Source organism: Danio rerio, chromosome 16 (genome assembly GCF_052040795.2).
Source record: "Danio rerio strain M-AB ecotype USA chromosome 16, GRCz13ab, whole genome shotgun sequence".
NCBI lineage: Eukaryota > Metazoa > Chordata > Actinopteri > Cypriniformes > Danionidae > Danio > Danio rerio.
Window position 1 is genome coordinate 6,580,038 of NC_141036.1, and position 71,727 is coordinate 6,651,764.

General features: G+C 42.2%; 3 protein-coding genes and 1 long non-coding RNA gene across 11 annotated transcripts; 2 read left to right on the plus strand and 2 right to left on the minus strand.

The window, feature by feature from the left end:
• The first annotated feature begins 10,133 nt into the window (after positions 1-10,133).
• cmtm8b (CKLF-like MARVEL transmembrane domain containing 8b) lies at positions 10,134-21,291 on the plus strand. 3 transcript variants are annotated; one of them, XM_087286295.1, is made up of 5 exons: positions 10,134-10,999; positions 11,220-11,376; positions 16,182-16,355; positions 19,133-19,252; positions 19,453-21,291. In XM_087286295.1, exons 1-5 carry the CDS (start codon positions 10,974-10,976, stop codon positions 19,537-19,539), a joined length of 564 nt encoding a protein of 187 aa, XP_087142421.1. In that variant the 5' UTR covers positions 10,134-10,973; the 3' UTR covers positions 19,540-21,291.
• A 1,892-nt stretch (positions 21,292-23,183) lies between these two features.
• LOC147833257 (uncharacterized) lies at positions 23,184-26,666 on the plus strand. The gene is made up of 2 exons (XR_015510886.1): positions 23,184-25,393; positions 25,533-26,666. It is a non-coding gene; the product is annotated as an uncharacterized LOC147833257 (long non-coding RNA).
• scgn (secretagogin, EF-hand calcium binding protein) lies at positions 26,417-47,352 on the minus strand. 2 transcript variants are annotated; one of them, NM_001005776.1, is given in 11 exon segments: positions 26,429-27,283; positions 28,876-28,944; positions 29,107-29,166; positions 32,241-32,286; positions 33,147-33,202; positions 36,149-36,226; positions 38,726-38,782; positions 38,860-38,949; positions 46,098-46,190; positions 46,994-47,064; positions 47,191-47,334. In NM_001005776.1, coding segments are annotated over 11 exon segments (819 nt in total). In that variant the 5' UTR covers positions 47,261-47,334; the 3' UTR covers positions 26,429-27,154.
• A 5,566-nt stretch (positions 47,353-52,918) lies between these two features.
• Positions 52,919-55,566, minus strand: si:dkey-19f23.1. 5 transcript variants are annotated; one of them, XM_087286530.1, is made up of 6 exons: positions 54,915-55,476; positions 54,358-54,828; positions 53,793-53,962; positions 53,448-53,702; positions 53,125-53,367; positions 52,919-53,045 (listed from the first exon to the last, which is right to left on the minus strand). In XM_087286530.1, exons 1-6 carry the CDS (start codon positions 55,339-55,341, stop codon positions 52,947-52,949), a joined length of 1,665 nt encoding a protein of 554 aa, XP_087142656.1. In that variant the 5' UTR covers positions 55,342-55,476; the 3' UTR covers positions 52,919-52,946. The 5 variants fall into 5 exon arrangements, with proteins under 5 accessions (XP_087142656.1, XP_087142654.1, XP_087142655.1 ...); XM_087286528.1 differs by having other exon boundaries at positions 54,358-55,566; XM_087286529.1 differs by having other exon boundaries at positions 53,125-53,702.
• Between the last annotated feature and the right edge of the window lie 16,161 nt (positions 55,567-71,727).

Below are 71,727 nucleotides of genomic sequence, written 5' to 3' on the forward strand. Positions count from 1 at the left end.
ATAGGTTTGTGTTCAGAATGGATTTCTTTCCTTTTTTTTCCTTGCTGCTCAACCGGAAGCATTGATTATATCCGGCAGCTCCAAAGCTGACCATGGACATATCGCAGTGTCCTTTCCCATGGTCCTGTTTGGCCGCGGATTGAAATGTTTGTATGTATGTTGTTCTTACACAGAGGTGAGGGGATTTGCGTGTGTCTCTGAGTGGTTTGGTAAATCCGGCCCGGTCCTAGACACCGAAATAATTAATCCCTTCGGTGTTGGCTCCTCGTTCACCCTTTCAATGATTCTCCGAGCGGCTTACCAGCCCGGTTGAAGAGGAAAGGAAATAAAAGGCGGCCGGGAGAATCATCAGGGATGAGAATGTCTTAATGCAGACCCACCATCCCCCTTCTTCCTTCAAACACGCTCCCTTTCTTGCTCCAGAGACCATGAAAGACCCTTCATTCATGATTCAAAAAGAAGATAATTCAGCCGGTTTAATTTCCTTTTTCAATTTCGCTTCAATGATTTTACAGTGGCGCGATAACCATTTTCATGGCTGAAAAGTGCAAAAGGAGAGCTGCGATTTTCATCTACCTCTAGGACTCCATCGTGAATGTGACCGTCCTCAGGAGTCATCATTAGGTTTGAGGTAACGGAGAGACTGAGCGTTAAAGGACATACGACTACTTTTACCCTATCAATTCTTGATGAAAGACTTTTTTTTTTCCTGGGAAGTTTTTTGGGGGGAGGAAAAGTTAAACTACTTAAAACTGTTTTAGAAACATATCTGCTTGTGATGCAACTGTTGTCTAAAGTTTCAGCGGAGACACACATCTCGTCTTCGACAACCATTGCGACCTCCTTTTAACCTCTGACCCCTCCTGACCCCGACTCAATGGCCACAGCACAGCCCTTTGACTTGGAATTAAGGGATAAAGCTCAAAGCGAATGGACGCTGGAATGGACTTTGTAGTGAACTCCCGTGACACAACACCATCACACAGAATATCTGATTGTTTTTGAGTTGGTTTGGATGCCAGTCTGGTGTGTCATCATATTCAGGACTAGTGCTTATTTATTTATTTATACACCTATTTTAGAGCTGATTCTGTTCATGTCATTAAGAAATATACTATACAAACTACAGGATGAAAAAATAAGAGTAATAATAAAAGTAGAAAGCAGGAATCTCTTGACTAAGAAATTATTTCTACACTGTAAAACGCAAGGTAACAAACCGTTTGAGGAAACCGATTGCAACAAACCAAAAGAACAAAGTTCAAAAACAATCCTACACTCTTAGAAACAAAGGTACGCGAGTTGTCACTGGGGTAGTACCTTTTCAAAAGGTACACATTTGTACCTGAAGGGTACATATTGGTACAAAAGTATATAACAGTACCTGAAAAAGAGGAACACTTTTGTACTTTTTAGGCAAGGCAAAGGCAAGGCAAACTTTATTTATGGAGCACAATTTTACACAACTGTAGTTGATCCAAATTGCTTTACAATAAAATAAACTATAAAATAATAATAAAAACTGGTATTAAAAATATAAGGAAATATATACAGCTAAAGTCGGAATTATTAGCCCCATTTGAATTTCTTTTCTCTTTTTTAAATATTTCCCACATGATGTTTAACAGAGCAAGAAAATTTTTCACAATATGTCTGATAATATTTTTTCTTCTGGAGAAAGTCTTATTTGTTTTATTTTGGCTAAAATAAAAGCAGTTATTAATTTTTTAAACACCATTTTAGGGACAAAACTATTAGCCCCTTTAAGTATTTTTTTTTTTGATAGTCTACAGAACAAACCATCATTATATAATAAACTTGCTTAATTACCCTAACCTGCCTAGTTATCCTAATTAACCTAGTTAAGCCTTTAAAAGTCACGTTAAACTGTATAGAAGTGTTTTGAAAAATATCAAGTAAAATATTATCTACTGTCATCATGGCAAAGATAAAATAAATCAGTTATTAGAAATGAGTTATTAAAACTATTATGTTTAGAAATGTGTTGAAAAAATCTGCTCTCCATTAAACAGAAATTGGAGGAAAAAAATAAACAGTGGAGCTAATAATTCTGACTTCAACTGTATGTATAAAAGTAATACTAAAATACAAAGAAAAAATAACATCCATACGTCACTCAAAGGCAAGAGAGCAAAAATAAAGTTAAATTTAAAAGCATCCAATGAAAGAGAAATCCTGATGTTCAGAGGGAGACTGTTCCAGAGCCTTGGGGCGGCAACACAGAAAGCTCGATCACCTTTTGATTTACAGCGAGACCAAGGGACAGACAAAAAAAAAAACATGGGATCTTAACGGTCTACAAGCTGTATAAGGCCTAATAAGTTCACTGACATAGGCCGGAGCAGAATTGTTCAATGCTTTATAAGTGAAAAGAAGGATTTTAAAATCAACTCTGAATTTCATAGGAAGCCAGTGCAATGAGGTGAGGACAGGGGAGATATGATCTCTTTTATTAGTTCCTGTTATTAATCTGGCGGCTGCATTTTGGCCCAACTGTATACCGAGAGAGTGTTGACTGAGGTAGACCAACGTACTAAGAGTTGCAGTAGTCTAACCGAGAGGAGATTAAAGCATGTACTAATATGTACCATTGAGGTATTAATATGGACCTTTTAGGTACAAAATTGTACCTTTCGAAAAGGTACCACCCCAGTGACAGATCATGTACCTTTATTTGAGTGTCATGAGTACTGTGAACTTACTCCATTTAATAATAATAATTAGGTATTTAATTAATTTATTACCTTCACCACTGAGTTCAAAACTCTTTTCAAATGGAGTAGAATTAACTTTCAGTAAATTTTGAGTAAACACTCATTACATTTGATAAAGTTGATGGTTGGATTTTACAGTGTATCACACTTAAGGTTGTAAATTCGCTCCTGACACTAGCGGGGTCAATCCTAGAGTGCATGCATTGCGCAAGTTTTTGCACTTTTAAAACATGAATAAAGTATAATTTTAAACAAACATTTACATGTAATAATACAAATAACAATTAATAAATCACATTCCATCTTGCTAAATCAATTTACATGATTTTACTGCAACCTGGTTTTGAGGAGGAATGAATGTAGAGAAATTTAGAGAGGTGTGTTACGCAATTTATCCTGATTATTGTTTTTCATAATCACTTAAATTGAATTTCAATTAATTGCACAGCCTTGGTTAACAGTTTTATAGTGAACTCATAGCAAACTTGACTTTAACCATTTGTGCACATGTAGGTTACTAAGGGTTGACGGAGCATTATTTTATTTTGAAGTCAATTAAATTATTGGTAAGGACATTAAGTAATGCCCCCTCAGTCCATGCCAATTCAATCCAATGCCAATGATCACACTGATGTGGTAGAAGTAGAGTAGAATGTGAGAATTTATATAATATATTTGACCCTGGACCACAAAATCGGTCTTGTTGTACAGGTATATTGTTGGCAATAATCAAAAACACATGCAGTATACACTCAAAACAATTATTTTTGCTACTTGTTCAAGCTACTTATTAAAAATAAGCTGAAGCAACACAATTCTTCAGATTTTTGGGGGACAAATTAATTGTTTTATTTTAAAACCACTTCATTTGGTAAACCTAATTAAGTTCATATAAATTGTGTTGGGACACGAGTCAAAATTACCGATTTTCCTTTTAGTCCAAAAACGATTGGAATATTTAGTAAAGATCAAGTTCCAAGTTCATGATCCATCAACTTCCTACTGTAAACATATCAAAATTCAATTTTTAATTAGTAATTGTTGAGAAGCACTTTATTTAGATGGCTTTAAATGCAATTTTCCTGGTATTTAGATTTTTTCAGCACGATCTCATGAAGAATCGTAACTATTTTATGCATTGTCCGAAAAGTGGGTAATTCGTACAAATTCATATGATTTAATTAATATGAATGTGTACATTTTTTTAAAGGTAATCGTTTTTTTTTTTTTTTTTTTTTTTTTAATGCCGTATGGCATCAAATGATCTCATACTTTGAAAAAGGCGTAACACTTCCCTCAAACTAAAATTAATAGGGAGGTTAAAAGGTCTATGCTTAAAAGGATAATGCAAGCAAACTCAATGGGCAAACATTCTTTTTAAATAATTTCTTACTGTACTATCAAAACTCTGTGACCATGTAAATATTTAATTTATATATATTTTTAATAAATTTAATTAATTCATTTTATTTTATTATTTTTTTTTTTTACATTTTTGTTTTGAAGGAGAGATAGGTTGTTGCAAATTGTTGCAAACTATTTATATAAGCTGAATTTAAACAAACAAATTAAGTTGAACATTACACAAATTATTTTTTTTATCCAGCCTACATAAATTGTTTACAACTACTTACCTTAAAAGATTTTAGTAAATCCAACAAATGATTTTTTCAGTGTAGACACCAAATCAAATAGCGTCAAATGGCATAGAGATTTGAATTTATTGATTCCAGTTTCTTCAAACTATCCTATAGCCTTCACTCACATTATTTTTGCTGCTTGTTCAAAATTACATAGTTAAAATGAGCTGTAACAACTCAATTCTTGAGATTTTTTTTGGGACCACTTAATTGTTTTATGTTCAGTCCACTTAAATGTGGTAACTTAATCGATCTGTGTTAGGACATGCTGTAAAAAAGCCAATATGACAAAAAGTTATGATAGCAAATGTTTTTTATGGTACTTTAACAAGTTAATCAGGTTTCAACTAAATTTTCTGAGTTATGCAAAGCTTAACTTAATATTTTTAGTCAGTTTGATTGATGCAAGTTGAGCTAAATACAATTTAAAATCAAGGCAGCACACGGTAAAACAAAACAGTTAATTTTATCAAATGAAATTAGTGTAGTTAACTCAAAATTTATTGAAACTTGATACTGCTCATTTGAAAAGTGTTGAAAGTAATGACTAAATGAAGTACCTCATTACTTCAACTTAAATAGAGTAAGTTCACTGTACTCATAGATCAGTTTTTGAACTCAAATGCTTTGTAGCAATCGGTTTCCTCAAACGGTTTGAGTTGTCTTAAAATATTGGGTTTTACAGTACTCAGTTGGTTTGAGTTCTCTTCATTTATTGGGTATACTGTGCTTAATTTTTTTATTTAATCAATTGAATTAAGTTCAAAGTACTCATTGAGATTAGTTTTTGAACTTAAATGGTTTGTTGCAATCGGTTTCCTCAAATGGTTTGAGTTAACTTAACTATATTGGCTTTAATAGAGCAATATTTTTTACAGTGTATACATCGATGTAAGGATTATTTAAAACAAACACTTATGACTGCTTTTACATGGCCCATGGTCACATATACTGTAGATAAACCCAATCTAATTGTGTTTGATTGTAGATGAGATTATCCATCCCTCTTTCCCTCTCTGATGTGCATTTATACTGAGAAACTCCCCGCACACACTTATCTTTTTAAAGGCTTAGGAGATCATAATCTGATCTTTTTAATACTCTGAAGCTCCACAGATCTGGTAATTAGAAGGTGATGCATGGATTTAGCATCAGGCCTTAGTATTGACTACTGTACTTCTGTAATATAAACAAATCCCACAGGTTAAGGCAGTTCTGTTGATTTAAAGACTCGTAACAGCCATATTGACTGTCTTTGCTATTATCTCAGCAGCAATCCCACCATTATGAGGGTTATTTATCAGTATAGGGTCCCCTGAGCGTGAAGTATTCATAGACAAAGCTGAAGACTTTCTTCTTAAAAATACGAGCTTTGAGCCTCCGAGTCTCCAACTACCGATAGCGTAATCACTCTGAAGACTTTATTTTTGCATTTTGTTTTGATGATGTTATCAACATTCTTATCTCCGCTGAATATTAACTTTAAAAAAGCACAAATGTGGCTGAATATTTGTATGTGTAAATACAAATATGGCATATAAAGTAGTTTACATTTTTAAATTAGTAATGTGCATTGCTAAGCACTTCATTTAGACAACTTTAAAGGTGATTTTGTCAATATCTGGATTTCAGATTCCAGGTTTTAAAATAGTTGTATCTCGGCCAAATATTATCCTATCCATAATAAATTAAAAATTAAATGAAAATATTTCTTACTATGTCATATTCAGAAGAAATGTGACAATATTATGTGATATTTGGAGTAAATGTAACAATATTATGTAATATTAGGAGGAAATGTGACAATATTATGTCAAATTTCGAAGAAACGTGACAATATTATGTCATATTTGGAGGAAATGTGACAATATCATGTCATATTTGGAGGAAACGTGACAATATTGTGTCATATTTGGAAGAAATGTGACAATATTATGTAACATTTGAAGGAAAAGTGACAATATTATGTCACATTTGGAGGAAACGTGACAATATTATGTCAAATTTGGAAGAAACGTGACAATATTAGGTCATATTTGGAGGAAATGTGACAATATCATGTCATATTTGGAGGAAACGTGACAATATTATGTAACATTTGAAGGAAACGTGACAATATTATGTAACATTTGAAGGAAACGTGACAATATTATGTCATATTTGGAAGAAATGTGAAAATATCATGTCATATTTGGGAGAAATGTGACAATATTATGTTATATTTGGAGGAAATGTGACAATATTATGTCATTTTTGGAAGAAAAGTGAAAATATCATGTCATATTTGGGAGAAATGTGACAATATTATGTTATATTTGGAGGGAATGTGACAATATTATGTCATTTTTGGAAGAAAAGTGAAAATATCATGTCATATTTGGGAGAAATATGACAATATTATGTTATATTTGGAGGAAATGAGACAATATTATATCATATTTGGAAAAATGTGACAATATTACGTCATGTTCGTAGGAAACGTGACAATATTATGTCATATTTGGAGGAAACGTGACAGTATTATGTCATATTTGAAAGAAACGTGACAATATTATGTCATATTTGAAAGAAACGTGACAATATTATGTCATATATTTGGAGGAAATTTTATCAGACCTTAATAGAATAAAACTAATTGTAACATTTTACTCAAATGCATAACTAATAAACCCAGGGAACGTTCAAGTCTGGTCCTTTCTCCTTGCATTCATCATATTTTTTAAAACTAATATTCAATTTGAGGGGAAACTAGTTAATATATTGTGATAAAGATAAGCTGAATAACATTAGGATGATCAATTAATGATCTTTACAGCGCTGCTAAAGCACATTCTGACTTTGCCATTAGCTACAATTAAAGTACAAAGCGCAAGTAAGTGACATTGAACTTTTGACCTTGTTACACCCATGAAGTCGGTTCCAGAATACAGAGAACATGCGAAAAACACAAACTACGTCTATAGACTCCTCTCAAACTAAGACTTTGATGTTTTTAACCATGAATTAATAATTATTTGGGAAATATAATACCATAAAAATAAATACAAAATTAATAATGTAATGTAGTAGATAATTTAGAATATATATTTATATATTTGTTGTTTTTACTTTGTTAACCCATTACATATTTACTTTTCTATTAAACCACAGTGTTAAAGGATGCATCTTAAACATGGCTGCCTCCGAAGAATTATCCCTGCCTGAGTCTCACAGCACGTCTCCTCCTAAGATGACTTAATTAAATGCTGGAACTGTGCATTTATCGAAAGCATAACCTTTACGACTGACTACATGGCAACTGCTGTGAACAACAATTAATAAACAGAGGTTGCTGAGAAGAACAGGCCACATGCAGGGCACCGAGCAGTGGACATCTTATTTCTTTGGCATGATTGCCAACAGGGAATCATCATTATATATATATATATATATATATATATATATATATATATATATATATATATATATATATATATATATATATATATATATATATATATTGAAGTATTATAGATGATAAATAATATTAGATGTAATGCCTACTGATATACAAAGAAAAATCAAGGTTTAAATTAAGAAGATTGAGCACTTTTTGTGCATTTAATGTTTCTACTAAATATAATTGTGCCTATTTTTTTACTGTAGTTCTGATTTTAAACATTATATATATTAAATAACATTAGATGCAATGCCTACTGATAAACAAACAAATATCAAGGGTTAAATAAAAAAGATTAAGCCTTTTATATTTATTTTTTTGTAAATGTTTCCACTAAAATAGCTATATATATTTGTTTAATTGTAGTTCTGATTCTCATCTCTCTTTCCATGATTATAAAATGTGATATCTGAAAATCTGAACGGTGTATTAAAAATGGACGTAAAAATAAATCTTACATTTTTTTGGATTCGGAGGCTAGAGCCCTATATCTAGAGCCTTATTCGCTGATATTGCCTGTCACACAGGCTGTATTAAGTCGGGTACAGCAACACAGCTGGCCAAGATGCTTTCATGGCATTTTCAGGTTTGTTTAGTCATAAATAAAAAATCAGATCAACAAAGTGAAAGCAAACCTTTGATGTAGAGAGCTGGCAGAGAGGATAGGGTCTACCAGCCATCAAATAATAGCTTTCTGGTGACAGTGTTATATACATTATAACAAAAAAAAGTGCATTTAGGAGATTATATCCATCGTGAATGTAAACGTACCATAGCGATGCCAGGGAGTTATGTAAAGACTGTCTGACTGCTGCTCTATTTGAATAATATTTCGGTAATCCAAAAGTGAGACGAAACAGTGTGTGAAAATGAGATATTGCAAATAAAAGAAGAAATCGTGCTGTGACATTTCAGTATTCATTTATTTTTGTTGTATGTTTTGGGAATTGCAGGGCTTTGAGAAACTATTTCAGCTTATTTGGTTACAGAGCTTTCAGTACTGTGGATTTGCTGCCCTCTTGTGGCATTCTGGAATTATTAGGGACGCCTTACATGTCACTAATGTTGGTTTTACTGATGAAAAATACTCTTTTGTCTTAAATGGCTGACATAAAAGCTATAATACGTGCACAGAAAGACTATAAGACGATCGTGATGCAGGTAACGGATGCTGCTTGATCTCGTCAGGAAGCATTGGGTTCTTACATCAAGCAAAAACAGGACAAAATAATAATTAATATAGGCCCATTAATAGGTTGAATAATATGATTTTTTCTCAGAGATTAAAAAACCGTTCAAATACTTAATACATGTACTGAAAACTAGCGGTTGTAGTTTTCAATAAATGTATTATTTGAACGATTATTTTACCTCATGATGTAGCCTAATTAGCCCAAGTAAGCTACAGGCCCTACAACAATTTAACGTTATGTTGTGTATTAATTTCCGCTTTTGTAGTTAAGCATGTATATAAGGATGATTGTAATCAACTCACTAAAATAAATAATTTCCAATAAGCGGCTATAATCGTTTTAAATCATTTGATAAAGTCAAACTAGCAAATGGCTGGAATTGCATTCATAGCATTAGCCTATAAACAAATATGGATACATGCAACTGACACAATAAATGTGCATGTTTGCATATGACATTAGTAATTTATAAAACGTATATTTCCAAATACAAATAGATTTACACACATTTTACAATTACAAATAGGCCTAAACATATAGGCCTAATCTAACTCGCATATGTTTTTATATTCTATGGTACATGCATTACGATTTACGATAGCTATATTGACAAACTATAGTGTGACGCTTAAAATGGTAGGCCTATCGTAGCCCTCATAAAACTAACTAATTAAAGTAATTCATTAATATGTTTGTGTACGTTTTCCTTGATGCTATATTTATCAGATGCACAGTCGCTTTAGAGGTTTCCATGTAACCAAAAACACATTTCATTGCGTATTATATATAACTGCTGTACAATATGTTTATAATATTAAAATGTTAATAATAAAAAAAACTGTGATCTATATGGCTACATTTCATCGGGTTTATTTAGAAAAACTTTACACAAATTGTATGTTAAGGGCTTAACTGTTATAAAGCCCCCCAAAAATTGTAAATGCTTGAACTGACAATACAATATCAAAACAAAACCCAACAGCACAGGCAGATCTTAAAAATGTCAACAATATACACGGTCATAAAAACTATAATCACATACGCACACAAATAACACAGCATTATTCAGAAAAGGGATAAAATACTAATAGTTTTTTTTTAATTTGCGAAGATCAGCTGAGCAGTCTCGCGTGAGCCTGACCAATCAGGAAAGAGCAGTGTCGTCATCAGACAGAGCTCGTGCACCTTGATGGAACTATGCTGTCTGACTGGGTAACGTCTGAATGGGATACAGCAGCGGATATGCACTTCAATATAGCATAATTTTTGTGTGATGGTGGGGTTTAGGGTTGGGGTAGGGGTAGATGATGTTAATAAAATACAATTCATGGGAAATTCAATAAATAATCAATCATTCTCGTTAACGTCATGCCGCAACCGCATGCAAAAACCTCTAAATGCCGTCTAAAATCTTCGTCTAAAATGATCATTTTTATCAGGCTCTCGTATGTTCAGTAATATCACTTTTATGGCAAAGGATAAGTCATTTTCTTGGTCTTTAAAGTGAAATTTCTCAACATAAACAAAGGAGACTGAGAAAAAAAATGTCCATGGAAACTTCAGACGGTACTTAGAGGTTTTTGCATCTGAACTCTTCTTTATTCGTATGAGAGTATTTCCCTTGCACAAACGACCATTTAAACGGCAAAAATATTATTAAAATCATGTTATTTGAATAATGACGTATGTAACTCAAAAAAGTTGACATCAATGTGAAAAGCCAGTTAAAACTTTTATTATCAATTAGGCCCAATTATTCTGTATTTTCGTTTTTTTGATATTATTGTTTTCGAGTCTTAACATGAGAAAATAATTCCATAGGCTACTACAGACAATGGAGCTTTTTAACAACAACTCGCAACTTGTGAATGACTCTGACCGGCGCGGATCTGGCAACTTCGTCTGTTTTCGGTTCATTTAACAAATTTTGTCTTTTTTATGTTATTCAATTAGTGATTGCGAGGCGATGCGTTACGTGAATCACTCGACCCGGTAAGCTTCTTTCAGATAAACCAACTGTAAACAATGAGATAAACATGAATTCACATTGCTATTTGAATCTGTTTACCCGACTCTTTGAAAAGATCCGACTCAAAAGAACAATTCTTTTACGAATCGGACATCTCGTATATGGACTAAGGTTTCCTTTCATTTTGGAAAAGGGGTCACTTCTTGGCTCATTTGGACTGGGTGTTTTTTGTAATTCCGTTAGAATGGAGGTCGACTCCGAGTCCCGCATCGACAGCAGCAGCGCTGACAGAACCAGCAGAAGCTCCAATCTGGAGAGTTTAGGCTTGACACACTCCAAACTAGCGTATGATGGGAACTTTATTCGCTCTGCTTCTGGTGTGTTGATGGTCGGAGAAATCGTAAGTAAACGATTACTATGCTACTTCTTTATCTAAATAATCAATGGTTCTATTTAAGTTAATTATGTGTGACTTAAATGTCTCATATGATGTAAATTTTATTAGTGTTGGTTAAAAATATAAATCTTAAGTCGATCTTTATCTTTACAAAATACAAAAATATAATAATATAATCAAATGAAATAAAGAATAATATATCATAACACACTTTCTTTTTGTCTAAAGATTAAGAGGGGTTTAAGAGTGTAATATGACTTTTTACCCTGCAAAAAAAGTCACGTGGTATTCATTTTCTAAAGAACAACACAATGCAGCATCTCTTAACATAAGTAAAAGTGAAAGTTATTATAAATTTATTTAAGTTAAAAATCCTAGATACTTGCATTTGTAATGGTGAACAGAAAAAAAACACAAATGTGCATTTGAACTTTTTGACTTTGTGTTGTTCGTGAAGATATTGCTCACAAAGGAAACAGAGGAAGAGGACCAACCAAAACAGCTGGGAAACAAACTCTTCCTTTCAGCTCGTATTGTTCTTCTTCCTTCCACCACATGCTCTGAGTCAAATCCGAGTGTTCCTTTCCCCGGCATAATCTACAGCCAGCTCAGTCTTCCAGACACAGAATCATTTTTCCTGTCAAATCAAACACACTGCAAGAAATTCTTTGCTGCATATAACAGGAAAGGGAGGGCGGGAAGTCTCCGGAGAATAATATGGTGTCAAAAAGGAGTGGTGAATAGGCCCTGCTTCTGCTACTTATCACACATGACTGCCATTGTTTTCGTTTTATTTGCTAAAATGTGTTTTTTCACAGCTCCTAAAATATTAGTTGATGATTATAACTTTTATGCACTTGATGCATATTTATGCCTTTTTGCGTATAAGTGACTGTGAATTGAGCTAGTCGGACACTCCATATATGGACTTGAAGCTTTTACCAGAGTAGGTTTCCTTTTATTTTGGTACAGAGGTCACTTCTGACCCATGAATGGAGCATGGAGCAATGAATGAAGCTACGACTGTGGATATGGTAATAAGAGCCAAAAGAGAAGTCAACATTCCCTCCCCTCCCTCTCCTGTTGTCTCAGGACAAGCAATTAGTAGAGTTTCCACCTTTAAAGGGTCATGAAACATCAAAACACATTTTTTGATATACATGTCCCAAGTTGCTAAAAACACCGTTAGGACGTTGGATTTCACTAAAAAGTAAAAAAGAAATAGTTTTGAGCAAATTCATCCTTCCGGTTTGAAAATAAATTTTGAAACTACGTCACGGCCATGTGATAATTGTGTAAATTGCAGCGTGATGATTGGCTGTCTGTACCGGCCGGTGCAAAGTGACGTCTTTGAGTTTTCAGCATTAATTCATGGAAAAAGACTTAGTTCAAACCTATCACCGCACTTTATTGTGAATGAGATGCAACTTCATTAATATCCACGATATAGCTTCAAAGACTCTTTTTACCTGTTACAGTGTTCAGAGAGACGCCACCTTGTGTTACTAACCGTAATTGAAACAAGAGGAAAAAGAGGAAGAATTGATTGGAAACATGGTTGCCAGTGTTGCATTTATAAATGTTCCACAACGAAATTGTTTCCATTTCCCCATAATGAAAGCGCAGCTCGTGTTTGGGCCCACATTTGTGGATGGAGATGGATATAGATATGGATATATATATGTATGTATATATATATATATATATATATATATATATATATATATATATATATATATATATATATATATATATATATATATATATGATGGCTATAGTGTAAAATGGATTAAAATTGCAGTCCTTAAGAACATGATGCAGAGCCTTCAGATCATCATCAGTCTCAGTGCTGCAGGTGGAATGAAAAAGGACCTTTATAAATAATAATAATAATAAATTTAATATGGTGTACTGGTGTTTTTAAGAGGGTAAACTGAGACCCCTCAAGTTAAATAAGAACTAATAAAATCTTGGGAGTATGATTATACTGTAGAAATAATAGATGAACTGCTGATGTAGATGCCAAGAAAATAAGACAAACAACATTAAAATAAGTCTGATGATACCCACAATACCCACAACTGATGATACCCACAATACCCACAACTGATGATACCCACAATACTTTATTGGCTGTTTCAAATGCAAGTAGCTAATCTGCAGGTGTTCTGTAAAGGTAATTATTGAAGAAGAAAGACGTCTATCAAAAGATGTCCAAATGTCACAATATGTGAAACACATATTTAACAACACTCCAGTCTATACAGACAGGTCAAAAACTCTCGACTGCCGTTTTACGAGTTTATTTGCAAAAACTGCACTTCAAAAAATGCTTTTCTTACTTAGATTTTTTGTCTTGTTTCTAGTCAAAATATAAAAAAATTCTTAACTCAAGAAGAATTTTCTAGGCAAGCAAAACATATTGTCTTGTTTTCAGAAATAATATGACAAAATTAAGTGAGTTTTTCCTTAAAACAAGCAAAAAAATCTGCCAATACGGTAAGCAAAATAATCTTGTTTTTTCTTTTGACATACTGTAAGATAGTTTTGCTTGCCCCATTGGCAGATTTTTTTGCTAGTTTTAAGGAAAAACTCACTTAATTTTGGCATATCATTTCTTAAAACAAGACTATGTTTTGCTTGTCTAGAAAATTCTTCTTGATTTAAGAATTGTGAGATATTTGGACTAGAAACAAGATGAAAAATCTAAATAAGAAAAGCATTTTTTGCAGTGTGATATTTTTATTTTGAGACATCATATTTTTATGTTGTGCATTGAAGAGTTAGGCTCAATCCCAACTCTTTCCCCTTGCCCTTCTCCTTACCACTTGTTTTGCACGTTCACGTGAAGGGGTAGGGGTGTCCCAATTCTCTTTATCTCGAAGAAGTGGGGCTAAAGGGAAGGGCTAGATAGCCCTCGAAAGAGAGATTTTTTAGGACCACAATGGAAACTAGGGGTAAGAAAATTTCCCAGAATACACCAGCCACAACTGCTGCATTGCTGCTCAAGGAAGTCAGGAGATGCACAAATTAGTATTTTTTTGTCATTATTATGAATTTTTATGACAAACTAGCACATGTTTTAATACATTCTTATCTGCGTTCATGTTTTACAATCATGCTATAAAAAAAAAAACCGCTAAAACAAAAACCGCTAAATTTTGCTGTTTATAATCCACAATCACTTCTGTATTGTCGTCCAACAACATTCTGACACTGGATGACATTCAAATACCCTGTCAGAAAAGTGTAGTGGCTGAGAAGGAGCTTGTACAGTGTTGTTTATTTTGTGTTTACATTGATGAATATGGTCAGGGTGTAAATGCACAGTACAATTATGGTTTTATTGCCACATTATATCGTTATGGTAACATGATATATGCCTTTAGTGATTTCCTGAAGATAAATACCGAAAAATAACGCAAGTGGAATAACAACAGCAGTCGCCGTCGTCGATCTCATATGAAGTAAGAGCTCACGATGACATGATGATGTGTGCAGGTGCTGTAGTGCTGTCCCATTTCTTAGGGGTAATTTTGAAGCCCTTCCCCTTCACACACTGTTTGAAGGGCCAAGGGAAAGGGGAATGGGTACAAAATAGAAATAGGATTGCGCCTTGAAGTCAGAAGCCCTATCACCCTTTTAAAATCTAATATTGCTAATAGGTTGACAAATCGTTGCACAAAAATGATGGCAATTTTACTGGCCACACAATGGGTGGAAACATAATCAACACATATACTACTATGTTCTGACTAATTTTCTGCATTAAATGAGCCAGGGGTGTCAAATTTAGTTCCTGGAGGACTGCAGCCCTGCAGAGTTTAGTTCTGGCAGGACCAGGAATTGAACCAGCAACCATTGGGTTACAACTACAAGTCCAAATCAGTCATCATTAGGCCACAACTTCTCCCTGTAGGTGAATGAGGTGGTGGAGAAAAGGTGTTGCTATCAAACATTGTTTACTTCACTTTAGTCAGTTTAATGGTAAAGCGGGTGATCGAATATGCATATCGATGGAAGGTTTGCGAAGAAATTTCATGCTCCCTTTTTAAAATGTTTTGTAAAATTTTCAAAATACAAAAATACAGTATTTTATTTGATACATTTGTGGCTGTATTTTGTAGTTGCCCTAATCTGCCCAGGAGTAAAACGAATTGTCTCCTTTATTCCTCATGCTCTAAAATGTATGTATAGATAACTTAATTTATAGTGTTTAATGTTTTTTAATTATCGTTTTATCATGTTATATATTGGTATTTTTATTAGTCAAATGTTGTTTCGAGTGTGTGTTTGATGCATTTCAGGGAATTGTGCTGCAATACCCTGTCAAATTTTAAATAAACTAAACTAGACTAACAAAGTTTTAGAAGAAATTTATTTTTACGTTGACGCACTTTATATTTACATAATGTCATTTATCAGTTGTTGTCTTGTTGAACTCTACCAATAACACTGATCCTGTAGTAAGTTAGCACTTGACTGGGTTCTGTGTTTTATAAATTTATACTTATATACGGTCTTGTTCTGTAAACACTGCATGTTCTTAACTGTTTGTTCTTAATTGTTTTATTTATTTTTACTGTCTGTTTAGAGCAATGTTGTAGCACCTTTTTTGCCCAAGACAAATCTCCTCTCGAGGACAAATAAAGTTTATCCTATCCTATGTCTTATTGTATTTCCTGGAAACTGAAGCCATGACTTATTATGTTTCCTATGGTTGTTTTTTTTTACTGTCAGTTTCATTGTGCTGCTTTGTGAAAGAAATAATCCACTTATGTGTGTCTGTGCTCCATCATCACTCTCAGGTGTTTGGGCTTTTCGTGTGGACTCTGATTGGTGGGACGGAGTACCTGCATGTTCCTGCTCTGCGCTGGGTAATGTTTGTGTCAGTCTTTTACTGGGTGCTCACCGTCATCCTCTTTCTCTTATACCTGATCACGCTCCACATCAGGATAACCTGGATCCCTTGGAACATTCTGGTGAGTAAAGTTGAATACTGAGATATGAATTCACAAATTAATGATTAAATAAATACTTATACCGCAGGGAAAACAAGTATTAAACATAATATATAAATAAATAATTTCTAAAGGTGTTGACATGGAATTGAACCAGATTTTGATATAAACCCAAACAACACAAACAAAAATAAAAGAAAAAATATCTAAAAATGTGTTATGTGTAATAACAATGGAATGACACGAGCAGAACGTGCTGAACTACTGAAATGTGTTAAACCTTATATAAAAGGCCCTTTTAAGGATGGCAGCTTGAAGACGTCTCTTATATGGAGAATGAAGTCACATGCATTGCTCAGGTGTGAGTTTTTCACAGACTTCAACAGAGTGTACTGAAGGATTCGGATTTCTGCTTTCCAATCCATCTCATCATGGACCAACATTTATCCTTTTCATCATCTGAGTTTTCATCATTTTAGTTTACTGAAGATAGTTTGCAGTTTCATCCGCAGAACCCAGCTTCAACACTCGCAATGAGTTCCTAGGCCGCTCTGCTTACAAATCACCAATCAATAACAATTATACTCTCACATACCGTCATTTACTGCATCACACGTATAGGTGTTCTAACCTGACTGGTTAAAACAGTACAAATCTTGATGATTCTGTGGATCTCGTCTATCAAATCTGAGCTTTATTTTGTTTTCTCTATTGGATTCGAGTCAGGTGATTGGCTGGGCCATTCTACACCTTGATTTTCTTTCTCTGAAAGCATTTCAGAGTTTCCTTGGCTGTGTTTTGGATTATTGTCTAACTGAAATGTCCACCTTGGTTTCATCTTCATCATCCTGCTAATGTAGATGTTGGACTGAAGCAGCTGTTATTCATTTACACTGAGGAAGGGCAGAGTGTTGCTGAAGAACTACTGAGAGATTTCAGCTGCTGTCTGGGCTTCCACTGCCTTTCTACACCTCCCTATCTAGTGTTCAATACTTTTTCCCTGCATCATTTCATTTTATTATGCATAACTTAATTTGTAAACTAATTACATTTGCTTTCTTTGTATATATAAATTTCTTTGGTTTTACCAACTTTCTGGGAAAATTTCAAGTCAACAGCACCTTTAGAAATATGTTTTCTGAGAAAAATGGTGACATGTAAAATGCTTATTTTGCCCGCTGTATATACATGTTTATCACAGCTATGAGGCCATTAGGAAATTCTGTTTCCCTATATTTACGATTTGTAGTTAAAGGGATAGTTCACTCAAAAGTGGAAATGTGCACACTATTTACTTCTCCTTTATGAGATTTTATGAAACTTTAAGACAACACAAAAGAAAATATTTTGAAGAATGTTTGAAACTGGAAACTATTGACTTCCATAGTAGGCAGCAACAAAATACTAAGGTTTCCTTTTTTTTTTTTAAATATTTATTTTTTAGGCATGTTGAGACTACACAGATTTAAGATTTAACTTCATTTGTTAGTGTCTACTAAAAGACTAAATATAAATGTACTTTAGAAGCATTAAGATGTCAAAATTTGGTGGAATAGTCCTGATTTCACAAAAAAAAAAATACACCAGTCGTTTTTTTTCGATAAATTACTATTTTTAAAAAATACAGAGATACATTTAAATACACATATTTACAAAATATAGTTGAAATTGTTTAATATATTTGGAAGAAACTGTATCAGATCTTAACAGAATAAGCAAATATTAATCTGCGGGCTCTTGAAAAGTATTAAAAGTTGATCAATCAATTTAGAGAAAATAAAGGCACTTAAAAAGTATTAAATCATCTTGAATTTTATTTCCAATGTATTCAATTGTTTCATCTTTTCACTTTGCATTTATTTATTTATAATCTAAAAAGTTTTTGCTGAATTGAATCGTTGCATATATGCCAATAAGATTCATTATAGTTTATCAAACCTGATTAGTCTGTGGATGGCCATAACTGTCGATCTAATCATGTTTCTGATTTCACTTTCTGGTAAACTTTGCACAGGGGTAGACACTGAAATAATTATCTTGTGCTTCATTCCCAGCATTTTGAATTATGTTGCACTGAAAAATTAGTTATCACAAGCGCAGTTTGTTAGTTGTGCTTTCTAACAATCAATATCTAGCAAATATATCTAACTTTAACTGATGTCACCAATGTTACTGGTTAAAGGAGACCTATTATGCCCTGTTTTACAAAATATGGTATCACTTTATTTTGATGGTCCCTTTAACACATTTTGTTGAGTTTAAGTCACATTGCATCTACATGGCAACAAATTCTCATTAGATTATAAGTAGACTGTTGAGTTGGGGTTAGTTTAAGTTGACATGAAGTTAACTAATTCAATTAATTTTATTGAATTGATTATAAAATGAAAACTATGCAGTATTATTTTTACATTTAATTTTTCAATTACTGTAGTCTTGAATACATTTGACTTCTCGGAAAACAACAAGATAATTTTTATGTTTTTCTTTATTGAATTTATCTATGATTGTAGATTGTTTATTATACTTTATGCACTCCCCTACAGAATCATCCCAAACAGTTATTCAGCTCATCTAGTAAAATTGTTTTCATATCGCAATATTTATTACAGAATAAAAGAATATCCCAATCCAATATCACTGTACAAACTGTATTTTCTATCACCCTATCCTAAACCTATACCTAAAAATGTCCCTCAGGAAAGTCCTCGTAATTCACCACCTTCTTGTAAAACCCGTGTAATAGTATATGTTCACCAAATGTTTCAGCTTTTTTCAAAAAGTCTTCTTTTTTGCAGGGAATGTGTTTTCACGGCAGTGCCACTGTATTGTACCTGAGTGCAGCTGTGATGGGGACATTATCTTTGAATGTGGCCAATAGAGGGCGCTATTACTTCATCTGCTGGGTGGCATCAACGGTATGAAAAGCATCCTCTCTGATTAGTTTAGCAATGCTCTTGTTTCTATAGTCATCATAGCTATATTATTATTTTTATTCCTTGACAATTAATTATCAGTTATACAGACATGTGCTATACAGAGTTCTGTGTGCGTTTTATAATTACATAAATAACTTGTTGCTGTATTATTTGAATGACAATTTCTTTTCCCTTTTCAGATATTTGCCTCACTGGCGACACTATGTTATGCAGGAAATACAGCTGTGAATTTTAAATCCTGGAGATCAAAAAGCGAAGATACATAAGCTTTTTTCAGATTATACATAACAAGAGTTTTGATGTTAAAGTAAAAATCCAAAAATATATGTAGCATTGTTCTTATAAAACTTTGACAGAAGATTTCACAATCAATTTTACATCGGAAAATTATAAGGGGGTAAATAAGTTTTAAAGGGGACCTATTATGCCATTTTTTGCAAAATGTAAAAAAAGTCTCTGATGTCCCTAGAATTTTGTGTGAAGTTTCAGCTCAAAATACCCCACAAATAACATTTTATATCTCTTTGAAACTCCCTTTTAGTCTTTAATCCAAATTGAGCCGTTTTGTTGACTGCCAATTTAAGTTAAAATGAGACTGTGCTCTTTTTCAAAAGGGGGCGGGGCTACAAACGTCAGGATAGCAGCAGATTAAAAGCAGGACTAACGTTATCTGTGTGAAAAAAAACCTCAAAATGTCAAAAGAAGTGGCTCAGAAGACATATAATGCTTCTTAGTCGCTGACATTATCTTCAGCACGTACGGTATGAAAACTCAGATGGCTGCTTCTCACTCAGGGCTGTTTATTAATTACGGAAGAGATCGTCACTGGGTGGGACTTTCCCTCTCTGAGAGAGAGAATGTTAATCAAAGTGTTTCTGCAGACTATCTTTGTAAAGTGTGATTATTAAAAAAAAATTATAATTATGTTTTACCTTTAGAAGATGGCTTTTTGCCTCACAACTGTGTTTAAACCCCTTATAAAAGTGATTTTTGCATAATAGTTCCCCTTTAAAAGTACGCTGTTGCTTTACCCTGAATCACTACAGTAAGCCCACTTTAAAGATTTTATTTCAGAGAGCTGAATTAATGGGAAGTTACAGGATGCCTTGATATATTATTGCTTGTTTGCATTAAACAAAGACAAATGAAGAGTTGGTACAGCACTTTGTATTGAGTAAAACAATGCTAATGTGTATTCTTTGACTTGAAATGTAGATGTTTGAATAAAATTCAATTTAAAAATGTAGAAATTTATGCTTCAACCATGAACTCCATGTACCTATTACAAAAAAGCTGTTGTGTATTGGTGTACATTATAATATATACAGTTAAGGTCAGAATTATTAGCAGAATTATTATTATCAGTTCCCTGTTTATTTCCCCCCCCAATTTCCGTTTAACAGAGGGAAGATTTTTTTTCAACACATTTCTAAACATAATAGTTTTAATAACTCATTTTTAATAACTGATTTATTTTATTTTTGCCATGATGACAGTAAATAATAATATTTAGCTGGATATTTTCAAAACAATTCTATACAGCTTAAAGTGACATTTAAAGGCTCAACTAATTAGGTTAACTAGGCAGGTTAGGGTAATTAAGCAAGTTATTGTATAAGGATGGTTTGTTCTGTAGAATATGAGGAAAAAATATTGCTTAAAAGGGCTAATAATATTGACCTTAAAATGGCTTTTAAAATTTTAAAAACTGCTTTTATTCTAGTCAAAATAAAGCAAATAAGACTTTTTTAAGAAGAAAAAATATTATCAGACATACTGTGAAAATTTCCTTCCTCTGTTAAACATCATTTGGGAAATATTTAAAAAAAGAGAAAATAATAATTCTGACTTCAACTGTGTATTTCTTTATTTAAAATGTTTTTAAAACATGTTTTCCCCCTACATCTCATGAACACAGTCATTTTAGGATGTACATAAAATGTATTATGATGCCGCTTAGTTTTGTCATGTATAATGTATGTATATGTTGTGATCTATTTATTGAAATGTGGCATGGATCAGTGGAGTTTGCCATTTATTGTTTTGTTTTGATTATATGCACACTTTTGTTGGAGGATTCTGAACTTAATGATTTCAGTCATTCAGTTCAAATGATCTTTCAGTTTAGATGACTTAAAGGAATAGTTTATCCAAAATTACTGTCTACTCACAAAAGTGCAGCACGGTGGCTCAGTGGTTAGCACTGTCGCCTCACAGCAAGAAGATCAAATCCCGGCTGGGCTAGTTGCCATTTCTGTGTGGAGTTTGCATGTTCTCCCTGTGTTTGCGTGGGTTTCCTCCAGCTTGACCAGCCTGGTTTAAGCTGGACATAGCTGGTTTTGGCTGGGCTCCCAGCCTGGCTAGGCTGGTCAAGCTGGTTTTAGCTGGTCATCTCCCAGCCTGATCAGCTAAAACCAGGCTGAAAATGGCTGGAAACCAGCCTGGAAATGGCCAAAACCCCTCTAAAACCAGCCTGGTTGACCAGCTAAAACCAGCCAACCAGCCTAGGCTGGTTTAAGCTGGATTTTTCAGCAGGGTGTCGTTTCAAATGAAATTATTAATCCAGTCATTGTGTTGCTTTAATTACTATTGCCTTTATTTAATCATAATAATATTAATAATAATAATAAATAATACTAGAGTGATTTCGCGAAAGGATCATGTGACTCTGAAGACTAGAGTAATGAAGCTGAAAATTCATCTTTAAAAATCACTGGAATAAATTATTAAATTAAATGATAAACTGCTTTTGAACAGTTATTTTCTAGTGCAATAACATTTCACAATTTTACAATATGTATTTTTTTACAATAGGTTCATTCCGCTGTGGTGACCCAAACCACAAAGTGTGTGGTGAAGCTGAAAAGAAAAGGATTGAATGAAACATGTACAGTATATAAACATTGAATCTGTCCACCCAGATGTGATGATTGTGTCCTGTACATGTTTTCATGAGATTCAGCCAGGTGCACGTTTGGAGCTAATTTAAAATGTTGTGCTGATTAAAATGCTAATTAAAAACCAGCGTTTTGTTAAACAGTGCATTCTCTGGTCAGCCTGACCTTATTGTTTTATCCAATAAATTCGAGAAACAGTGCATTCAGTGCTTCACCTGCTACCCTTCAATTACACTGTAAATCCACCCTCTGATAATGCAGGTTTCCATGGAGACACGGTCTTGACCAAACTTCATGCTGAGTGATCAAAATATTCTTTCAGGCTGATTTCAAATATAATTCAATAAGAGAGTTCCACTGAGACAGATTTCATGCACAATATAAATGCAGCGTTTTTCTGATTATAGCCTATAGAGTGTGTACAGTGCACCATAAATGAGTGCACTCCTTATAGATGTTTTTTAGCTAATACTTCCTGTAGGAAGCTATAAAGTAAGTTAAAGTGCATGTGGAAAATTAAATTGTTCCAAATTTATTAAAACTAAAAAAACCTGAAAAATCACAGATACATCAGTATTCACAGCCTTTGCTCAATACATTGTTGATGCACCTTCGGCAGCAATTACAGCCTCAAGTCTTTTTGAATAAGCCCCAAGCTTGGCACACCTGTCTTTGGGAATTTTTGCCCATTCCTCTTTGCAGTACCTCTCAAGCTCTATCAGGTTGGATGTGAAGCGAGGGTGTACAGCCATTTTCAGATTTCTTCAGAGATGTTCAATAGGATTTAGGTCTGGGCTCTGGCTGGGCCACTCAAGGAAATTCATCGATTTATTGTGAAGCCACTCCATGGATATTTTGGCAGTCACTTTGGGTCACTGTCCTGCTGGAAGATGAACCATCACCCCAGTCTGAGGTCAAGAGCATTCTGAAGCAGGTTTTCATTCAGGATGTCTCTGTACATTGCTGCATTCATCTTTCCCTCTATCCTGACTAGTCTTCCAGTTCCTGCTGCTGAAAAACATCCCCACAGCATGCTTCCCTGTCCTGCCACCACCATGCTTCACTTTAGGGATGCTATTAGCCATGATGAGCGGTGCCTTGTTTTCTCTAAACGTAACGCCTGGCAATCACTCCAAAGAGTTCAATTTTTTTTCAATTTTAGTCTCATCAGAGCAGAGAATTTGGTTTCTTATGGTCTGAGGGTCCTTCAGATGCCTCTTGGCAAATTCCCGGTGGGGAGTGGCTTCCGTCTGGCCACTCTACCATACAGGCCTGATTGGAGGATTGCTGCACAGATGGTTGTCCTTTTGTAAGGTTCTCCTTTCTCCACAGAAGAACGCTGGAGCTCAGACAGAGTGTCCCTCGTGTTATTGATCACCTCCCTGACTAAGGCCCTTCTCCACCGATCACTCAGCTTAGATAGCCGGCCAGCTCTAGGAAGAGTCCTGGTGGTTCCGAACATCTTCCACTTGCAGATGATGGAGGCCACTGTGCTCATTGAAACTTTCAGAGCAGCAGAAATGTTTCTGTAACCTTCCCCAGCCTTGTGCCTCGAGACAATCCTGTCTCTGAGATCTACAGACAATTCCTTTGTCTTCATGCTTGGTTTGTGCTTTGACATGCACTGTCAACCCTGGGGCCTTATATAGACAGGTGTGTGCCTTTTCAAACCATGTTCAATCAACTGAATTTACAACAGGTGAACTCCAATTAAGCTGCTGAAACATCTCAAGAATGATCAGTGGAAACAGAATGTACCCGAGCTCAATTTAGAGCTCCCGGTCTACGTCTGTACATGTGATTTTTTAGGTTTTTATTTTTGATAAATTTGCAACAATTTCAAAGACTCTTTTTTCACATTGTCATTATGGGGTATTGTGTGTAGAATTTTGAGGAAATAAATGAATTTAATCCATTTTGGAATAAGAAAATGCAAGAAAACAGTAAAAATGTGGAATAAGTGAAGAGCTATGAATACTTTACAGATGTGACACAATAAAACCGAACAAAATAACTCAAGGTTATGGTGCAAAAATGAGTACACTTTAATGAATATTCCTTCGGTTTAGTCCCTGATCATCAGGGGTCACCACAACAGAATGAACCACCAACTTTTCCTTCCAGCTGCCACCCATACTGGGAAGCACCCATACACACTCACCCACTATTGCCAATATAGCTTTCTCAATTCACCTATAGCGCGTGTCTTTGGACTGTGGGGGAAATGAAATCGGAGCAACCGAAGAAAACCCAAGGGGAGAACATGCAAACTCCAAACAGAAATGTGAACTGACCCAGTCGGAACTTGAACCAGAGACTTTCTTGCTCTGAGGTGACAGTGCTGAGCATGGAGCCAATGTGCTGCCCCTAATTATAACTATAGTCCGACTAAAAAGGTGCAAAATGAACAGCATGCTCTAACAAAGCATAAGCATAAAGGGTTCAATCAAACACGCGCGCACACACACACACACACACACACCAGCTGTCATTATATAAAAGCCATAGTGTGTAGTGTGATAGTGTTTATGGTGTAACCTTGTGGCAATATATTCGTTCTATTCATTGCTGCTGTCAAAGCCGCTGGTAAACAGATGCTCAAGTGCTATTGTTGCCATTGTGTGCACGCAAATCAGTATTTATATGGCCTTTTTGTTATTTTCCTTTATGTTTAACAAAATGTCAACAAGACCAGTTTATTGGAGTTTATTATATTATGTATATTTATTATATATACACACAGTGCACGGGTGACACGGTGGCGGGTAGCACTGTCGCCTCACAGCAAGTGGGTCAGTTGGTATTTCTGTATGCCGTTTGCATGTTCTCCGAATAGGGTGGATTTCCTCCGGGTGCTCCCGTTTCCCCCACAGTCCAAAGACATGTGGTATATGAGTGTGTGTGTGTGTGTGTGAATAAGTGTGTATGGGTGTTTCTCAATACTGGGTTGCAGCTAGAAGGGTATGCGTTGCGTAAAACATTTGCTGGAACAGTTGGTGGTTCATTCCGCTGTGGCAACCAATAAATTAAGTTATTTTTTATTAAATTTTTTGCCATGACTAAAATCATACTTTTTTAATAACACTGTTAAAAAAATCAGTTATTTAACGTTTTTTTTCTGTAAATTTCTGTAATGTAACGTCCTCTGTTTTACAGTAAATTTCTGCTATTTAACAGCTTTTTTACAGTAATTGTTTTGTAATTTAACAACCGCTATTTTACAGTAAAGTTCTGTCATTTAACAGCTTGTTTTACAGTATTTTTTTGTAATTTAACAGCCGTTATTTTACAGTAAATTTCTGTTATTTAAGATTTATTATTTTCCAGTAAATTTCTGTTATTTAACGGTCGTTATTTTACAGTAAATTTCTGTTATTTAACGGTTGTTATTTTACAGTAAATTTCTGTTATTTAACGGTCGTTATTTTACAGTAAATTTCTGTTATTTAACGGTTGTTATTTTACAGTAAATTTCTGTTATTTAACGGTCGTTATTTTACAGTAAATTTCTGTTATTTAACATCCGTTATTTTCCTGTAAATTTCTGTTATTTAACGTTTGTTATTTCACTGTATATTTCTGTTATTTAACGGTTGTTATTTTACAGTAATTTTTTGTAATTTAATGGCCGTTACGTTATTTTACAGTAAAGTTCTGTTATTTGAAGTCTAATATTTTACTGTAAATTTCTGTTATTTAACGTTCATGATTTTAGAGTTAATTTCTGTTATTTAATGTCCACTATTATACAATAAATTTCTGTTATTCAACAGCTGTTATTTTACAGTAAATTCCTGTTATTTAAGGTTCGTTATTTTACTGTAAATTTCTGTTATTTAACAGCCATCATTTTACAGTAAATTTCTGTTATGTAGCCGGTGTTATTTTACTGTAAATTTATGTTATTTAATGGCCGTTATATTACAGTAATTATCTGTTATTTAACGTCTGCTATTTTACTGTAAATTTCTGTTATTTGACATCTGTTATTTTACAATAAATTCCTGTTATTTAATGTTCGCTATTTTACTGTTATTTAACGGCCATTATTTTACAGTAAATTTCAGTTATTTAACAGTCATTATTTTACAGCAAATTTATGTTATTTACTGCCATTATTTTAAGGTGATTTTCCAGCACCCCAGCTGCCAGAAAAAAAAGTAAAATAACAGATTTTTTTTCTACAGTGTACAAAAAAAAAAAAAAAAAAATGTATATTTCACACTGAAATAAAAAAATGAGCCAGTTTTTTTGCTTACAGTTCACACATGTAGCGTTTATTCAAGAAACCACTACTGTATTAGTCTTCACATTTTTAACACATACAGTTGAGGTCAAAATTATTAGCTCTCCTTTGATTAAAAAAAAAAAATCCCAAATGCTGTTTATCAGAGCAAGGAAGTTTTCACAGTATGTCTGATAATATTTTTTTCTTTCTTCTTTGTCTTATTTGTTTTATTTCGGCTAAAATAAAAGCAGTTTTAATAAAAAAAAAATAAATAAAAAAAACATTTTTAAGGTCAATATTATTATTAGCCCCTTAAGTAATATTTTTTTTCGATAGTCTACAGAACAAACCATCGTTACCGACTTGCCTAATTATCCTAACTTGCCTAATTATCCTAGTTGAGCCTTTAAATGACACTTTAAGCTGAATACTAGTATCCTGAAAAATATCTAGTAAAATAGTATGTACTGTCATCATGGCAAAGAAATAAGTAAATAAAACTATTATGTTTAGAAATGTGTTGAAAAAATCTCTGTTAAACAGAACTTGGGTGAAAAATATACAGAGGGGCTAATAATTTAGACTTCAACTGTACATATCTTATTCTTGCAAAAGTTGACAGTTTTGAATGCATTAAATATACTTAAATTAAATTAACAATAATATATTTTGCAAACTGAGAGATGAGCAATACACACAACACAGATTTCTAAATCTAGTAATCTAAAATGGAGAACTTGAGTGTATATGTGAGGACTACGGCTTATGTTTCAGTCCCAAACACAGGGCCAGCTCGCTCTTCTGAATCTTCCCGTCTTTATTCATGTCACAGTGAGTCAGCAGACATTCACGGAACTTATCCAGATCCCCTCCACTGATAGAGGGCTGAGGACAAAACAAAGTGTTAAAACATGGGGAGAAATGCAAAGAGTGTAACTTTTACTAGTGTATTTTGTTGACATGGGTTAGAACAGTTGGTGGTTCATTCCGCTGTGGCAACCTCTGAAATAGCCGAAGGAAAAAAAAATGAATGAATAAAGTTATTTTTTGTTATATTTTTTGGCATGACTAAAATTATACTTTTTCAATCACACTGCTTAAAAAATCTGTTATTTTACGTTTTTTCCAACAGCTGGGGTGCCAAAAAATAAATAAATAAATAAAATAATGGACGTTAAATAATTTTTTTTACTGTAATTCTACAGTAATTTTGCAGAAAATTTCTGTAAGTTAACGTCCTCTATTTTACAGTAAATTTTTGTTATTTAACGTCCGTTATTTTACAGTAAATTTCTGTTATTTAACATTCGTTTTTTACAGTAAATTTCTGTTATTTCAGCAGTTATTTTACCGAAAATTTCTGTTATTTAACATTCGTTATTTTACAGTAAATTTCTGTTATTTAACATTCGTTATATTACAGTAAATTTCTGTTATTTAACATTCATTATTTTAGAGTATTTCTGTTATTTAACATTCATTATTTTACAGTAATTTCTTTTATTTAACATTCATTATTTTACAGTAATTTCTGTTATTTAACGTTCATTATTTTACAGTAAATTTCTGTTATTTAACATTCGTTATTTTACAGTAATTTCTGTTATTTAACATTCGTTATTTCACAGTAATTTCTGTTATTTAACATTCGTTATTTTACAGTAATTTTTTGTAATTAAACGACCCTTATTTTCCAGTAAATTTGTTATTTAACGGTTGCTATTTTACAGTAAATTTCTGTTATTTAACATCCGTTATTTTACAGTAAATTTCTGTTATTTAACAGTTGCTATTTTACAGTAAATTTCAGTTATTTAACATCCATTATTTTACAGTAAATTTCTGTTTTTTAACAGCCGTTTTTTAAAGCAATTTTTTTGTAATTTAACGACCCTTATTTTCCAGTAAGTTTGTTATTTAACGGTTGCTATTTTACAGTAAATGTCTGTTATTTAACATCCGTTATTTTGCTGTAAATTTCTGTTATTTAACAGCCATTATTTTACAGTAATTTTCTGTTATTTAACAGCCGTTTTTTACAGTATTTTTTTGTAATTTCATGACCCTTTTTTACAGTAAATTTCTGTTATTTAACATCTTTTATTTTACAGTAAATTTCTGTTATTTAACATTGATTATTTTACAGTCACTTTCTGTTATATAACGTTTAAGATTTTAAAGGCATAGTTCACCCAAAAATGTTTTAAATGTGGTTATTTACACACCCGTCACTTGTTCAAAGCCAATTTCTGTTAAAACTTGTTCAAAGCCAATTTCAGTATAAACAAACGTTTTTGTGTGGAGCAAATAGTATTACTGCTGTTTGTTAATTCTAGTCATGTGCTCTATAGACAAATAAATCTGAAATCCTAAACAGTCGCAGAAAATTAGGTTGAATGACGTTTGTTAAAAAGTTGATGACAGCATAATGTGATTGATTTTGCCTCTCTATAGGGAGTTTTGTACAACGCACTTACCCTGACTAGTTCCATCATGTCTTTGACAAAGCCGTCCACCTCTGGTCCTTCAAGTGCTCCAGTCCTACTCTAGAATGAGAGACGGACATTAATGGATGGAGCATCATGTTCAATATCTAATGCATCAGGTAACTTGGCCAACAACAAAAAAGACACACTGTTAATGAGGTAATGCATCCACACAGAGTGATGTACAGTGAAATGAAGGTTAAAATTACTCTTAGCTCTTACAACATCGTAGTGTGCAAAGATCTTCTCGAAGTCTCTTTTTCTTTCCACTTGACTGCTGGCCTTGAGGAGGACAGGAAACAGAGTCACTTGATTTATTATTTTTTTTAAAGAGGTGTCACTTTATTTTGTGGTGTGTATGCTTAGGGTGCTTTCACACCTGCCTTATTTAGTTCTGTAAAAACATGCCAGAGTTCATTTGCCTTTGTGGTGCGATTGGTTTGCACACCAAACTAGTATACCAAGACGTGCTAGAAGTGGTGCTCTTGTTACAATTTAAGGGCGTACTCTCACTATATACAGTTGCCTTGAACCGGGCCAAAGTACGCTTGTCCCCCCTTCCGTCTCCCCCGACAGCCCGCACTCACATTACATTCGGGTCTGGGCACGCTTACGTCGTTGATTTTGCGCTGTTCAGTAAGAAGTGCAGCTTGCTCGGCACAGTGGAGAATGAGATTTCTTCAGTTGTATCGTTGTTTAAGTCGTTTGATATGCAGTGACACGCAGTCAAATATTTTGCCAAATAGCTCAGCCACTTTTGACACTCAAAATCAATAATAAAGTCATCATGCTGCAGATATTAGGAGGTTTGCTGAAGGTGCGGAGCTTTCGTGCAGTGAGAGGTTTGCGTCTTTAATAATCTATGACTGATTGATTAAGAACCATTAATAAACGCATATGAAACAGTCCCTTAAAGTCATGAGTCGCTTTCAGTTTTAGTACCGCGCCAAAGCCCAAGTGAACCGCGTTCAGCGCCCGATTCAGCGCACTCACACTTCTCAAACAATCCAGGAAACAGGCCTGGGCAAGGTTTGGATAGCATAGTGTGAGTAGGCCCTTAAACAAACCCTCGAGTGGTTAGTTTGGGGTGAGAATGTGAACAGACCTCGAATTGACACAAAATGCAAAAAGTACTTCACATTTTTTTAACCAGCTGCAGTAGTCAGCTTTGATCACGGACGCCGCTGGCTACCATGAGCCCTCTGACAAGTAAATAGCAAGGGGGAGAGGGTGTGTTTAGGGTCGTAGATACTACTACTACTAGTAGTCTAGTAGTAGTAGTAGTATCTACTACTAAATCTGTAGTAGATACTACTACGGATTTTGAAGTATCCCACTAAATAGCACGGTGAAAGGGGTTGGGGGTTGTCACGGACGAAAAACGAAGAGCGAGGGTTGGCAAAAGTGAAGACCGGGGGAGGGGTATCGGTTGCCGGTCGAAAGTGAAGAGGGGGAGGGGGTGTTGGTTGGTCGGGTTTGTGTCGTGGGCCCTTGATAATGTCCCCCAAAATATGTGGGCCCTTAGAATTGGCCTCCTAAGTAATGCAACTAGTTACTTTTTTGAGGAGTAACTCAATATTGTAATGCATTACTTTCTAAAGCAACTTTCCTAACACTGCAATGTATACCTTTTAATCTTGGTCCGGACCAAAGGAAACGTACTACAGGTGTGAAAGCACCCCAGTATAAGAAAGTACTGGGTTATAATAGGTAGCTAAAGGGGTTAAAAGAAGAGTAAAAAAAAAATTCAGAATTTATTCACACCTGCAATTGTTTTAAGCCTATCTGAGTTGAACACAAACAACATGTTTTAATTAATCCCAAATACACTCGAAAAATGCAGGATTACACACAATTCATTCATGCTGTCTGAACACAAATTGAGTAAGGGTGCTTTCACACCTAGATTTGTGTTTTGGAACCTGTCTTGTTTGCCCAGTTAGCACGGTTCGTTTGGCATATGTGAATCCAGCAATCTCTGAGGTGGTCTCCACTCGATTGAAACGAACTCTGGAGCGGATCGATTGTAGTGAGAAAGCGATATGATCCGAGCCCGGCCATATCACAGTATTTTATGGATATGTAATAGGCATACGGCTATATGAAGAGAGAATTACGAGTAGAGCGGGAGGTCATTCCAGACATCCTATGTCTCCCGAAAGATTCGGGATTCTCCCGCAAATGCACAGAGACTCTCGGTTGCCCACAAATGAGAGATAATTTCCCGGTAATCGCGCATCTCGCTCCCGGTCCTCAAATACATTGCACACCCTGCTCACCCCTCCACGCCGCATCTGTCCTCGCACTTTCAGACACAATGCGCGTACCCTGTCAAACACCACCAAACCACCACCCCCCAACAGCTGAGCGGGAATAAACCATGAAACTCTGACCAATGCGAGGAGAGTTTACTCACACGTATTTTGTTTTAGCTATTTTGGTCCGTTTAGAAACTTTGCCGAGTGAAAGCGAACCGCACCAAGAACAAAGAGCAACAATGTAATAGTTTTAATCCCTGTTTCGGAACAAATGAATCGATTCACAGGTGTGAAAGCACCCTTAGTTAACCTTACACTGAACATATTTATTGATTGAACATAAAAAAATTAAGTTGTTCCAATGAAATCTCAGGAATTGTGTTGCTTCAGCTTCTTTTAATTAAGTACTTTGACCAAGTAAAAAACCTATTGAGGGTGTAAGTGGCTACTAGTTTCAAAAAGGTTGTGTTCAACAGAAAAGCAAAACCTTTAAAGATTTAAAACCTCTTGAGTGTGAGTATATGGCGTATTATATATATATATATATATATATATATATATATATATATATATATATATATATATATATATATATATATAAATATATATATATGTATATATATATATATATATATAAATATATATATATGTATATATATATATATATATATATATATATATATATATATATATATATATATATATATATATATGTCACTTTAAGAGATAGTAGACTCAAAAAAAATTTTTATTGATGCTTTTTCGAAACTACTTATTAAAAATAAGCCATTTTAAAAAAAAATTTTGGGGACGGGACAATTTAATTATGTTATGCTCAATCCACTTAAATTTGTAAAAACAATTAAGTCAACTTAATTGATTTGTGTTGGGACAACATGAAGGAATTGTGTGAAACCCAGCATTTTGTACAGTGTTCACAATATTTAGTAATTTTATGTAATGGCCATAAGCACAAACTGTAATATATAAATGTGAAACAGAACTGTAAAATAAAGTTTTAGCATCATTCACTGGTTTATAGCAAGTTATTACTTTTGAGCGTAACAAACAGGGATTTAAAACAAAATGAGTACTAACATCCATTTTGAACTGCAACAGGAAGTTCTCTTGTAGAGCCAGAATTCTGGGGAAGAGATACAGTTAAATTGTAATCAGTCAGTGGGGTATATGCCGAAGCATGCTAATAGTACTTTTAATTTGCCATTAACCTGGGTTAAGCGCTTCCGTTGAACTGAATGCCATTGCAAAATCTGCACGTTTAAGGTCTGTTTTCTTTTTAAAAAATCAGCCATCTCTGCTGGCTGAGTGATATCCGATATAAAGTGGGATGTAAAGTTGTTATATAGATTACTTTAAAGGTAATAATAAAGGTTATAATAAAGATGTTATATCGATATAAAGTCCGATATAAACATCGACACTGTAAAAGGAATCGTGTAAAATGGAAAAAAAAACCTCACAATAACAGGTCACCGGAAGTTTATCAGTATGGGAACAACACTAGCTCGGCATATACCCTATAATTCATCAAACCAGCTATTTGAGATGTGCGAAGTTGGGCGACTTAAGCCCTGAACACATTTTGGGATAAATATCTGGGTGATTCCAGAATTGCATTTTGTGTCTCCATATTATTTTAATAAATTAAATGGGCCGTAGTGTGAGTGTATGTGTGTGAATTAGTGTGTATTGTGTGGGAATAGTTGCAGCTGGAAGAGCATCCGCTGTGTAAAACATATGCTGTATAAGTTAGCGGTTCATTCCGCTGTGACGACCCCAGATTAATAAAGGGGACTAAGCAGAAAAGAAAATGAATGTGTGGGAATACCAATAATGCACTGTGAGCAAGGTGATAAATGAAAAGTCTAAATGTCCTATAATAAATACATTAACTAAAACACAATGAGGTAAATGTGTACGTTTCTCTCATATAACTCCTCCCTCATTGACAGAATAAACGTGTGATTATAAAACACACATCACCTCGCTAAGTCATTAAGATCCAATCTGCCATCCTTGTTTTTGTCAAAAATCTTCATCTGCAAAGCACAAAACAAAGGTCATTTAGAAATCTTAAAAAAGAAAAAAAAAAGAAAATCAACATGCCCAAATGAACTCATACAACAGCATGGGTTGTGTTTTTTCAAGTCAGTTAAAAATGACATACACCACCATTGGTAGTCTGGAAACATTTTAGAAACGCTAATTGCAAAATTTCAAGAATGGATTTGGTGAGGAGTCGCATCCATTGTTTAAATGACACCTAAAATTTAATTGATCTTGCTCTGTTTAATGGCATCAAAATAGAGATGGGAACCATCAGCAGATGCAAGCAGGTGTTAATGAAGACCATACAAATGTTCAGAAGGAGCATTCATTCACAACACCTGCTGTGTTATGATAATCAAGGCCAGCATATGTGTGGAAAAGCTAATTAGGACAACATACTGTGTTTATTTTTAATTCTGTCTTATACTTAGTTTTATTTCAGACACGGAGTCATTTGTGAGGATATTACCTTTGTTAATTGACATAAAATAGACAGAAATTTGACTGAAGGTCAATATATTTTATATACAGTGCATCCGGAAAGTATTGATAGCGCTTCACTTTTTCCACTTTTTTTATGTTACAGCCTTATTCCAAACTGGATTAAATTCATTTATTTCCTCAAAATTCTCCACACAATACCCCATGATGACAATGTGAAAACAGATTTTTTGAAATTTTGGAACAAAACCGAAAACCACACAGCTATACAGAGCCCAGACAGCCTATAACAAGCTGTCTGTATAAACACGCACACACAGCACCAAGCATCCCATGCAAGTGACACACACAAAAAGCAACATCAGGCTCTCTCATTCACACACACACACACACACACACACACACACACACACACACACACACACACACACACACACCACTCTCTCTTCTCTCATTTGTGTACACACACACACACACACACACACAGACAGCTACAAAGAAGCTAAACGCAGCATCACGCTGTCTCATTCACACACATACATACGCGTGCTCGCTCGCTCAGGAGTCGGGAGCGATATTGTTAGACTGCCCGCTCTCTTCCAAAAATACACCAGTTACCGACCGCTCCTGTGCTTTATTCGTAAAAATTTTTCCCACGCTGCAAGAAATCTCGTCGTGTCCCGTGGCTCCTGCGTTACAGCCGTGGTAATGCAGACCTTTACATCAGTATTCACAGCCTTTGCCGTGAAGCTCTAAATTGAGCTCAGGTACATTCGTAGACTCGTGGTAACCTGTGTCTACAAAGTCACACATGAGCTGATATTTTCCAGAGAGTGGTACATTCTACGTCACATCCGGTGAGTGGTACATTCCACGTCACTTCCGGTATGTGGTACATTCCCTTTTTTGTAAGGAGTCAGTCATTGCAAATTTATTTCGGGACTTGTAAAAGTGTTTTGCGCCTTGTTAACTGTTTTCTAAAATGTAAATTTGTTTCGTCCTTGGTAAAATAGTTTTTCTTATGTAATTGTGTCTTATGATAGGTAAAAATGTAAATTTGTCTCGAGCTGTCAGCGCAAAAGCCTAGTGGTTAGCGCATCAAGATATGGTGCAGTAGCACGTTAGGGCGTCCCGTGTTCGAATCCCGACTCGAGGACATTTCCCTACCCTACCCCCCTCTCTCTCTCTCCAACTTCGCTTCCTGTCTAAATACTGTCCTATTCAGTAAAGGCAAAAAGAAGGCCAAAAATAAAAGATCTTAAAAAAATAATAATAATAAATTGTCTTGAGCTTTGTAAAAGTGTTTCACACCTTGTAATGTTGTTTTGCATTTCCTGGCCACCGTAGATGACAGTGGCTGCTCAGCACTCATGAACCTATTGAAAACATCCTTACCTCGGCCAGTTCTTCTGAAATCTACCACTGGCGCTATAATCTATATCTAGCAGTTAAGCCTGAGGTATTATTTGTCTTGGGTATATTTAATGGGCATATTTCTCCAGAAAGGTGCTGTATGCAATTTTTTGACTCTTCTAAAGCATAAAAATACCATAATATGTTTGCAGATATTTAGGAAAGATGCTAAGTGAACATTCTTGTTTATCTGCAAAAACAATGCTGAAGTAAGATATTCTGCTTTGAACATGTGCGTTACGTGAACGTGAACTGAACATCTGTCCTTGTTTTGGTCTATTTTACCTGCCCAATGCCCGTTTGCACTAGACGAAACACAACATAAATTTAAATACAGCCATTCAGAAGCACTAATTAATACTTTTTAATACCTCTTTGACATTATTAAATGTACATGCAGAATCACTGATATGTGTTGGCTTGCACTGAGTCACAGCTCTTAAGTTTAATTTCAAGCGGTTTATTTTATTTTCAAGATTTGAGGTGAACTATCTGCTGCTGCTTTCAGTAGAATGGCAATAAATGTCATTTAAAATGGCATTCAAACTCACATTATTACATTCAATAAAGCACATGAAGTGTTCCTGAGGTGGTCATTGTCAGTTTATCCTGTTGTTGAACTGCATTTTAGAAAACTTTTATTTAAAACATGACTTAAATCAGCCTTTAGGCTCGATAGTTAGGCACACTCCTGTTGGTGTAATCAATCTGGTAACCTGAACTTACATGTGTTTTGAACCAGTAGTGCAATACTTAGTTCAACCACTGGGTGTCAAACTTACTGTATCTTTAAGTTATTATTGTTTTTTTTATATTGATAGTATACAAAGCAAGACTGTAAATAAGGACGTTGGAGCAAGATGCAACCAACAAAAAAAAATACAGTATCATACAACTTTTTATATGTACAAATCCTATTATTTTAACCAAAAAGAAAATATGGTAAAAGTGTCTTAATCATAAAGAATTTACCATACTGCACAACCATGCACTAAATTTGACGAAATTAGTTTGAAATGGACAGCTCACAGGTTTATGCAACAAATCAATAAATACTGCGGAATTAACAGCAGCAGTTTTACCATGGCATCCGTGTACTCGTCCAATTTATTAGGAGGAATCTTCTTTTTGTGCTGCAGAAACAGGTCCTTTAAGAAATTCTGCCATGAAACAGAAAATCATTTTTAGCCTTATGACCAAGGTAAAAAATAAGCACAGGTTAGATAATTTGTTTATTTGTTTGTTTATGAGGGGCGATTCGGTGGCGAAGGTCGCTAGTTCGAGCCTCGACTGGGTCAGTTGGCATTTCTGTGTGGAGTTTGCATGTTCTCATTGGATGTATTCACAGTGTTTGCGTGGGTTTCATCTGGGTGCTCCGGTTTCTCCCACAAGTCCAAAGACATGAAAAAAGTGTCCTCGAATAAATTAAACGATTATTAAACTGCTAAACCTGTTGATTTGATCATCATGTTAAATGAGACCCTGGACCACAAAACTTAGACTGTTGCACAAAGATGGTTTGGGTTTTTACCCAGAAAAGTTTGCATTTAGTTTGAACAAACTCTAAGGGCTCTATCATACACCCGGCGCAATAAGTCACAAGTTGCGTTTGCCCTGACGTATTGCTATTTTCAGACCAGCGCATCTCTAATTTTCCTGTTTTCCGCCACGTTGTTTAAATAGCAAATCTATTTGCGCCACATTGGCTGCATTTACACTGCACTGTTCAAGTGACTCAATTCCGATTTTTTTTCTCCCATGTGGTGCAGATCGGATATGGCACTGTACGTGTAAGCAAGAACAAATCACATGGATTTTGATTTACTCAAATCAGATTCAGGCCATGTTCAAATGTGGAAATCTATCCGATATGAATCAGATCTGTGATCTCGTGTCTGCATTGTAAGCAGGTAGATCGGATTTTTATCTGTTAATGCGAGTCGCGCGTCATTAAAAACCATAGCTAATGAAGTCAAGTCTGATGCTTTCACTTTCAGAACAGACGTCAGCAAAGTCCCAAACCTTAAATCTCATACACGAGGACTTAAACAGCTTTTAATCCCAATGTTTAGTCCCAACCCCAATCAGACACACCTTGGCTAGCCAATCAAGCTCTTACTAGGCTTTCTACAAACATCCATCCTTGCAGGTGTGTTGAAACAAGTTGTAGCTAAAATCTGCAGGACATCGGCCCTCCAGGACCGAGTTTGGACACTCCTGATCTAGGTGTAAAGTCTAAAGCACATGGTGCAAAAGCATTAAGGGTGTGCTTGAATCCATTTTTGCTATTTTAAGGATGGAAAAATACTGTAAGTTCTGCGCACCAGCACATGGTCTAACAGGGTAGTGCTTATTCTCTTAATAAGTTATGCATGTGTTCTGAGTATAACGTGCATTAAACCAATCAGAGTGTAATTACCCATTCCCTTTAAGAGTCAGTTGCGTTGCACCATGGTGCATTTGCTATTTACATGGCAAACTTTGTAAGTGGATAAACTAAACGCTTCACTAGCGAGAAAACAGTTAAACAGCATCTGCAGCACGAGGATAAAGAATGAGCCTCCTCCATTCGGCCTCTTTACTTTCTCTTTACTTTACTTTTACTCTTTACTTCACTCCTTTACTTTGGTGGATAAGGAAACGGTGCTGTACGCACTCCCCTAAAGACCTCCATTAGCCTACATATTTAATTTTGTTTGTAAGCGCAAAGATTTGTTTCAAAACTATTTCTAAGTTCAGTTTTAATTTCCAGCAAACCAATAAATGAACAAAAATAATGAAGTGTGGTCAAAAAACTGAGTTAAATCCAAACACACGTTCTATTTCTGTGCCCCATATGTCGATACGTCTCCAAAACCCGACAGGGTACAAATTGTGATGAATAAACTGAAAAAAGCACCCCGAGATGAAGAAGGCATAGAGGCAGTGATTTTTATATTTATGTAGAAAATAATATTTTTTGTAACATTTTAAATTTTTTTTCATATATAAAGATATTTGTGTATTGTTGTACATCCTGTGTGTATTAAGCAATGTGTGCGTGTTTTGGACCTGCATAGGCGCATAACTAGCATGCTCAGCGCTGGACTTTAGAGCAGCTGGTCAATGGCGGGGTCTATTTCAGTTATTCCAGATAGCAATGCGTCAACAATGTGCCTTAACACACCTCCTTCATAGACCAACACACCTAGGAGTCCACAAAGTGGTGCAAATGGATTTACTATTTAAACAACATGGCGCAAAACATGAAAACTAGGGTTGCGCTGGTATGAATATCACAACAAATCACACCATATGTACACGTCTTGCACCTTATTGCGCCAGGTGTATGATAGGGCCCTAAAAGTGAAGACCTTAACAGTGATTTTATCAGTATTTAGATTTTATTTAATCCCTCAGATTCTAGATTTTCAAATAGTGGCATCTTAGTCAAATATTGTCCCATATTAACAAAGTATACATAAATTAAAAACTTTATAATTCAGCTTTTCAGATCTTAAAAAAGTCTTTGGGTTTGATGAGCCAACATAGGTCTTCCCTAAAAAGGTTTTCTCCTTTACTTTGTCCATTTTATATACTGCATGTGTGTTGATTATATTACTGTACATTAATGTAACTGGTAGTTTTCATCTTCCCAGGTATCGTGTGTGCACGTTCACCTTGAGCTCCGCAGCTGAGATGTAACCACTGCTGTCAGCATCATATTTCCTCCAGATCTGTCATGGGCAATGTGAAAACGTTAATATTCAAACAGGATTTGTGAAGAATGTGATTATGTAATGTGCAAGTTTACCTTCATGAACTCCACACTGTTATCTAATGGAGCCTCTCTGCGAAAGATCAGAAGGAAGTTCTCTTCCTGCGGCAGGATCATATTGGCCAGCTAGCACAAACACACACACACATAAAACAATATTGGTTTATTGTTTAGTGCCAGCTAATAAAATGGTTTATAATAGTGAAATCAACTGTCTCCACTCATAAAAATTAATTGCTTCCTCAATGCAAGGCAGATATCAATATTTCTGCTGACCCAAAAGCTGAAACTCGGCATCTTTGGTCATTTTAACAATCAAAACCATGATAGAACACATTTATCTCTGGTTTCTGTTCAATTTAAAGTTGATTAAAATAGAAGTGATGTAATAAAAATTGAGATTTCTTCTATTGGGAGGTTATTAATTTTATCATCAGGAAAGATGTCTGTGGGTAGATTGTATGGGTCTGTATGTTCAATCTCTTCTCTGATATACAGAGAATTTAAACCAAATGAGAGGAAGAGTTATATTGATATTGATATTGAGAAGAGATACTGATATTGATGAGGAAACATGGGGTGATATTTAATCTAATGCAAAGAAAATATCTGTACACGTACAAGAGAAATCCAATATAAAATAATCCATAGACTCCATTTCTTTCCTTAACTAGGGATGCACTAATACATTGTTTTTTTAACCGATCTGATCCCTATACCAAAATTCTGAGTATTGACCGATTCAGATCCGATCCCGATAATGTGCTGTTTTTTTTTTAACATAATACAGTTTCTTGTGATAAACTCAAATAATATATGTTCTTTAGTAAAAATAGAAGACCTATAGGCCTACTGTATATGCCAGATGACACAATTTAACTTTAAACATGAAGCTGTAAACTAGGCTACATTATTTAAGCATTCGTTTAGACATTGATCTGTTGTGGTCTAGCTTATGTTAAGATTTTTCTTTGAAATCTGTAATAGGCTACCACTATTGACACTAATCAAAACACAAACTAGTTAAATAAAATATTAATATAAGTAAAATGACAGGGAAAATTCACAGTTTTAATAATTTTCTGTTAATGACAATCCATATTGCGCTCGTCAGTTTCACTTTCATTATTTAATCAACTACTTTGACCACGATGAGCCAGGCTTTACAAACTATTCGCAGCACTGAAAGTATTCCCCTCTGAGGGATAAACTCAGTCGGAAGGATGAGAGAACAGAAACTCATTGTGAGAATAATCTTACGCAGCATGTCTGCGCAGGCGGTGCGTGAATGAAGCACTTGATGCATCACTGAGACAAAGCATGCAGCCCTCCAATATCTGCAGACACTTTCAAAACTGAGCAGCACAATGGGACGAAATCGGTGCGTTAAGGATCTATCCAAATAACACTGAGCCCTTTTTTAATTTAAAATTTCAGGTAGGCCTACTTTATGTGTGAAGAGCAGGTAATAATCCTCTCTACTCCAGTGTTGCGAATGTGATAAGCTGATCTAACAGACACAGCGCAACATGACTCCACAAACTCCACACAGAAATGTCAACTGACTCAGCCGAAGCTCGAACCAGCGATCTTCTTGCTGTAAGACGATTGTGCTACACTGCGCCACTGTGACTAAATGCATTTCTCTTGTTCTGTCTTCTACAGTGTTTGTGATGATTGGGATGCAGTTCAACAGATGATTCAACTGAAAAATCTCCCTTCTGCCACTTTTCCAAATGATCAACTAGAAGCCTAATTATTATTTGCTGCTCTTACAACTGGGATTGAAGACAAGACATTTGTTTGGGAAATATTTAAAAAAGAAAAAAAAAAATCACAGGAGGGTTGTGACTTCAATTGTAGATCATCTAGATCAGGGGTGGCCAATCCTGTTCCTGGAGAGCCACCTTCCTGCAGATTGCAGTTGCTACCTATATCAAACACAGTAGGGGTGATCACGTAAAGCAATACCAAATTTTGGAGTCGCACACAAAAAAATAAAGAATTGTGTATAAATTGTGAATAACGAGTAAGGTTATATTTTGACTTCCAGAGATGGGAAGTAACGAAGTACAAATACTTCATTACTGTACTGTAGATTTTTCTGGTATGAGTACTTTACTCCACTACTTCCATTGACTCTCCATAGTATTTTTAAGAGTTCAAACTTTAATCATTAAGGCGTAATTGGCATGCTGTTCCTGGAGAGAGCCCAGGGCTCCCTCCCATTGAAAGGGCGAGAGGGGAGTTTGAGCTCTGGTAGGTCTCGGGTACTCCCCTGCTTATCGCCGTGTGAGAAGTATAAACTAAAGTTGTCTTAGGTGATCATTTGGTTTAGTCGATTGGCTATGGTGTATGTTTTTGGAGGGTGGGAGGAAACCAGGGAACCCGGGGGAAACCCACGCGAACACAGAGAGAAGATGCAAACTCTGCACAGAAACGCCAACCGGCCCGATAGGAGGTTGGACCAGCAGCATTCTTGCTGTGAGGCAACAGTGCTAGTTACTGGGCCGCCATGTCACCCTATCGGAAAAAAGGGTGGAAAGTAGGGCTGGAAGCTTCAAGACGAAGATAACTGGAGTGAAAAACTCTGGTTATTTTCAATACTTCCCTAATCATCTAATAGGGCAGATTACGGAGCTAATGAGGTGCCAGCCGTGTTGACCATAAGCACGTGATCCTCTCGACATTAGTTTCTGAATAAACCACACTTTTTTTCTACTATGGAAGTCAATGGCTACCAGTGTTCCTACCTCCCATTTATAAAGTAGGTGGCCCATTTTGATGACAAAATATGCTACCATCAGATTGTTCTACCAGAGTCAATTTTGATGTGGGATGGTGTGAAATGAGGCTGTAATATCGCCATAACCTACCCCAATATGGTATAAGGGGTATAAGATTGGGCCAGTAAAATATTCTGAAAGTATGATAACCTGAGATGAAAAAATATCACAGTATTGTAAATACTGCCCTAAAACAAGTTATTTTTAAATGTCTAGGTAAAAAAAAAAAAAACTTCCCCCTTTGAAAACAACATATTTTATTTTAGGAAGCATTTAAAATATTTTGGACCAGTAGCTTTTGATTTAGAAGTTCTGCTGAAGATACTGTTGACCTAAAAAAAACTAAATGGAGTACCTACATATAGCTTAGGAACGGTATAACAGAAAACTTTGGTGGTTATAAAATCCTGACCTTGACGGTTATTGTCCCATGTCAGAACCATTCAAATACAGTGCTGGTAGCATAATCTGACAGGTAGGATAAAAGGTCAGGACACCAGTTATCAACATTCCTCAAAATATCTTTACGCTGAACAAAAGTTTGAAACTCGAACAAGATTGGAACAAGTGAAGGATGAAGACTGAACTATCCCTTTAGGTCAGGAGTACCCAAACTCGGTCCTGGAGGGCCGGTGTTCTGCCTATTTTAGTTCCAACACTAATCAAACACACCTGAACCAGCTAATCAAGCTATTTTTAGGTATAAAGCTATGGTCATACTAGAGTTTGTGTGTGCTAAATTCTGTCGTACGGTGCTGCGAAAAGGGGCGGGATTAAACAAGATTATTAGACATTTAAAAAAGCGAGCGATTGCTCCATGCTTTAAATTTCTGCGTTTTGATCCTCAACTGGTCTCACGCAGTCAAGTGATGTGATTTCGCAGGTCAGAGTTCACCAAGCTTGAACTTTGCACTGCAGCAACCTGCGAAACTTGACGCATGACCCAGCGTTTCCGGTCTGACGCATTCGTGTGCGTATGAATGGGAGTCTATGGGAGGAAAAGCCCAGTGTGACCGCAGCTAATAGAAACTTCCACACAGGTGTGTTGAAGGAAGCTGGAGCTAAAATATGCAGGACACGGCCCTCCAGGACGTCTGATTTAGGTGAACTATCCATTTAAGAAAAAGTCACGCACATTTTTAACATCATAAGTTTAAGCGAATGATGACAACATAAATTTATAGGTGAACTAGCCCTTTAAGAATCTTTCAGCTGCTGAAGCACTGAGCATCCCATAATGACATGAAGAATCAGAAAACAGAGTCAGTTGTTTGCAAAAACCATAACATGCTCATGAAACCACACATCTGACTTCATCTGGTTTTGTACTGTACATTAATGAGGCACTTACGGTTAAAGCTCTTTACATTCAACTCATTGCTCCAACCTTCCCCTGACTAACCTTTTAGTCCACTGAACAAATGTGAACGAAGCAAAACAAACCATTAACATGACAAAGCAAACAATGCTTCACCCTACCTCACCTGACTAATTCAACCATGCTGGAAGCAGGAGGAAACCATAAAGCGTCAAGATAAAAGCTTCAGCAGTGGAAAGCGTTCAGCTGTTGTTGTTTTTGTGTCAGTGTGTGTGTGTGTGTACAGGTTTAAGTGGTTTATGAGGACACAAAAATGTATAATGACATGAGTATTAGGCCTGTCACAATGAACAATATATTGAATTATCAGGGAAAAGGGGAAAATACCTCCATAATTTTTGCCATAGCAATATACACTCACCGGCCACTTTATTAGGTACACCTGTCCAACTGCTTGTTAATGCAAATTTCTAATCAGCCAATCACATGGCAGCAACTCAATGCATTTAGGACATGTAGACATGGTCAAGACAATCTGCTGTAGTTCTAACCGAGCATCTGAATGGGAAAGAAAGGTGATTTAAGTGACTTTGAACGTGGTATGGTTGTTGGTGCCAGAAAAGCTGGTTGCACAACATATCAATCCTTGAGGTGGGTGGCCAACAGCTGAAGACCCCACCGGGTGCCACTGTTGTCAGCTAAAAACAGGAAACTGAAACTACAATTTGCATAGACTCACCAAAGCTGGACAGTAGAAGATTGGACAAACGTTGCCTGGTCTGATGAGTCTTGATTTTGGCTGCGACATTCGGATGGTAGGGTCAGAATTTGGTGTCAATATGAAAGCTTGGATCCATTCTGTCTTGCATCAGCGGTTCAGGCTGGTGGTGGTGGTGTAATGGTGTGGGGGATATTTTCTTGGCACACTTTGGGCCCATTAGGACCAATTGTGCATTGTGTCAACGCCACAGCCTATCTGAGTATTGTTGCTGACCCTTTATGACCACAGTGTACCTCTCTTTTCTAGGCTACTTCCAGCAAGATAACGGACCATGGCATAAAGCACAAATCATCTCAGACTGGTTTCTTGAACATGACAATAAGTTCACTGTACTTAAATGGCCTCCACAGTCACCAGATCTCAATTCAATAGAGCACCTTTGGGATGTGGTGAAATGAGAGATTCACATCATGGGTGTGCAGCTGACAAATCTGCAGCCACTGCATAATGCTATCATTTAAATATAACCCAAAATCTCTGAGGAATATTTCCAGTACCTTGTTGAATCTATGCCACAAAGAATCAAGGCAGTTCTGAAGGCAAAAGTGGGACTATCCCGGTACAAGTAAGGTGTACCTAATAAAGTGGCCAGTGAGTGTGCGCTTACAAATTGACAAATAACTTTAAAGCCATTTTACAATGACATTGACATTCTTCCTCACGGGTGTCAACGTTTATAAATGGACATTTACCTAATAGAACATTTAAATGTATATATAATAGGACATTTACCTTTTAAACATCAAATTATACAATCTAAATAATCTTAATAATGCTGTTATATAATCAGTGGCAAATAACAATATTATCGCTTATTGCAACAATTTCTAAGGCAATATATCGCACAACAAAAATTTATTATTGTGACCAGCCTAATGAGTATGGCACAGATAGAAAAGTTAGCTTAAAGTTTAAGCTTAAAGCTTAAAGAGCAACAATTAATAACTTGACTTCTAGTTGATCATTTGGAAAAGTGTCAGAAGGTAGATTTTTCCGACGAATCATCTGTTGAGCTGCATCCCAATCATCACACATACTGCAGAAGACCTATTGGAACCCGCAAGGACCCAAGATTCTCACAGAAATCAGTCAAGATGGCGAAAGACAAATCATAGTTTGAGGTTACATTCAGTATGGGCGTGTGAGAGATCTGCAGAGTGGATGGCAACATCAACAGCCTGAGGTATCAAGACATTTGTGCAGCCCATTATATTACAAACCACAGGAGAGGGTGAATTCTCCAGCAGGATAGCGCTCCTTCTCATACTTCAGCCTCCACATCAAAGCTCCTGAAAGCAAAGAAGGTCAAGGTGCTCCAGGATTGACCACCCCAATCACCAGACATAAACATTATTGAGCATGTCTGGGGTAAGATGAAGGAGGAGGCACTGAAGATGAATCCAAAGAATCTTGATGAGCTCTGGGAGTCCTGCAAGAACGCTTCCTTTGCCGTTCCAGATGACTTTATTAATAAGTGATTTGAGTCATTGCAGAGACGTATGGATGCAGTCCTCCAAGCTCATGGGAGTCATATACAATATTCATTCTTTTTCCACTGCATCATGACATTATATTCTATACTGGCTATTATTTCTGTTAGTGACAAGACTTTTGTCTAAGCAAAGTCAGACCTAACTTAAAAATCAAGGCATGATCATATTTTATTTTGGTAAAATAAGCATAATCTAGAGGCGTGAGCCTTTCATATAAGCCACTTCTGATACCAAATGATCAACTAGAAGTAAAGTTATTATTTGTTGTTTATAAAACTGGGATAGGAATCAAGACATTTGTCAGGTAGTGTACATAACAGGATATTTTTGTCATTCAAAATTTGCCACAGGTTTTCTCCGCGGGTTGGTATAAAATATTGTTCCACTTTATATTAGGTGGCTTTAAATTCGGTGTACTTACATCAAAATATAAATACAATGTACTTACTGTGTTCATAACGTAATGCAGAAACCATCTAGTGCTACTGTACTGTAGTGGGGTACTATATGGGTAAGCTTAGGGACTGCTTTGGTGGTATGAGAAGGTTTAAGGGTGGGTTAAGGTGTAAGGGATGGTCAACAGTATATTATAAATGTAGTTAACTTCAGATGTAATTACATGCAGGTATTTTATCAAACACAAGTACAATGCATTTACACAAGAAGCACATTATTTTTTAAATAGTGTAAATACATATAAGTTAAAGCCACTTAAATATAAAAAGTGTGACGTAAAATACTTTACGCCTATGGAGAGTCCTCGTAAACCACATACACAAGTATGTGTGTGTTTGCAAACACTTTATGTTTTTAGTAATCCTTTTTGTTGCTAGTTTTACTTCACTATGGGGGTTAAACAGAAAGAAAGCAGGAAATGGTTAAAAAATGTGCTTTACTTCCTCGATCTGCAGACGTCCGTCGAATGTGGCATCGTAGGCAGACATGAAACTCTTCTTTATTTGCTGCACTCTCTCATCTGTTATCTTATCCTAAGAAGAGCAGAAAAAAAAACTGGTTACCATGACCACATTTCCATCATTTACCTCTCATTAAGCTCCTCATCGTCACTCAGCGAAGTGCAACGGTAACGCTGCCCAACAATAGAGATGCCCTTAAGATATGCTGGTACACACTGAACATCTGACACTGCCTCTATTTACATAAGCCCGCTCACATAATGCTTATCCATTAACAGAACTAACTAATGCAGCTTTCAAAACAACAGTTGTGTAAAAAAAACAGTGTTACAATACAGTTAGTTAAAGGTTTTACACAACCCATGAGGACCATACGAATGTCTTATTATTACAATTTTAATAATATGATAGTGGTGGATTGAAGTAAAAGGAGTTTAAGAATCACTAACATAGAGAAAGCTGCAAAATGTATCATTTGATCACATCTAACCACAGTTTCCTGAACAATTTGTGTCAACTTAAGATAAAATCATGTCAGTCACAAGTGCATGTGCATGCACTCAGCTTTTTCATACTACAGTAATCACATTTGCATAAAAAATAATGCTATTAACCATTAAAATAACATGCAATGACTGTGTTATACATGCAAAAATCATTTTAGAATCACAAAGATTGTAAAATGAGCATTTAAGAGAAACGACAGACCCTAAACAGTAATAAATTCAGATTGATTTACATCAAATGATTAGTTCATAGAGATTTAATAGTCAATAAACACAAACATATATACTTATGAACTCATTTTTAAATGTAGAATTTAGATCTGTTAATGATTATATTTCTTATTAACCTGTGTGGTTTATGTTTGATACCTTTGGCTGTAGTTTCTTCAGCATGTGACGGAAAAAGTCATCCAGCTCTTTCCCTTCAATGTAGCCATTGTCTGAAAAAAAGTGTGAATTAGTGCAGGTTTATAAACATGGAGGTACAGATAGAGATAATACTACACTACACAAAACATATAAGTATGTCACTTAAAAAAAAAGTACATAAATATTAAAAAAATTACCATCAGCATCAAAGTGCTGCCAGATCTGTAGAAACCCGGCAGCATCTAGGTTGGCAAAAGCACTGTCCATGATGGAAAAAGAAAAAACAGAGTGATGTAGAAAGAGTAATGTGATCTGTGCTCGGTGGGAGCAACTGCAGATGTGGCCACTTTCCTCCGACTAGCTGTGTGTGTGTGTTTGTGTGTGTCAGAGGAAAATAAACTCCTCCTCTTTCACACATCAGTCATAAGCGAAAAGCCTGACATGAAAACAAGTATGATGCTAAATGAAACTGTTGACTGAGCTTATTACAGTTTACTTCATATCTGTAACCAAAAACTAGCGGCAAACTTGCCTGTATAGAAAGTAGAGGAAATGGACAACCTATAAGCATAACACAGTCATTTCTGATACACGTATAGACTCCTCGCCAGTAATAAGATAAAAAAGGCAAAGTTATTCATGTACAAAATCTATAAATACCGTATTTAGTCTATATTTTGACACACAACGTTGTGCTACGTCGCTCTCTAGTTGCTGACGGATTATCTAGAGAGGACAACCGCGATTTTGCTCTTAATAAATCAGGCCTGTAAAAGGGGTCTTTTTTCTCAAAAAGTGCACCTCTTTGCAGTTATTTGACTTATGCTCTATTCAATAATGAGATAAGTGACATTTTTGCCACTATTTTTTGTTTGATTAAGCTTCATAAATTGTCACCATAAGCACACTTTTTGAGGGACCAGAAACATTTGCTCTATAGAATGAAGAAATATGAACAAATATTTATTTTTATTTATTATATCATATATTATTACAAAAAAAATTAGTTAAAATTAAGGTTGTAAATGAAAAAAGGTAACCTATAATTTATTGGGGAAATAAATCCAGGTAAGCAAAGAAATCTGGCCCAGATTTGGCATAAATCTGGCACTGGCATGCAGCATGTAGGCCAAACATTGGTGGCACCGTCTTTAAGGCGGTACAGAATACTTGGGCCAGATGTAAAATGTAGTATATGGCCCAGATGTTAATAATTTGTAGGATGTAAGATTGCCCCATCTTGACCCACATTTAAAATACATTTGTTTTATTTTTTAAATAAAGAAATAAAATTCTACCAGTCAGGTAGTTTCGAGAAAAAGCATGCATAGGTTTATCAATTTCATTGCAGTAGTGATACACCAACTTTTCTGACCCAGTTCAGGCTCAGTTAACTTGGCTTTCGGGGGCGCCACTGAGCGATGACGGAGTAAGACGTGTGTTTAAGAGCTCCCTTAGCCAAATCCGCTAAAAAATACTTACAAGGACCAATAATTTTGTAATTTCTATCTTTTCAGAACGCATTTACTTTTAAAACAATTAGACTTCAAGTTTGACTGGATATCTCAACATGAGCAAACAAAAACCTAAGAAACTGAAATCGACGCAACTAGGCCTCGACCAACCACCGACCTTGCCTGACACACAGCCCAACGAGTCCAGCGGTGATGAGGAGGATCCTCCTAACCGAGCTCTATTAGCTGCCATCACAGCACTCAGAGGTGAAATGACTAAGATAAAAGATGACATCTGTGAGAAATTGGAAAGACGCATTGAGCGGGTGTCTAAAGATCTGAGAGCGGAGATTGTTACGATTAACAACATCACTCAAGAGTCTATTACTAATCTTGAAACAAAATCTCAAACGCTACAGGCTAAAGTCACTGACATAGAAGAAGCCGCCACTGCGCACTCAGATAGCATTAGCCAACTTGAACAACAGGTGGCTAATCTCAGTAACGAAGTTCTCAGTCTTAAACAAAAGAATGAAGACTTAGAAGGAAGATCCCGCAGAAACAATATCAGAATTACAGGTATACGAGAGGCCTCGGAGACGACGAAACCGAGGGACTTTATTGCCAATCTGCTGAAAGATGTACTCTCGTTGGACGAACCCCCGCTTATTGACAGAGCCCACAGGACCCTTCGCCAACGTCCGAACCCCTCTGATCCACCGCGCCCATTCGTAATACGCCTCCATTACTATCACGTCCTGGAAGACATCCTCCGCAAAGCTGCCGCTTTGAAAAACCTTCAATATCAAGGTAAACCCATTAGCATCTTCCCCGACTACCCACCGTCAGTGGCAAAGCGAAGGGCGCAATTCAACAAAGCCAGGCAACTATTGCGCAATCAACCCGGCGTCAGATATGGCTTACTTTACCCAGCGAGACTACTAGTGACCCACAATGGCTCACAATCATCCTTCACAGATCCGCAAAAAGCCGAGGAGTATGCTGCGCAGCTCACAACAACTCCATCGGGATCAACTGAAAGAAGTTAAAAGACTGATAATACATCAGATATCCTACTCAGGCAAGGATTCTTACCAAATGCGGTAAGATAACATAACAAGAAATATAGGTTGAGAGAGACATTTATATCAGACTCTTACTGTCAGTATTCTACGAAGGTTTTCACAAGGTAATATCCTCATTTCTTTGATGACGTGCATCTCCACTGTTTCCTAAACGTTGTTCTGAAGATATCCAATAAGATGTATAAGAAATTACTCTCAAGCTATATATATTTTATTTTTAAATTGATCCTACAATTATTTTGTTCTGTGCTACAAACGGTCATGATTCTATAATTTGGCTTGGGGAGCTTCCCCCAAAAGAAGTAACAGTCTTAGTAAGTTAGGTTACTCATACAGGGAAGGTTTTTATTTATTTAATTTTTTTTTTTATTTATTTTATTTATTTTTTTATTCTTGTTCTTCTAGTTCTTTCCCGCGAACGATTTTCCTACGGCTACATTAGGTTAGCCCAAGATAGTTATGTTCATGTTGTTCACTTATTTGTTGTTCACTGTGTTTATGCTCACGAATATGCAGAATTACAATTCTTGTGCAGCAATAGAAGCAAGTTTTATTCAATACAATTCAGATAGATACTTGATTCCCTATCTCATTCAGAAGCCAACTTTCCCACTTATTATATATGACGAACGCATTGAATATTAAAAAGGGACTGACATTTACAAGCTGGAATATACGTGGCGCAAACAACCCGGTAAAGAGAGGTAAAGTCTTGAATCACTTAAAATCATTACACTCAGACATAATCTTTTTGCAAGAGACACATTTAAAAAACAATTGCCATAATAGATTGAAAGCAAAATGGGTAAAAGAGATATATCACACATCTTTCTCCACAAAAGCAAGAGGAGCAGCCATTATAATAAAGAAAGGCATACCCTTTATTCATAATTCCACTACAGCAGATAAAGATGGTCGTTACATCATTGTCTCGGGAGAGATATACAACATATCTCTAACCCTCGTCAATATATATGCTCCTAATATGGATAACCCTGCATTTTTTAAGAAAGTCTTCAGTTTGCTTCCCAATCTATCGCAGACTATGCTAATAATAGGAGGAGATTTTAACACACCTTTAGACCCATTTCTTGATAGATCAACATCTCGTAAAATTCCCAAAAATAATTCAAGTGTTCTTATAAACTCATTCATTAAAAGCATGAACTTAATAGATCTATGGCGTTTTACCAACCCATCTGGCAGAGATTATTCCTTTTTTTCGGCAGTTCATAACTCTTATAGTAGAATCGATTATTTCCTAATTGACGCTCGACTAGTCCCATTCACAACTAATGTGAAATATCATACCATATCAATTTCAGACCACTGCCCAATAACATTCAATTTACATCTGGAAGGTATGGACCCACCCAGTAGATCCTGGAGATTAAACCCTTATTTACTGACAGACAAGGAGTTTTGTAAATTCATTGAAGCTCAAATAAAACTATATTTTGAAACGAATGATACCCCAGAAGTCACACCATGCACTTTATGGGAGGCTTTCAAAGCCTATTTAAGAGGATGTGTAATCTCATATGAAGCTGCCAAAAAGAAAAAAGAAGTAAATCAATGTAAACATCTTGGAGAACAGATACAACAATTAGACCGACAGAATGCTTTAAACCCCACTCCCAAATTACATAGAGAAATAACTAACATGAAATATCAACTCAATCAGCTTCTATCCGGGAAAATTTCATCAGCTTTTTTATTCATTAAGCAAAAACATTTTGAATTTGGAGAAAAGCCTCACAAATTATTAGCTCGCCAACTTAAAAAAATAGAAGCAGATCGAACTATTCATAGGATTAGAGATGACAGGGGACATATATTACTTAAACCAAAGGAGATAAACACGCGTTTCTTACAATTTTACTCTGACTTGTATACTTCAAAATGTAACAGCGACCACAATACTATGAATAAATTTCTAGACGAATGTAACTTATCAAAAATCTCACATGAAGACTCGGAAATGCTTAATACAGATATCCAAGCCACAGAAATACAAAAGGCAATAGCCTCCCTTAAAAGCGGAAAATCACCTGGCCCTGATGGTATGCCGGTCGAACTTTATAAAAAATTTAGTAATATCCTTATACCATTTCTCCACAGAATGTACAACCAAGCCCAACTAGACAGCACCCTGCCACCAACACTAACTCAAGCTACAATCACTGTTATCCATAAAAAGGGAAAAGATGAGCTAAACGTTGGCTCATATCGTCCAATTTCCCTATTAAACATAGATTATAAAATATATGCAAAAATCCTGGCCAATAGACTAACCCCTTTAATGAATACAATAGTTCACAGCGATCAAACTGGCTTTATATCAAATAGATCCTCATCGTCTAATTTACGACGTCTGTTTGATATCTTATACACTGACAGGAAAACTCACAACGATCTAGCCATATTGACTCTCGACGCTGAGAAGGCATTTGATCAGATAGAGTGGGAATATCTGTTTGAAGTACTTAAACGACTTAATTTAGGTGAAAGGTTCATTAAATGGATAAGACTTTTATACACAAACCCCAAAGCTCAAATTCATACAAACCGCAATTTGTCTTCCTCATTTCATCTGTTCAGAGGAACACGTCAAGGATGCCCCCTGTCAGCTCTAATTTTCGCTCTGGCTATTGAACCACTTGCACAAAGTATACGTTTAGACCCCCAAATATATGGTTATCAGACAAAGACCACAACAAATAAAATTTCGCTATATGCAGATGATATTTTGTTGTATGTGACCAAACCTCTCCTCTCTATACCATCCATTCTTGAAAAAATTGAAATGTTTGGGAAATTCTCAGGATACCAGATAAATTGGACAAAGAGTTCACTAATGCCAGTTCATGACATTCCTCCATAAAGTTAACCTCCACTCCACAGCTGCCCTGTCCTGACCTATTCATGCATCTCTAAGGACCGAGCTGTCCCGGGAGAAGCTTGCTAATATACAGAATTGGACTCAAGGCCTTCTGGGCGTTCAAAGCATTTGCAGACCTGGACAGATTTGTCCAGCCCATCACCCCCTTGTGCTGGAAAAGGGATTCATTCTCCCTATGAGCTATCAACCAAGGCTGAACCTGGACGGGGGCGTCCCGCGAGTCACTTTTAACACTCAAGGCAGGGATAGTTTGTCCCAATTGGAACGTAGCCAAGGCAGAACCTGGACGAGGGCATCCCACGTGACACTTTTAACACACAAGTTAGGGCTAATCTGTCCCAATCGGAACGTAGCCAAGGCAGGACCTGGACGCAGCAGGCATACAGCGTTGAACTAAGAAGACAGGGCTCATTTTTGTCCCCACTGAATTTACTTTTACCACACAGATAATAAATAAAAGGAATAATGAAGACACTGAACACCATTTGACCGTTAAGTTGTACAATATTTATTCAGGACGATTCAGAGTCTTCTGTTTGTTCGAGCGGGCGAGCGCCCTGGCTTTTCCCTTTGGCAGGGCGCCATGGCAGCGTCCTCCTGCTGGTTCCCTCCTGGAAAAGAGACACATAAAGGGAAGTTAGCCAATGCCATACGTTCTGCTGTCCACGCCAAAGAGAATGTGATTTTTACCAGGGGAGAGACGGAAGTCTCTGTCCTCTTGCGCCCTTTCCGCGGGGGGCTTTCAGTGCCCGCTGCCTCCCCATCCTCCTCCTCCTCCTCCTCCTCCACCAGGGCCCTTTCAAAGAGTCTGCGGCGCTCGCGTGCTTGGAGAGGTCCGAGGTGAAGTGCGTAGAACTTATCTGAGGTTGAAGTGTCATGGCACATGAATTGCGCCACCTTGCGGCGATCCTCTGAAGAGTGTGCATTCTTTGCCTGCGTCGGAGAGAGACAGAAGCTTGATTAGGATAGAAGCCGCCGCTGGTAGTTACAGGGGCGTCACAATGCCTACTCACATGAGTCGCGATCGCAGTGCGTACGTCAGTAAAGGTGGGTTTGCCTGGAAGGCCCATACTGAGCCAAGCAGACTGAAAGTACTTGTTCAGGGTCCGACAAGGACTGGCTCTGGAAGTGAAAAAGAAATAGGTAGCCTGGCTCCCTCCGGGGAGACCAGCCCGCAGCGCCAAAAACCTGCGGAACCAGCTGTATTCCTCCCTGTTTAGGGACAGCTGAGCCGCCCCAAAGGCTCTGTTTGTTTTGTGAGTGGTAATCTGACATCAGAGAACAAGCAGTGAGTGAGTGAGTGAGTGAGTGAGAGAGCATGCTACTGGTGACCCCCACCTTACTTGCGCCATACTCACGTTAATGACATAAGCAGACTCGTCGGGGCTTCTGGAGGCCTCTTCAACCTCCTGGATTGTGAGATTCTGGAAGACTCCACAGCGGTGCCCAGAGATGGAGGTTAGGTAGCCAGTCAGAAAGCCATAGAAGCGCCACTGTTGCCTAGTGCTTGGGTTGGATTCGAGGCTATCTGGTGAAGGACATTAGACAGATTAGACCACCGACGGTTCTATTTCCTTTCTGGGTCACCAACAGCTCTTGGCTGCTGGTGACTTGTTCTCCGGGGCGCCAGCAGCTCAAACAACAGCTGCTGGTGGCCCGGAGAGGAATTGTGCGTTTCTTCTTCAGGGGCACCAGCAGTTCATGGACTGCTGGTGCCCCTGAAGAAGAAACGCACAATTCCTCTCCGGGCCACCAGCAGCTGTTGGTTCATCCAGCCACGTCGGTCTGCCCCCCTTCCCCCCCGAACGAGTCCCATTCGCGGGGGAGAGGGGCAGACAGACGTGGCTGGATGAACCAAGGGCTGTTGGTGCCCCGGAAGAACGAACAGGGGGAATCGCTGGAACGGCGGAAGGGCTTGCTTACCTAGCAGGGCGGGAATTTTCCTCCCAGCGGTCCGGTGACAGCGCACCAGGCTGGCCTTGGGGATCAGTCGGCTTTCCTTCGCCTGCTTGGTCCTTACCTCGTGCACGACGACACGCCGGCGTATGCCGCGGATGAGGGCTCTGACCTCCCTTCGAATCAGAACCAGAGCCGTGCTGGAGAGCTGACAGGCGGCCGGCGGCGTCTCCGAGAGGTAGTCTAGGAACTGAGCCACGTTCTTCAGGTAGTGCTGCCTGGTGGGCTCGGCCATGCGCGTCTGACCTAGCCGGGCGGCCCACGCTCGGATTCGGGCTGGTTGGTTGAGGAAGAGGAAGTCCCCTGGCTCCGCGGTGCCCCTGGCCATGTAACCAAGGAAGGCTTTGATTCTCCCCAGCTTCGAAGTGACGTTGTTCCGCAGGCGGGGGGTGGGCTCGCTGCCCAGTTGGTACCCTTCGAACTCCCCCAAGAGAAGGTCTGTGGAACGAGCACAACCAAGAGTCAACTTCCCCGAAGCCACACACCCAGCAGAGCGACAGTGACGTGCCTGAAATATACTCAACTCAGCGCGGGGACGTGGTCCGGGAACGGGTAGGGTTCCAAAGCCTCCGGAGGCTCGGGGGGCGTCGGACCTCCGGCCGCGCCTCGCCCGGGAGCCGGTGGTGCAGGAGGCGACCTGGTTCTCCTCGCCCGCTTCCTCCTCCTTCTCCCCCCTTCTCCCTTCCTCAGCTCCCGGTAGAGGCGTGTGATCTGGAGCAGGGTGGACCGCATCTTGGTAACCTGTTTCCCCAGGTCCGTGAGCTGAGCCTGTATGCGCTCGGTGGCGCGCCTGCAGCCGCGGTCGGCGCACGGGCGGCCGGCCTCTGGGTCCTCCGAGTCCCGCTCCCCCTCGGAGGACGATGCTAGCTGGGACACGACAGGGATTGCAGGCTGGGTGGACCGCAGCCACTGCAACTCCCGAGCTACTTTCCGGCGTTTCGCCCTCCCCATAGCCTCTTTCCTTCCCGAGGTCGAGAGCTCCGCGTGCTGCCTCAAGTGCCTGTCTAGGCGGGCTGGCGTCCGGCGACATCCCGGGACCGGGCACGGTGTCTTCCGCGTGTCCACGCGGCCGGCGGCCAGCGCGAGAAGCAGCCGCTTCTCGTCCGAGTTGGCCACCTTGTGAACGGCCGTCAGGTGAGGCGCAAGCCGGCTGTAGACGTTGAAGCATAGGGCACATTCAGCTATGACCGTGCCAGAGCCAATGCAGAGGGGGAAAGGGGCCCGCACGCCACGTGCGGCGGTTAATAAGCGGCCGGAGGCGGCGTCCACTTCCGCGTCATGACGTTGGTGGACCCGTATTTCTTAAAGGGGAAGGACACCCCCCCGCACCAGGAGGTGTAAGCCGATGCCCTACGGAGATCCATTCGGTTCAAGCCTTCTCTTGTTACGACTTCTCAAGTAGGGGGGAGAGGGGTGTCCACCTCACTCCCTTCCCCCCTTTTCAAAGGAACCAGAGGGGGTGTCCCGTTCAACAATTCACCCCACCGCCCCTTCATCGTTGCCCCGGTCAGCGGTTCGACACCTCTCTCTCTTGTCACGACTCGAGTTGGGGAAGGGGTGTCCCACCTCACTCCCTATCCCCCCTTCATTTTGCTGTTCTGGCCAGCGGGAGCTTTTCCACAGCCATTCACGTTCACTTTTTCCACCCCAAAACGGGGATTGTTTGAGCCCCATTGGGGGGGGACAGCTCCACACGCGCCAGCCGCGGGAGCTTTTGTGACCTGCTACAACCAACATGGAATACGCACCAACCATCGAAAGGGGGGTCCAGACAGCCCGTAACCCCGGCACCACTGACCCTGGCACGTTTCACCTCGCCGGAGTCCACTAGCTTCCCCTCCCAACCAACCACCCTCACTCCCCCGGGAGCAGGGTAGGCGGGGTGGGGGTCAGCCGGGAGCCAGCAAGGATAAACCCAGGGGGTGGGCGGCGTTGCGGGCGGACGGACGGGATGCAGACGCACACACTCGGGCGGGGGTAGAATCGAAGCCCACACCAGCTCGTTCCCTACGCTGCCCCTGGGGCCTCGATTCACCACGCCGGGTGACTCGACCGAACCCACCGAACATCCCCCAGCCCTCGCAGGGCGAGGGGCGTGGGGCGGGGGCACGGGCCGAGTATCGGCGCGGGGGAAACGGAGTCCAGGGGGGCGGGCTGGCGGGCGGGCTGAGCAGCAGACAAGCTCTGGGTCATTTAGCCAGACGGGCCATCTGGGTCCTTTACCCACAGATCGGGGCGGGAAGGGGGGGCGCTGTGTGCGGAGGGACACCCCCACGCCTCCCTGATACAGGGCCCAGGACGGGGAGGATCTGCCACACCCATAGAGGCCGACCCCATTGGTGCTTTGGGGGGCCTGGGTGGGGGCCTAGCCCCTGGGGCGCCACACTAGCTCCTATCGATCAGTCACCGTGGGGTCTGGCGACTGGACTGTCAGAGACTAAGTCCATATTTTTACGCCTTCCCCGAAACCCTGATGGCAGGTCAGAGATTGTGGGTGTCGGGCAAAAACCTCCAGGCGCGGGACGTCCCGACAAGTAGGCCGGGAAGGGTGGTCTCCCGTCGGGCATGGTTTGGTGGGCTCGGGCCTGGGTCTAACCAACGCCCCGGTGAGCGCCAGGCATAACGTATTCCTGTTGGACCTTTGGCGCTAGATGCGTAAAGATGTGCCGCTGGTGAACCATCGATGGAGCCGCTGGTGAACCATTAATGGGGGCCTCTGAGATCCAGCGTTGGGGAGGCCTGTGCCCCGCGCGCTCTGCCCGGGGCACACACACCCTTCTTGGGGAGCGAGCCCAACCCCTGGGGCCTCTGAGATCCAGCGTTGGGGAGGCCTGTGCCCCGCGCGCTCTGCCCGGGGCACACACACCCTTCTTGGGGAGCGAGCCCAACCCCTGGGGCCTCTGAGATCCAGCGTTGGGGAGGCCTGTGCCCCGCGCGCTCTGCCCGGGGCACACACACCCTTCTTGGGGAGCGAGCCCAACCCCTGGGGCCTCTGAGATCCAGCGTTGGGGAGGCCTGTGCCCCGCGCGCTCTGCCCGGGGCACACACACCCTTCTTGGGGAGCGAGCCCAACCCCTGGGGCCTCTGAGATCCAGCGTTGGGGAGGCCTGTGCCCCGCGCGCTCTGCCCGGGGCACACACACCCTTCTTGGGGAGCGAGCCCAACCCCTGGGGCCTCTGAGATCCAGCGTTGGGGAGGCCTGTGCCCCGCGCGCTCTGCCCGAGGTACACGCACTCTCCGGCGGCAAGCGCTGGTACCAAAGGACCCCCTAGATTTGCACCTAATCACCAGCCGTGCCCGGGCACCCCACTATTAAGCCCGGGGACACTAACTCCTCCAAACCGCATGGATCAGACAGACGTGCTGCTGGTGACCCAACTGGCCAAGATGTACCGCTGGTGGCCCAATCGGTCTTTGGGTTTGTGAATGGGTCACCACCGGCCCTGGGCTCGTGTATGGGGCACCAGCCGCACGTCGTTTTAGCCTCCGTCAGCGGTGGGGTCTTATGTTTGCTGCGGAAATATGAGCGCTGGGAGGCGGCTTAGCAGCTCAGCAATGGACCCCTAGCTCCCCCGGGTTCGAACGCATCTCCTGGGGCTTCTTTGATTGCCTTTGAGGCCTGGGTCTTTGGCTGAACCAGGGCAGTTACGCGCACCTAGCTCCCCCGGGTTCGAACGCATCTCCTGGGGCTTCTTTGATTGCCTTTGAGGCCTGGGTCTTTGGCTGAACCAGGGCAGTAGGGCGCACCTAGCTCCCCCGGGTTCGAACGCATCTACTGGGGCTTCTTTGATTGCCTTTGAGGCCTGGGTCTTTGGCTGAACCAGGGCAGTTACGCGCACCTAGCTCCCCCGGGTTCGAACGCATCTCCTGGGGCTTCTTTGAATGCCTTTGAGGCCTGGGTCTTTGGCTGAACCAGGGCAGTAACGCGCACCTAGCTCCCCCGGGTTCGAACGCATCTCCTGGGGCTTCTTTGAATGCCTCTGGGGCCTGGTTCGATCAACCGCGAAATCGGAAATTGCACTAAGTCCTTCATATGTGTCTGTTATCGAAAACTTGACGGCAGGTCAGCGAAACCCAGGGACGCGCTACCCCCCCCCTCCAGGCGCGGGTCATGCCGGAGAGAGTGGTCTCTATCCGGGCATGGCTTGGTGGGCTCTCCCCTGGGTCTAACCGACGCCCCCGGTGAGCGCACTAATGTTTCAGCTGATGCGTAAATTGGTACCGCTGGTGCACCATTGGCCTCCAGGGCTCCATGTCCCGCGCTCTTTGCCCAATACACCCTCACTTATCCCGGGGAACCACTGATCGCCAAAGACCCCCCCCTCCTGGCTCTCTGACCCCCTCGCTTACCGTTGGTGACCCAAATAGGCCTTTGCGCGCGCTGGCCTGCGGGGATATGAGCGCTGGGAGGCGGGTTAGCAGCTCAGCAATGGACCCCTAGCTCCCCCGGGTTCGAACGCATCTACTGGGGCTTCTTTGATTGCCTTTGAGGCCTGGGTCTTTGGCTGAACCAGGGCAGTTGCGCGCACCTAGCTCCCCCGGGTTCGAACGCATCTCCTGGGGCTTCTTTGATTGCCTTTGAGGCCTGGGTCTTTGGCTGAACCAGGGCAGTTACGCGCACCTAGCTCCCCCGGGTTCGAACGCATCTCCTGGGGCTTCTTTGATTGCCTTTGAGGCCTGGGTCTTTGGCTGAACCAGGGCAGTTACGCGCACCTAGCTCCCCCGGGTTCGAACGCATCTCCTGGGGCTTCTTTGAATGCCTCTGGGGCCTGGTTCGATCAACCGCGAAATCGGAAATTGCACTAAGTCCTTCATATGTGTCTGTTATCGAAAACTTGACGGCAGGTCAGCGAAACCCAGGGACGCGCTACCCCCCCCTCCAGGCGCGGGTCATGCCGGAGAGAGTGGTCTCTATCCGGGCATGGCTTGGTGGGCTCTCCCCTGGGTCTAACCGACGCCCCCGGTGAGCGCACTAATGTTTCAGCTGATGCGTAAATTGGTACCGCTGGTGCACCATTGGCCTCCAGGGCTCCATGTCCCGCGCTCTTTGCCCAATACACCCTCACTTATCCCGGGGAACCACTGATCGCCAAAGACCCCCCCCTCCTGGCTCTCTGACCCCCTCGCTTACCGTTGGTGACCCAAATAGGCCTTTGCGCGCGCTGGCCTGCGGGGATATGAGCGCTGGGAGGCGGGTTAGCAGCTCAGCAATGGACCCCTAGCTCCCCCGGGTTCGAACGCATCTACTGGGGCTTCTTTGATTGCCTTTGAGGCCTGGGTCTTTGGCTGAACCAGGGCAGTTACGCGCACCTAGCTCCCCCGGGTTCGAACGCATCTCCTGGGGCTTCTTTGATTGCCTTTGAGACCTGGGTCTTTGGCTGAACCAGGGCAGTTACGCGCACCTAGCTCCCCCGGGTTCGAACGCATCTCCTGGGGCTTCTTTGATTGCCTTTGAGGCCTGGGTCTTTGGCTGAACCAGGGCAGTTGCGCGCACCTAGCTCCCCCGGGTTCGAACGCATCTCCTGGGGCTTCTTTGATTGCCTTTGAGGCCTGGGTCTTTGGCTGAACCAGGGCAGTTACGCGCACCTAGCTCCCCCGGGTTCGAACGCATCTCCTGGGGCTTCTTTGATTGCCTTTGAGGCCTGGGTCTTTGGCTGAACCAGGGCAGTTACGCGCACCTAGCTCCCCCGGGTTCGAACGCATCTCCTGGGGCTTCTTTGATTGCCTTTGAGACCTGGGTCTTTGGCTGAACCAGGGCAGTTACGCGCACCTAGCTCCCCCGGGTTCGAACGCATCTCCTGGGGCTTCTTTGATTGCCTTTGAGGCCTGGGTCTTTGGCTGAACCAGGGCAGTTGCGCGCACCTAGCTCCCCCGGGTTCGAACGCATCTCCTGGGGCTTCTTTGATTGCCTTTGAGGCCTGGGTCTTTGGCTGAACCAGGGCAGTTACGCGCACCTAGCTCCCCCGGGTTCGAACGCATCTCCTGGGGCTTCTTTGATTGCCTTTGAGGCCTGGGTCTTTGGCTGAACCAGGGCAGTTACGCGCACCTAGCTCCCCCGGGTTCGAACGCATCTCCTGGGGCTTCTTTGAATGCCTTTGAGGCCTGGGTCTTTGGCTGAACCAGGGCAGTTGCGCGCACCTAGCTCCCCCGGGTTCGAACGCATCTCCTGGGGCTTCTTTGAATGCCTTTGAGGCCTGGGTCTTTGGCTGAACCAGGGCAGTTGCGCGCACCTAGCTCCCCCGGGTTCGAACGCATCTCCTGGGGCTTCTTTGATTGCCTTTGAGGCCTGGGTCTTTGGCTGAACCAGGGCAATTGCGCGCACCTAGCTCCCCCGGGTTCGAACGCATCTCCTGGGGCTTCTTTGATTGCCTTTGAGGCCTGGGTCTTTGGCTGAACCAGGGCAGTTGCGCGCACCTAGCTCCCCCGGGTTCGAACGCATCTCCTGGGGCTTCTTTGATTGCCTTTGAGGCCTGGGTCTTTGGCTGAACCAGGGCAGTTACGCGCACCTAGCTCCCCCGGGTTCGAACGCATCTCCTGGGGCTTCTTTGATTGCCTTTGAGGCCTGGGTCTTTGGCTGAACCAGGGCAGTTGCGCGCACCTAGCTCCCCCGGGTTCGAACGCATCTCCTGGGGCTTCTTTGAATGCCTTTGAGGCCTGGGTCTTTGGCTGAACCAGGGCAGTTACGCGCACCTAGCTCCCCCGGGTTCGAACGCATCTCCTGGGGCTTCTTTGATTGCCTTTGAGGCCTGGGTCTTTGGCTGAACCAGGGCAGTTACGCGCACCTAGCTCCCCCGGGTTCGAACGCATCTCCTGGGGCTTCTTTGATTGCCTTTGAGGCCTGGGTCTTTGGCTGAACCAGGGCAGTTACGCGCACCTAGCTCCCCCGGGTTCGAACGCATCTCCTGGGGCTTCTTTGATTGCCTTTGAGGCCTGGGTCTTTGGCTGAACCAGGGCAGTTACGCGCACCTAGCTCCCCCGGGTTCGAACGCATCTCCTGGGGCTTCTTTGATTGCCTTTGAGGCCTGGGTCTTTGGCTGAACCAGGGCAGTAACGCGCACCTAGCTCCCCCGGGTTCGAACGCATCTCCTGGGGCTTCTTTGAATGCCTCTGGGGCCTGGTTCGATCAACCGCGAAATCGGAAATTGCACTAAGTCCTTCATATGTGTCTGTTATCGAAAACTTGACGGCAGGTCAGCGAAACCCAGGGACGCGCTACCCCCCCCTCCAGGCGCGGGTCATGCCGGAGAGAGTGGTCTCTATCCGGGCATGGCTTGGTGGGCTCTCCCCTGGGTCTAACCGACGCCCCCGGTGAGCGCACTAATGTTTCAGCTGATGCGTAAATTGGTACCGCTGGTGCACCATTGGCCTCCAGGGCTCCATGTCCCGCGCTCTTTGCCCAATACACCCTCACTTATCCCGGGGAACCACTGATCGCCAAAGACCCCCCCCTCCTGGCTCTCTGACCCCCTCGCTTACCGTTGGTGACCCAAATAGGCCTTTGCGCGCGCTGGCCTGCGGGGATATGAGCGCTGGGAGGCGGGTTAGCAGCTCAGCAATGGACCCCTAGCTCCCCCGGGTTCGAACGCATCTACTGGGGCTTCTTTGATTGCCTTTGAGGCCTGGGTCTTTGGCTGAACCAGGGCAGTTACGCGCACCTAGCTCCCCCGGGTTCGAACGCATCTCCTGGGGCTTCTTTGATTGCCTTTGAGACCTGGGTCTTTGGCTGAACCAGGGCAGTTACGCGCACCTAGCTCCCCCGGGTTCGAACGCATCTCCTGGGGCTTCTTTGATTGCCTTTGAGGCCTGGGTCTTTGGCTGAACCAGGGCAGTTGCGCGCACCTAGCTCCCCCGGGTTCGAACGCATCTCCTGGGGCTTCTTTGATTGCCTTTGAGGCCTGGGTCTTTGGCTGAACCAGGGCAGTTACGCGCACCTAGCTCCCCCGGGTTCGAACGCATCTCCTGGGGCTTCTTTGATTGCCTTTGAGGCCTGGGTCTTTGGCTGAACCAGGGCAGTTACGCGCACCTAGCTCCCCCGGGTTCGAACGCATCTCCTGGGGCTTCTTTGATTGCCTTTGAGACCTGGGTCTTTGGCTGAACCAGGGCAGTTACGCGCACCTAGCTCCCCCGGGTTCGAACGCATCTACTGGGGCTTCTTTGATTGCCTTTGAGGCCTGGGTCTTTGGCTGAACCAGGGCAGTTACGCGCACCTAGCTCCCCCGGGTTCGAACGCATCTCCTGGGGCTTCTTTGATTGCCTTTGAGACCTGGGTCTTTGGCTGAACCAGGGCAGTTACGCGCACCTAGCTCCCCCGGGTTCGAACGCATCTCCTGGGGCTTCTTTGATTGCCTTTGAGGCCTGGGTCTTTGGCTGAACCAGGGCAGTTGCGCGCACCTAGCTCCCCCGGGTTCGAACGCATCTCCTGGGGCTTCTTTGATTGCCTTTGAGGCCTGGGTCTTTGGCTGAACCAGGGCAGTTACGCGCACCTAGCTCCCCCGGGTTCGAACGCATCTCCTGGGGCTTCTTTGATTGCCTTTGAGGCCTGGGTCTTTGGCTGAACCAGGGCAGTTGCGCGCACCTAGCTCCCCCGGGTTCGAACGCATCTCCTGGGGCTTCTTTGATTGCCTTTGAGGCCTGGGTCTTTGGCTGAACCAGGGCAGTTGCGCGCACCTAGCTCCCCCGGGTTCGAACGCATCTCCTGGGGCTTCTTTGATTGCCTTTGAGGCCTGGGTCTTTGGCTGAACCAGGGCAGTTACGCGCACCTAGCTCCCCCGGGTTCGAACGCATCTCCTGGGGCTTCTTTGATTGCCTTTGAGACCTGGGTCTTTGGCTGAACCAGGGCAGTTACGCGCACCTAGCTCCCCCGGGTTCGAACGCATCTCCTGGGGCTTCTTTGATTGCCTTTGAGGCCTGGGTCTTTGGCTGAACCAGGGCAGTTGCGCGCACCTAGCTCCCCCGGGTTCGAACGCATCTCCTGGGGCTTCTTTGATTGCCTTTGAGGCCTGGGTCTTTGGCTGAACCAGGGCAGTTACGCGCACCTAGCTCCCCCGGGTTCGAACGCATCTCCTGGGGCTTCTTTGAATGCCTTTGAGGCCTGGGTCTTTGGCTGAACCAGGGCAGTTGCGCGCACCTAGCTCCCCCGGGTTCGAACGCATCTCCTGGGGCTTCTTTGAATGCCTTTGAGGCCTGGGTCTTTGGCTGAACCAGGGCAGTTACGCGCACCTAGCTCCCCCGGGTTCGAACGCATCTCCTGGGGCTTCTTTGATTGCCTTTGAGGCCTGGGTCTTTGGCTGAACCAGGGCAGTTACGCGCACCTAGCTCCCCCGGGTTCGAACGCATCTCCTGGGGCTTCTTTGATTGCCTTTGAGGCCTGGGTCTTTGTCTGAACCAGGGCAGTTACGCGCACCTAGCTCCCCCGGGTTCGAACGCATCTCCTGGGGCTTCTTTGATTGCCTTTGAGGCCTGGGTCTTTGGCTGAACCAGGGCAGTTACGCGCACCTAGCTCCCCCGGGTTCGAACGCATCTCCTGGGGCTTCTTTGATTGCCTTTGAGGCCTGGGTCTTTGGCTGAACCAGGGCAGTTACGCGCACCTAGCTCCCCCGGGTTCGAACGCATCTCCTGGGGCTTCTTTGATTGCCTTTGAGGCCTGGGTCTTTGGCTGAACCAGGGCAGTTACGCGCACCTAGCTCCCCCGGGTTCGAACGCATCTCCTGGGGCTTCTTTGAATGCCTCTGGGGCCTGGTTCGATCAACCGCGAAATCGGAAATTGCACTAAGTCCTTCATATGTGTCTGTTATCGAAAACTTGACGGCAGGTCAGCGAAACCCAGGGACGCGCTACCCCCCCCTCCAGGCGCGGGTCATGCCGGAGAGAGTGGTCTCTATCCGGGCATGGCTTGGTGGGCTCTCCCCTGGGTCTAACCGACGCCCCCGGTGAGCGCACTAATGTTTCAGCTGATGCGTAAATTGGTACCGCTGGTGCACCATTGGCCTCCAGGGCTCCATGTCCCGCGCTCTTTGCCCAATACACCCTCACTTATCCCGGGGAACCACTGATCGCCAAAGACCCCCCCCTCCTGGCTCTCTGACCCCCTCGCTTACCGTTGGTGACCCAAATAGGCCTTTGCGCGCGCTGGCCTGCGGGGATATGAGCGCTGGGAGGCGGGTTAGCAGCTCAGCAATGGACCCCTAGCTCCCCCGGGTTCGAACGCATCTACTGGGGCTTCTTTGATTGCCTTTGAGGCCTGGGTCTTTGGCTGAACCAGGGCAGTTACGCGCACCTAGCTCCCCCGGGTTCGAACGCATCTCCTGGGGCTTCTTTGATTGCCTTTGAGACCTGGGTCTTTGGCTGAACCAGGGCAGTTACGCGCACCTAGCTCCCCCGGGTTCGAACGCATCTCCTGGGGCTTCTTTGATTGCCTTTGAGGCCTGGGTCTTTGGCTGAACCAGGGCAGTTGCGCGCACCTAGCTCCCCCGGGTTCGAACGCATCTCCTGGGGCTTCTTTGATTGCCTTTGAGGCCTGGGTCTTTGGCTGAACCAGGGCAGTTACGCGCACCTAGCTCCCCCGGGTTCGAACGCATCTCCTGGGGCTTCTTTGATTGCCTTTGAGGCCTGGGTCTTTGGCTGAACCAGGGCAGTTACGCGCACCTAGCTCCCCCGGGTTCGAACGCATCTCCTGGGGCTTCTTTGATTGCCTTTGAGGCCTGGGTCTTTGGCTGAACCAGGGCAGTTACGCGCACCTAGCTCCCCCGGGTTCGAACGCATCTCCTGGGGCTTCTTTGATTGCCTTTGAGGCCTGGGTCTTTGGCTGAACCAGGGCAGTTACGCGCACCTAGCTCCCCCGGGTTCGAACGCATCTCCTGGGGCTTCTTTGAATGCCTCTGGGGCCTGGTTCGATCAACCGCGAAATCGGAAATTGCACTAAGTCCTTCATATGTGTCTGTTATCGAAAACTTGACGGCAGGTCAGCGAAACCCAGGGACGCGCTACCCCCCCCTCCAGGCGCGGGTCATGCCGGAGAGAGTGGTCTCTATCCGGGCATGGCTTGGTGGGCTCTCCCCTGGGTCTAACCGACGCCCCCGGTGAGCGCACTAATGTTTCAGCTGATGCGTAAATTGGTACCGCTGGTGCACCATTGGCCTCCAGGGCTCCATGTCCCGCGCTCTTTGCCCAATACACCCTCACTTATCCCGGGGAACCACTGATCGCCAAAGACCCCCCCCTCCTGGCTCTCTGACCCCCTCGCTTACCGTTGGTGACCCAAATAGGCCTTTGCGCGCGCTGGCCTGCGGGGATATGAGCGCTGGGAGGCGGGTTAGCAGCTCAGCAATGGACCCCTAGCTCCCCCGGGTTCGAACGCATCTACTGGGGCTTCTTTGATTGCCTTTGAGGCCTGGGTCTTTGGCTGAACCAGGGCAGTTACGCGCACCTAGCTCCCCCGGGTTCGAACGCATCTCCTGGGGCTTCTTTGATTGCCTTTGAGACCTGGGTCTTTGGCTGAACCAGGGCAGTTACGCGCACCTAGCTCCCCCGGGTTCGAACGCATCTCCTGGGGCTTCTTTGATTGCCTTTGAGGCCTGGGTCTTTGGCTGAACCAGGGCAGTTGCGCGCACCTAGCTCCCCCGGGTTCGAACGCATCTCCTGGGGCTTCTTTGATTGCCTTTGAGGCCTGGGTCTTTGGCTGAACCAGGGCAGTTACGCGCACCTAGCTCCCCCGGGTTCGAACGCATCTCCTGGGGCTTCTTTGATTGCCTTTGAGGCCTGGGTCTTTGGCTGAACCAGGGCAGTTACGCGCACCTAGCTCCCCCGGGTTCGAACGCATCTCCTGGGGCTTCTTTGATTGCCTTTGAGACCTGGGTCTTTGGCTGAACCAGGGCAGTTACGCGCACCTAGCTCCCCCGGGTTCGAACGCATCTCCTGGGGCTTCTTTGATTGCCTTTGAGGCCTGGGTCTTTGGCTGAACCAGGGCAGTTGCGCGCACCTAGCTCCCCCGGGTTCGAACGCATCTCCTGGGGCTTCTTTGATTGCCTTTGAGGCCTGGGTCTTTGGCTGAACCAGGGCAGTTACGCGCACCTAGCTCCCCCGGGTTCGAACGCATCTCCTGGGGCTTCTTTGATTGCCTTTGAGGCCTGGGTCTTTGGCTGAACCAGGGCAGTTACGCGCACCTAGCTCCCCCGGGTTCGAACGCATCTCCTGGGGCTTCTTTGAATGCCTTTGAGGCCTGGGTCTTTGGCTGAACCAGGGCAGTTGCGCGCACCTAGCTCCCCCGGGTTCGAACGCATCTCCTGGGGCTTCTTTGAATGCCTTTGAGGCCTGGGTCTTTGGCTGAACCAGGGCAGTTGCGCGCACCTAGCTCCCCCGGGTTCGAACGCATCTCCTGGGGCTTCTTTGATTGCCTTTGAGGCCTGGGTCTTTGGCTGAACCAGGGCAATTGCGCGCACCTAGCTCCCCCGGGTTCGAACGCATCTCCTGGGGCTTCTTTGATTGCCTTTGAGGCCTGGGTCTTTGGCTGAACCAGGGCAGTTGCGCGCACCTAGCTCCCCCGGGTTCGAACGCATCTCCTGGGGCTTCTTTGATTGCCTTTGAGGCCTGGGTCTTTGGCTGAACCAGGGCAGTTACGCGCACCTAGCTCCCCCGGGTTCGAACGCATCTCCTGGGGCTTCTTTGATTGCCTTTGAGGCCTGGGTCTTTGGCTGAACCAGGGCAGTTGCGCGCACCTAGCTCCCCCGGGTTCGAACGCATCTCCTGGGGCTTCTTTGAATGCCTTTGAGGCCTGGGTCTTTGGCTGAACCAGGGCAGTTACGCGCACCTAGCTCCCCCGGGTTCGAACGCATCTCCTGGGGCTTCTTTGATTGCCTTTGAGGCCTGGGTCTTTGGCTGAACCAGGGCAGTTACGCGCACCTAGCTCCCCCGGGTTCGAACGCATCTCCTGGGGCTTCTTTGATTGCCTTTGAGGCCTGGGTCTTTGGCTGAACCAGGGCAGTTACGCGCACCTAGCTCCCCCGGGTTCGAACGCATCTCCTGGGGCTTCTTTGATTGCCTTTGAGGCCTGGGTCTTTGGCTGAACCAGGGCAGTTACGCGCACCTAGCTCCCCCGGGTTCGAACGCATCTCCTGGGGCTTCTTTGATTGCCTTTGAGGCCTGGGTCTTTGGCTGAACCAGGGCAGTAACGCGCACCTAGCTCCCCCGGGTTCGAACGCATCTCCTGGGGCTTCTTTGAATGCCTCTGGGGCCTGGTTCGATCAACCGCGAAATCGGAAATTGCACTAAGTCCTTCATATGTGTCTGTTATCGAAAACTTGACGGCAGGTCAGCGAAACCCAGGGACGCGCTACCCCCCCCTCCAGGCGCGGGTCATGCCGGAGAGAGTGGTCTCTATCCGGGCATGGCTTGGTGGGCTCTCCCCTGGGTCTAACCGACGCCCCCGGTGAGCGCACTAATGTTTCAGCTGATGCGTAAATTGGTACCGCTGGTGCACCATTGGCCTCCAGGGCTCCATGTCCCGCGCTCTTTGCCCAATACACCCTCACTTATCCCGGGGAACCACTGATCGCCAAAGACCCCCCCCTCCTGGCTCTCTGACCCCCTCGCTTACCGTTGGTGACCCAAATAGGCCTTTGCGCGCGCTGGCCTGCGGGGATATGAGCGCTGGGAGGCGGGTTAGCAGCTCAGCAATGGACCCCTAGCTCCCCCGGGTTCGAACGCATCTACTGGGGCTTCTTTGATTGCCTTTGAGGCCTGGGTCTTTGGCTGAACCAGGGCAGTTACGCGCACCTAGCTCCCCCGGGTTCGAACGCATCTCCTGGGGCTTCTTTGATTGCCTTTGAGACCTGGGTCTTTGGCTGAACCAGGGCAGTTACGCGCACCTAGCTCCCCCGGGTTCGAACGCATCTCCTGGGGCTTCTTTGATTGCCTTTGAGGCCTGGGTCTTTGGCTGAACCAGGGCAGTTGCGCGCACCTAGCTCCCCCGGGTTCGAACGCATCTCCTGGGGCTTCTTTGATTGCCTTTGAGGCCTGGGTCTTTGGCTGAACCAGGGCAGTTACGCGCACCTAGCTCCCCCGGGTTCGAACGCATCTCCTGGGGCTTCTTTGATTGCCTTTGAGGCCTGGGTCTTTGGCTGAACCAGGGCAGTTACGCGCACCTAGCTCCCCCGGGTTCGAACGCATCTCCTGGGGCTTCTTTGATTGCCTTTGAGACCTGGGTCTTTGGCTGAACCAGGGCAGTTACGCGCACCTAGCTCCCCCGGGTTCGAACGCATCTACTGGGGCTTCTTTGATTGCCTTTGAGGCCTGGGTCTTTGGCTGAACCAGGGCAGTTACGCGCACCTAGCTCCCCCGGGTTCGAACGCATCTCCTGGGGCTTCTTTGATTGCCTTTGAGACCTGGGTCTTTGGCTGAACCAGGGCAGTTACGCGCACCTAGCTCCCCCGGGTTCGAACGCATCTCCTGGGGCTTCTTTGATTGCCTTTGAGGCCTGGGTCTTTGGCTGAACCAGGGCAGTTGCGCGCACCTAGCTCCCCCGGGTTCGAACGCATCTCCTGGGGCTTCTTTGATTGCCTTTGAGGCCTGGGTCTTTGGCTGAACCAGGGCAGTTACGCGCACCTAGCTCCCCCGGGTTCGAACGCATCTCCTGGGGCTTCTTTGATTGCCTTTGAGGCCTGGGTCTTTGGCTGAACCAGGGCAGTTGCGCGCACCTAGCTCCCCCGGGTTCGAACGCATCTCCTGGGGCTTCTTTGATTGCCTTTGAGGCCTGGGTCTTTGGCTGAACCAGGGCAGTTGCGCGCACCTAGCTCCCCCGGGTTCGAACGCATCTCCTGGGGCTTCTTTGATTGCCTTTGAGGCCTGGGTCTTTGGCTGAACCAGGGCAGTTACGCGCACCTAGCTCCCCCGGGTTCGAACGCATCTCCTGGGGCTTCTTTGATTGCCTTTGAGACCTGGGTCTTTGGCTGAACCAGGGCAGTTACGCGCACCTAGCTCCCCCGGGTTCGAACGCATCTCCTGGGGCTTCTTTGATTGCCTTTGAGGCCTGGGTCTTTGGCTGAACCAGGGCAGTTGCGCGCACCTAGCTCCCCCGGGTTCGAACGCATCTCCTGGGGCTTCTTTGATTGCCTTTGAGGCCTGGGTCTTTGGCTGAACCAGGGCAGTTACGCGCACCTAGCTCCCCCGGGTTCGAACGCATCTCCTGGGGCTTCTTTGAATGCCTTTGAGGCCTGGGTCTTTGGCTGAACCAGGGCAGTTGCGCGCACCTAGCTCCCCCGGGTTCGAACGCATCTCCTGGGGCTTCTTTGAATGCCTTTGAGGCCTGGGTCTTTGGCTGAACCAGGGCAGTTACGCGCACCTAGCTCCCCCGGGTTCGAACGCATCTCCTGGGGCTTCTTTGATTGCCTTTGAGGCCTGGGTCTTTGGCTGAACCAGGGCAGTTACGCGCACCTAGCTCCCCCGGGTTCGAACGCATCTCCTGGGGCTTCTTTGATTGCCTTTGAGGCCTGGGTCTTTGTCTGAACCAGGGCAGTTACGCGCACCTAGCTCCCCCGGGTTCGAACGCATCTCCTGGGGCTTCTTTGATTGCCTTTGAGGCCTGGGTCTTTGGCTGAACCAGGGCAGTTACGCGCACCTAGCTCCCCCGGGTTCGAACGCATCTCCTGGGGCTTCTTTGATTGCCTTTGAGGCCTGGGTCTTTGGCTGAACCAGGGCAGTTACGCGCACCTAGCTCCCCCGGGTTCGAACGCATCTCCTGGGGCTTCTTTGATTGCCTTTGAGGCCTGGGTCTTTGGCTGAACCAGGGCAGTTACGCGCACCTAGCTCCCCCGGGTTCGAACGCATCTCCTGGGGCTTCTTTGAATGCCTCTGGGGCCTGGTTCGATCAACCGCGAAATCGGAAATTGCACTAAGTCCTTCATATGTGTCTGTTATCGAAAACTTGACGGCAGGTCAGCGAAACCCAGGGACGCGCTACCCCCCCCTCCAGGCGCGGGTCATGCCGGAGAGAGTGGTCTCTATCCGGGCATGGCTTGGTGGGCTCTCCCCTGGGTCTAACCGACGCCCCCGGTGAGCGCACTAATGTTTCAGCTGATGCGTAAATTGGTACCGCTGGTGCACCATTGGCCTCCAGGGCTCCATGTCCCGCGCTCTTTGCCCAATACACCCTCACTTATCCCGGGGAACCACTGATCGCCAAAGACCCCCCCCTCCTGGCTCTCTGACCCCCTCGCTTACCGTTGGTGACCCAAATAGGCCTTTGCGCGCGCTGGCCTGCGGGGATATGAGCGCTGGGAGGCGGGTTAGCAGCTCAGCAATGGACCCCTAGCTCCCCCGGGTTCGAACGCATCTACTGGGGCTTCTTTGATTGCCTTTGAGGCCTGGGTCTTTGGCTGAACCAGGGCAGTTACGCGCACCTAGCTCCCCCGGGTTCGAACGCATCTCCTGGGGCTTCTTTGATTGCCTTTGAGACCTGGGTCTTTGGCTGAACCAGGGCAGTTACGCGCACCTAGCTCCCCCGGGTTCGAACGCATCTCCTGGGGCTTCTTTGATTGCCTTTGAGGCCTGGGTCTTTGGCTGAACCAGGGCAGTTGCGCGCACCTAGCTCCCCCGGGTTCGAACGCATCTCCTGGGGCTTCTTTGATTGCCTTTGAGGCCTGGGTCTTTGGCTGAACCAGGGCAGTTACGCGCACCTAGCTCCCCCGGGTTCGAACGCATCTCCTGGGGCTTCTTTGATTGCCTTTGAGGCCTGGGTCTTTGGCTGAACCAGGGCAGTTACGCGCACCTAGCTCCCCCGGGTTCGAACGCATCTCCTGGGGCTTCTTTGATTGCCTTTGAGGCCTGGGTCTTTGGCTGAACCAGGGCAGTTACGCGCACCTAGCTCCCCCGGGTTCGAACGCATCTCCTGGGGCTTCTTTGATTGCCTTTGAGGCCTGGGTCTTTGGCTGAACCAGGGCAGTTACGCGCACCTAGCTCCCCCGGGTTCGAACGCATCTCCTGGGGCTTCTTTGAATGCCTCTGGGGCCTGGTTCGATCAACCGCGAAATCGGAAATTGCACTAAGTCCTTCATATGTGTCTGTTATCGAAAACTTGACGGCAGGTCAGCGAAACCCAGGGACGCGCTACCCCCCCCTCCAGGCGCGGGTCATGCCGGAGAGAGTGGTCTCTATCCGGGCATGGCTTGGTGGGCTCTCCCCTGGGTCTAACCAACGCCCCCGGTGAGCTTATCCATAGCGTTTGCCAGCGGTCGTTCCAAAGACCCCCCCCGCTAGAGACCCACCATCCCCCAAATGAGTGTTAGTTGTTTCAAACAGCAAAAAAATAAAATCAATGCATTTCGTTTTCAAAATGAATTTTTTTTA

What these genes read in the sequence shown, in the direction of transcription:
- cmtm8b (XM_087286295.1), top strand. Translation starts at nt 10,974, where the DNA reads ATGCGTTACGTGAATCACTCGACCCG. An exon ending in TACGTGAATCACTCGACCCG is followed by an intron (nt 11,000 to 11,219) that starts GTAAGCTTCTTT and finishes TAATTCCGTTAG; the next exon opens with AATGGAGGTCGACTCCGAGT. An exon ending in TGTTGATGGTCGGAGAAATC is followed by an intron (nt 11,377 to 16,181) that starts GTAAGTAAACGA and finishes CATCACTCTCAG; the next exon opens with GTGTTTGGGCTTTTCGTGTG.
- scgn (XM_087286200.1), bottom strand. Translation starts at nt 47,260, where the DNA reads ATGGACAGTGCTTTTGCCAACCTAGATGCTGCCGGGTTTCTACAGATC. An exon ending in TGAAGAAACTACAGCCAAAG is followed by an intron (nt 46,191 to 46,993) that starts GTATCAAACATA and finishes TGCTCTTCTTAG; the next exon opens with GATAAGATAACAGATGAGAG. An exon ending in ACGAGTACACGGATGCCATG is followed by an intron (nt 33,203 to 36,148) that starts GTAAAACTGCTG and finishes TGTGCTTTGCAG; the next exon opens with ATGAAGATTTTTGACAAAAA.
- si:dkey-19f23.1 (XM_087286526.1), bottom strand. Translation starts at nt 55,558, where the DNA reads ATGCTTCAACGTCTACAGCCGGCTTGCGCCTCACCTGACGGCCGTTCA. An exon ending in AGTCTGCTTATGTCATTAAC is followed by an intron (nt 53,703 to 53,792) that starts GTGAGTATGGCG and finishes CTCTGATGTCAG; the next exon opens with ATTACCACTCACAAAACAAA. An exon ending in AGACTTCCGTCTCTCCCCTG is followed by an intron (nt 53,046 to 53,124) that starts GTAAAAATCACA and finishes TCTCTTTTCCAG; the next exon opens with GAGGGAACCAGCAGGAGGAC.